Raw genomic sequence first — 60961 nt, forward strand, 5'->3', positions numbered from 1 at the left:
TTAAAAAAAACAAGTATGATACCTGTAAAGGCATGAAAGAATCAGTGCAAAAAAAGGTAACATGCAGGAAATAACATTTATACTCACGAGACTCTGAAATACCTTTGGTGCCAGCCATCCCAATTACTGCAAATACCACTGGTTACTACTGTCAGTGAGCTTTACCAGTGAATGCAGGCAGAGAGCAGCCAGATGCCTTCAAAGACTGGTCCAACAAGTGGCCAGTGTGAAGGGAAGGATGCAGCATTTCTCCTTTGATGTGCAGCCTTTTGAAACAGCATGTTGAGACTGGGTGGTCAAACTCCACAGCAAAACAGGATTCCTCATCCTCTTCAGCTACTGCATTTTTCAGTGTTTTGCAGAATGCTGAACTCCTTTAATAAAATAAATTCAACTCTTCTTTTTTTTTTTATTTTGCTTCTGAATTTCAACTGTATTTGACTGTTTAAACCAAATATATTCTGTATCCTGTAAGGAAAAAGGAGCTACAGTTCTCTGTAAATCAGTTGAACAGTTGTCAAAGAAAATAGTGTGATACTTCAGCTTGTTAATGCTCCATCACTGAATTGTTGGGGTTTTTAATTTAAATAAACAGAAGGATTTAAAGAGGTTTTAAATACTGCAGGTATTTTTCTTCTTCTCTGCTAATAGCACTTTTTAAATGTTACGAACATTATTTTGTTTATAGTTTAAAACGTAAACAATTTATTTTTTCAAATATGTGCATAGATTTACACTCTAGGCAAAGTCTACTCTGGTTTTCACTAAACACATTTAGCAAAATGGAACAGTAAAATACAGTATAAACAACATGTACCATAAAAGTACCATATTGGTAATTTCAGGTGCTGTTTATTTCACAAATCAAGTATTATTTGATATGCTAAATTCATCTTGTCCTTTAAAAGATTTTATATGCAACCTGAAAACTCAGTGCAATGCATAATTTGGAGTGATTTATGACAGCTCCGTTCAGAGAAAGACTATTTGGTACACATAATTCCAGGTCTAGAGAAGCTGTCAGTATCCTATATTCTAGCTTCTTGCAAACAGTGGCACCAAACAAGACTAAAATGGCGGTATCAATGTAAATAGCTGGATTTACAGTACATCTTCCAGAAGATTGCCAGCCTCCATTAAACAACTTCGGCTGATGGAAATGTCCCAGGGAGAAGTTATTCTCACAGGTTCAGAACAGCCCTTTTAACATGAATGGTTTATTTTAACTTCATCCAGATAACAAGAGGAAAGCAAATAAATAAATACCTTTGGTTAGAGAAACTGTTTATGAGATTCTGCACTGCCCCTCAAGATAAGCCAGGCAGTCTTCCAGGCCCTGACTCATCTCTGTGCCCCTTTTCTTTCAGATTCTTTCCTCTCATCACTGTTGTGAGCATTCAAACAGCACTTTAACTTTCCATTTACTGCCTGGGTTCTTTGTGGTTAAAGCACCCAGAGAGGTCACAGCCAGTTTGGCTGTAAGGATCACCCTGGGATTTCAGAGTCTGTTTTTCCTGGTACAGCTGCCCTGCAACACACAAAGCGCTACAGTCTCAATCTACCACTGATGCATTTCACTGCCACTCAATGTTTTGATTATTGCTTCGTATTTCACACTTCTTTGATATTTTATCTATTTTTACGTCCACAGTAATTGCTATAAATTCAAAACTACTTTGCATTTATCTTTTTAGAGCAGTTACCACAAAAGCAATTTTTTTTCAGAAATTCCTAAAAAGAGGGAATAACATTAAAAAATTAAAAATCGATATTTTAAGAAGGTGGCAGCATGAGCAGTATGGAAATAGGTATTCTACATAATCTAAAGGAGGTCTTTAGAGGTCATGAAAGAAAAAATGCTGTAAACATTAGATGAAAGAACTTGTTCAAGTTCCTCACTCCTTCATAAGTCTATGTTCATGTGAACAATTCCCAGCATTGTTCTGTCTCAGTTTCTCGCACAGGAGGAATAAAAACATTGCAATACTTATTAACTCACACAGCCCTACTAAAAATACTTGTGTTTTAGGTGCAAAAATACTACAGCAGTAGGTAGAGCAACAAACATGCCACATCTAGTTATTAAGAAATATCCACTCGGAAGCTCTTACTATACAACAGCGTATTTTATTACTAACAAATACAGTAATAACAAAAGTACTGAACATGTGTATAAAGTTACCCAGTTACAAACAGAACTAAAAAAATGAAGGGTATTTAGTCTGCCTTTTCACAGGAGATTTTTCATATCTTTCTTACTCTCCACTCAGTAGCAAGAATTCTGTGTACTTTTAATGGGAAAATTCTAAAAGAATGAGCATATCCCATTGAAGGCAATAAATTACAAATTACTAAAATGCAGATACTGTAATATAAAGAAATTTCAGTTTTAATGCATGATGGATAAAACAAACAACTTTGGTTTATCAGAACCGTTGTTCCTGCTGTTCCAGCATTTACATGTCCTTTGTACCATGCAATTTTCATTGTTCAATGCATCACCACGAATGCTGCCCCAACTCACAGTAAATTTCTGCATAATATCGAAACATTGAGAAATATTCCTAATAGTGGTCAAATGCAAGATGCTGGACAGTCTTACAAAATGCATTGACATTTAGGTTTAGAAAACAGCAAAATCTGTCTCCAAATTATCTCAAGTAATAAATCCCATTGGCTCTTAAAAAATCTTGATGCAAATGAAGTCAGACAATGAAACTGTTACCCACATCAGCAGTATTTGCTCTTGAGAACCACCTAGTATAAGAAAGGCTATATGTATTAAGGCCTTTTTGATTTAGAGAAAATATATTGCTGTAGCATAATAGAAAATCAGGCTTTGTAGGAAAAATATTAAGGCTGTCTTCTCAGTAAACAGACTGTTAAAGAAGTCTGCATACTTATAACTCAACAGTTATTTGCAGCAGTTATCTGCAAGATATTTCTCTATAGCATTTTAAAAAAAATGAAGTTACTCACATAGAAACAGCATGAGAAGAGCTTTCGCTGCAGCTCAGGACAAAAGCCCAAAGTCTGTACGTCAGACTGTGCCCACCGAGCCCAGGAGTCTGAGGCATTTCCTTTGGCACCATGCCCTGGAACACCACACCAGGAGAGGCTCCAAGAGGCATTTTTCTGAGACAGTGCTGCGTTTTCTGCATCATCCCTGCAGCAGGACACATCCCTGTAACAGGACCCATCTCACCCCAAATATCAGTGCATGTTATGGATAAAGGTCCAACCCGCTTTTCTCAGAACTGCGTCACGGTGGCTGATCACCAGGGGACTGCTGGCTTCAGTAACACCCTAAGGAAAGCACATGAACTTTCCCAAGTTTGTACAATACATACAAAACAGTAGTTCTAAAGATTGACCTTATGCAGTCACTTATTTACAAAATTCATTTTACTGTACAAAATAAATTGCTGTAATTCCAGATTCCCTTTCATATTCAGTGTACAAGCTACCATAAACCAGTGCTATAATTGATACAGCATGATACATAATTCAGAGAGTATTTAGAAATTTGTGTATCACTTATTTAAGTGATACCGTGGTTTAAGAGACAGTAAAAAAGAGAAAAAATTAACAAGTTTTGAAAAATATCAGAGGCAGATGGAATTTTATACCTTGAGAAGTAACAGTGCTTTCTAAGCATTATTTTAATGCGATTCATTACAAAGTGTTCTTTATATAGGGAATAATATTAGTCTCTCATATTTTTCTTACATTATTGCCATGTCCTACAGAACTTCAATTTCCATTAGTCCTGGATAGGATTAAATACAGTACATTATGGCTAACGAAACATACATTTTTTAAGTGCAAAGCAGGATATGTGTGTTTTTTAATAAGGCACAGAATATCCATTATTTCCAGTGTAACAAAGAATTCATGTCAGTTTTATACAATGCAAATGTTCATACAAATTTTCAATCTTTCAGGGATTAGAACTGTTTCCTGAATCCAACTCTCTCCTCGTGTCTGAAGCTGAATAGACGAGTAGTGATACGGAAGGTGACTGTGAGACATCAGGTATTTGGGAACAGCTCCTTTGTAGTGAAGGAGATTCACTAAAATCATTTTTAGGAGTTATTCTGTAAGTAATGAAAAATAAAACACAGAGAGTCAATTTTAAGCACAGTTTAATTTCCATTACACTGGGAAAAAAAATTGAGTAGAGAAATTGTAATGTATCTTCAGCTGAATTCTTTTCAGAAGAATGCAATACAGTTCTGTACACTTTTCCAAGCCTACGGTCACCATCGTTCTTTTTCAGACCCGTCACCTCTCAAAGTGATTGCAGTGCAGTCACAGTTTTCTTGAGAGTCACTGTTCAACAAGGCAAGAATATCCTACAAGCTGAAGCTCCAGCACACAGCGCTTAAAAGGAAAAGAAGAATCCTACAAAAATACAAAACAGCCCATATGCTAAAGATACATGGCCACAGTCTGCAAGTTCTCTTGACAGCTACTGAGGGTCAGCTGCATACTGAGAGAACCCTGATTCTTCACAGAGAAGGAACAGAAAACTAACAAAAGTAGTGGTAATACATATAAACAAAGAAAAGATTGAGTTCGGGAGCCTTACCTTCCTTCAGCTACTCTCTTCATACTCTCAGCCAAGCTACTCATATGACATGTGCTATCTGCTTTGTTTCTCCTTTCCACCTGATCCATGGTCAATTTAGAACCGTGTAACATTTGATCTCCGCTGTTTTCACCTTCCTCAACTCTTCGGGCTGATGCTCCGTCTGCCTCTATCTCTTTCTCAGATGTCTCTGGAGAGGTTTTAATTTCTGCCACAGTTTCTTGGCTTAAGTAATCATGATTAGTGATGGCTACTGCAGAAGTTCCATGATTTGTTGTACCACCTGTACTGGTCCCCATTGACTTTGAAATTACTTTCAGTCTGTGTGAAGTTGACTTGTAGTGCTTCTTTTTATGTTTAACTTTGGAATTGTGCCTCAAGAAAAATTCACATGATTCTTGCAGCACTCTTCGACTCTCACTGATTGGACTGAAAGGAGTACAAGCACATAATTGAACAAAGAGGATAACCTTAGCTATAATATAATAAAGACTAGTACACAAAACCCTGAAAGAACAGCAACCAATGATGCAGCCTGAGATGGATGTTAATGAACACAGGGAAAAGAATTATATGTGAAAAGAGGAGAAAAAATCATAATGGCTCCAAAGGAATTGTCTGTGGAACAAATAAATAAAGCAGATTTCTACATTTTGTACTTCTGCAAATAGGTCCAATGACTAAAGTAGATTAATGATCTACTAGAGAGAAAAGAAGGATTAGCTCATAAGCAGCTGCATTACTAAGTTAACTTTATATAGTCAACCTCCTTCAACTGAAGAAAGGTAAGCATTATAAAAATGACTTCATTATTTTTAAATCCTTGTAGCTAAAAGCAATTAACATCTGAAACACAACAAAAAATTATACAGGAAATGGAAAAAAAGGGGAGAGGGAAAGGAAGCTACAAATTCACCATCGAGGAATGTAGATGTAAAATAAAAAGAGCTTAGAGACTACTGCCTTGGGAAATCCAAAGAAACAAAATTATCTAAAACCACAGTATAATTAATAAGTAACAGATAATCTGAAAAGAAATAATCAAGGCATAGAAAAGAATTGAAAAAATGACAACTACAAGAAATTGAGACAAAATTTATAAGCTGTTTAAATCCATAGATACAAATTTGCTAAAATTAGACAATAAAACTGAATTCTTCTGTTTCATTAAAAAAAAAAAAGTGAGACTAGATTAATGCAATAAAAGTGATACTAAGGAGGGTTCAATGAATATTAATTTTAAAATAAGACAAGCCTGGCAGAGGAGGAGAAAGGATATTATTATTGCATGACAGTAAACATAGTGTCTGTACTGTGTCAAATGAAGTGGTCACAACACACGAAAAGGACTAAACTGCTGGCTGAAATTATCTTCCCTCCTTCAGCTGGAAACCAGAGATGTATTAGCCAATGCTAAAACAGCAACACACCTTCTGCTCTACAAGAAAGAAATCAGCAGAGGAAAATATTTTCTGTATTCTGAGAATGTTGCCAAAAAGTCACTGCATATGTAAAACTTCCCCAGACTCCAATGGACTTCTGCTGATGCCCAAAGCAGGATTTAGGGTCTGAGGACAATATTTTGATTACCTGAGCTATATATAAAGAAACATGTCTGAAAGCCAAATTTAGGTATACACTTTAAAAAACAGAGAAAAAAAATTTCTTACTCTCTTTTGCGGTTTCTGTTGAAGAAATTGGCCCATTCGGAACAGGTCTTTTTACTTCCCACCCAGAACACTGGAGATATGCCAACAATTAATGTTAGCAAATATTTCATCAGAAACAAAAATATTTCCGGTCTTGCTAGTGCCTTTGCCTAGAAGATACCAAAGTTTAATAAATGTAAAGAAGAAAATATACTTGTTGATTTTTTTAAATGAGGAAAACAAATTTCTCAAATGAGAGACTTTCTCCTTATGACTGTTGTTCTTTGTTGAGGCTTGTACAGCGGACAAACATCAGACATGTAGAGTCAAGTCAGGTGTGGTTCAGCTGAATATATACACAGAAGAGATCTGTCGGAAGGAAATGTTTTTCTTCTAAATTGAAAGGAAAGATAATTTGGGGAGTAATAGTATTAGTAAACATGTTCTCCAGAGGTAAGTGTCAAAGATTGATCCCTTCAACTTAAAAGAAACAGCAAGTGGCTCACAGAATCACAGAATGGTTTGGGTTGGAAGGGACCTTAAAGATCATCAAGTTCCACCCCAGCTGCCACAGGCAGGGACACTTCCCAGTAGATCAAGTTGATCAAAGCCCCATCCAGCCTAGCCTTGAACACTTCCAGGGATGAGGTGTCCGTAACTTCTCTGAGAAACCTGTTTCAGTGCCTCTCCACCTTTAAAGCAAAGGATTTCTTCCTAATATCTAATCTAAACTTACTCACTTTTCAGTTCAAAGCTATTCCCCCTTGTCCTGTTACTACATGCCCTTGTAGAAAGTCTCTCTTCCTCTTTCTTGTAGGCTCCCTTCAGGTACTGGAAGGATTAGTTGGGAGTTAATCTGATTAGACAGCATCTTCAAGGAGCCACAGAGAACTACACAGTAGCTTTCTGTTTATTGCAAAATTAATCCACCTATTTGCAGAACTGTATCATAGGAGCTGAGACATTTAACTCAGTGAGAGATCATTATCTTCTGCTCTCATGCTGCAAATTTAATTTATGCTACTTGTCTCATCTGCCAGACCCATCTATGAAAGTCACTATTTTTGTTGGCCAGGTAACATTAGCTACTTCAGTTTGTTTTCATTTGGTTTTCATCTGGCAAAAGTAACAAAAGTCTACAAGCCAGCTCAGGTAAATGAAGGCCAAGCACTTTAAGCTATTCCACAATTAGCACACACTGTCTCTTATAGGGACAGATCCCATAGAGTAGATCTTTGTGCAATATTTAATGTTGCTATTTCTTCCTTCCAATGGGCTAATTAGAGGCTAAAAACACATGCTTTGTGTTATTATGCCAAGCTGTTACAGTCAAGCACTACAAAACAAGTTTCTTGATTTTTTTTTTAAAGCATAAAAGTCTTGTTTTCAAACTTGTATATTCCAAAGCATTTAGGTTTATACAGAGCTCAGAATAAAACCCACTGAAGCCAAAATACACTTGCTAATAATTGGAAGCCAAAATAATTGTCTTGTCTGTGACCTGTGCTATTCTCAGCCTACACTGACTTAAATCCAGAGGATAGTAAGTAATGTTTAAGAACGTAAAGAGATCAATCTTTATCATTCCATAATGCCTATGGTTTATTCCTCATTTTTAATGATAGTTTATTGCAGCAAAAACATAGATGGGAACTGTGATGCAATGAAAGATGACATGAGACACTTGTATTTCTCTTGATGACCTTGTCTTCTTATATATTCGTTCTTAAATGGAAAGAAACAATACCTGTAAGTATGTAACACTCCCTGAAACTGCAACAGATTTAATGAACATAGGCAGATTTAATTTAAAAGTCTTTCCAAGGAAGTTTGATTTTAAGAGGCAAATGTTAAATACAACCACCTCCACAATTTTAAGTGTGGTTGAGGTTTTTTTTCCTTATTTGCTTTCTTTTTTTGGTTGGTTCCTTAATAAAGAATTCCTCACATTTCTGAAAATCAGCCTGCAAATGACAGCTATTGTGGAAAAAATCTATTGGAAATTTGTTCTGTAATTTCAAGTGGTTTACACTTCCACACTTTAAAGAAAAGAAAAAAGTGATTTTAAATCTGTGGTTATAGGCAGCATTTAAAATCCATTTTACTCCCAATTTTCAAAAATCATTGTTTCAGCTTCGACTGAAATTGATGAAAATTCAACTTACGCAGTTTGATACTGAACTTGGCACCCAAGTACTAAGCAAATACTTTTAGAAACAAATATTGGGGAGAATGACCCTCCTCCATCACAATTTGTAACATGAAGTTCAAATACCATAAAAAAGTTATATATTCTGTTAGAGCTGCAAGTTGGAATTTAATTGTTGAATGCTACCAACTAGATTAAAATTTTAAAAGCAAAAGTAACATTCCACTGATTTTGACTTACAGAGGAATTAATCACTCCATGATTTTGAACTGATTACTTTACATGAAAATAATTTACTCATTGCATGGCAGATATGCATAAGGGGTTTTGCTAATTAACGTTATAGTATTATTTATAAAGGAAAATGTTACTTGCCTGATAAGGACAAGGAATATGGTACTGGTCACAGTGGTCAAACACCCAAGTAGTTTCCCAGATTTTCCGGTTCACCAGTTCATAAACGTAACATCCAAGAAGTGCCACGAGTGGCACCAAGTACAAACCACTAAAAACTCCAATTCGGATCATGAATTTCTTGAGCTTCTCCTGGTTCCTGCCATCATGCTGAATGACCTGCCGCACGTGGTTTAGAGAAATAATGCCAGCTAAAAGGAGAGAGAGACCAAAAAAAACACAAAGGCACAACGGCAAAAGCACGAAGTACAGAGAGGCGTCCAGGTCATAGAGACCCACAAAACAAACTCCACTGATATTGTCCCCTTCAACTTTGTTCATTGCAAGGAGCATAATGGTTAGAAAACCAGGTATTCCCCAGGCGACTGCATGGAACCACATGGCCTTTTGTGCAATAGCTTCACAGCTCCATTTTCTTCCTGCTGCAAGGAACCAAGTGATTGTCAGAATCACCCACCAGATAGTTCCTGCCATAGTGAAAAAGTACAAAACCATGAAAAGGACAGTACAGGCTTTGTTTTGGGAGCCAAGAACAACCGTTTCACCAATTTCTAACTTATCATCTGCCTCATTACAGGCAGTTCTGTTCCCAAGTAAAAATCCAATAAAGTACATTAGAGAGACTATGCTGTAACAGACAGAGTAATATATGATTGGTCTCTCTGGGTACCTAAACCTTTTAACATCAATCAGAAAAGTCAGGAACGTGAAAAGTGTAGCACAAAGACAAAAGATTGAAACTATTCCAATGAAGCTTTTTGCCACATCCAATTCATAATTTTTGAAGTACATATTGGGACATGGGGGTGCACACTGATCAATTCCTAGAAACTTGTAGCCTTGTCCATTGCTAGTGTGTAGGTGCCGGGGACACCAGAATCCATAATCCCTTCGGATCTGGCTTGGGGTCTTCTGGGTTCCATGAATGTTTGTAGTTACAGCAGCAGTGGCAGGAACAGTCTCATCACAATTGATTAGTCTAAATAAATAAACAGAAGAGAAAATATCTCAATAGTCCTCATTCTCAACTAGAACTACTTCTTAGAAATATGAGAAAAATCTGATCCTAAGCACTGTTAAAATCTTATAGATAATGCAAATATGCATTATATGAAAAAAAATCAGATGGCATTATAAAAGCCAAACTTCAAATATCTGCATTTTAGAAGATTTCAAATGTGTTTATTTAACTGTTGCTCTCCTGCTGTTGTTTTACAGTTTACGAAATACGACTCCAATTGCAACCATTCTACAATTTAAGATTCTACTAAACTTTTACATGTGTACATAAAATATTTACAGCAGTTTTTTCTTTAAATTTCGAACACAGAGTGTTGAAGACAGCAAAAAATCTTGTCCAAATGCGAGCTTCAATTAAGGAAGAAGACTGACATCACAACTGATGACTAGCACATGATTAATACAATTTTTTGTGCTGTACTGCTATTCATTGTCAACAACAATAAACTACCTAACTGAAAAAAAAGCACAGGCAGAAAATACAAGCACTGTAAAAAAATTATTAATATCTTAGCAATTTTCTAGCTGTACGATGTTCATTGAAAAATTGCTCAAGATTGAATTGTTTAAGGTTTTAATTGGAAACAAGATGCAATTTTATGTAGGTAATACCATATTTGCAGTGCTGGATGTATCTTCAAACAAGATTATATAACTCAAGCAAGTAAGGATTTACTCAAAATGGGATTTATGTTCATATGCATTCCAAGTTTATGTTTAAAAGGAACAAGTTCTGCATTCTAGCTTTTAAAGTAAAATTCTGTTATCTCAACAGTCTTTGTCAAACATTATTACAAGAGTCCCTCAATTCAGTATCCAAGCTCAGCTCAAGCTAAAAACTCCTTCAGTTCTCTGTTTTACTGCATTATCATGCTGTCCAAGTAAATCCAGACTAATTGTTAAGAAAACCGATTCTATGGCAGATTCTTTCATTAACCACAGTCTGGAGCAGTACATGTGGAAACTTCATGTGAAGAGTGAACTTCATTTAAGCATTGTCTTAATTGGCTTCATGTATGTCTGTAAGAATACAGAAGTGTGAACCTCAGTATTCCAGTTACTGCCCATGCCCACGCCAGCTCCTCTTCCATAGGCTCCAGCAGCAGGATCTCTGCTGCTCTAAGAACATCCTGGACTTCTCAGAACATGGACATGGACTTTTCAGTACTGGCTACCAGAGGTATCACTTCACATATGAACAGGAAAGGTTCATTTTCAGTAAATGCTAGCAGTAATAAAATAATTTAGAGCTGTACTAAATCCTGAAAAAAAGATAATTTGGTTTAAAATGTCATTTAAAGATATATTGAATAATAGGATTCACTTGTAATTGTCCTATTTTTTCAAAACAATCCTTGAAGATAGTTGCTGTGCTGAGGGACACTATTGTTGCATAGAACCTCACAGAAGATGGGAGAAGTTAATGCCTTCTTGTTGTAAAACCCTACAACTTCTGTTTTTCTGCATGGGGAATGGCATTAATGCCACTTGTCATATTCACTCCAATAGTGATTTCTATCAGAGGCCATGCACAGGACTACTGTCCCAGCTCTCCCTCAGCCTTATCACAGATTAGCAACCGCATGTGAATTAGAAAAATTATTTGAGTTTCCAGTCTCTGCTCCTTTCCTGTACCTCTTGACCTGATGTGTGTTAACAAACAAACAACAACAAAAAATCTGGCCTTAGTAATTTATAAATATCCACAGCTGGAGGTCAGAATCTCAAGAAGATTGCACTGGAGTGCTTCCAGTAGTTTCCACTTAAAATATATAGACATCTTTTCCCCAAATGAAGTATTAACTGTCCTTTATCTGAAACAGGAAACACTTTTGAGGAAAAGGTGACATTTCAAACAAGAGAGTTGGCAGGCAGTACAGGAAAAGCAACACAAGACTAGGTTTGCACATTTAAGCAGTTAGGAGCAAGATATGGTTTCTACTATTTAATGTTCTGTGTCTGTTCAAATACAGAATATTCTATATTTCATTATCTTACGATGATTACTTCTAAAACCCCTAGTATAGTAAGCATGATCATCCCTAGTTTAGAGATCAGATACCAAAGCGAAATCTATGCTGTAACATATAATATTTAAAACTTCTGGAAATTTATAGTAAAAAAGCTATTGCAGAGATCTGATTATTGAAAAGATCTGCTGCAGAAAATGCAGGTGATCATGTGAATAACAAAAAAGTTTTAATACAGAAATGGTCCCATGCATAAGCACTGCAGGGTCAGCATACTAAGGAAGTTACAGCTAGGTGGTATTTAACATTCTGTCCCAGATTTTCAACTCAGTCTAGGTCAAATATGAAAATACCACTCCCACCACCTGTCAATATGAAAAATACCTGCTGCATTCCAGCTCTTCAGGCCATGCAATTCCAAAAGTGTCCATCAACTGCTTACAGTCCGAATACACTTTCTCACAGAGGCTTCGACAGGGGTGAATCACGTGAATCTGATCTAGGCAGGCAGGGACAAAGGCTCTGCACAGAAATGTGTGGACGTCTGGTGAACAGTGAAGATTCATAAGAATAAGAAAAGGCTACAGGGTAGAAAAAGGCTTTGGTTAGCAATTTTAAAAAGATAATTCAAAGCACCAAAACTAACTTTCATCATTAGGGCTCACATTTGATTCTATGTAGGTTTGAAAAGATACCAGAAAATAATGTTTGTTCAGCAGTTTTGAAAAAGCAAAACCCACTGGCCTGAGTGGCAAGAGGATCCATTAACACTTCAAGCCCAGCCCTTGCCCCAGGCTCTTGGAAAATCTCTGACTACCCAAACTTCATTTTTCCTATTTGACAACATTAGAAATCTGAAAGGTATTATGAATGTCCAACATATTTAAAAAATAGAGTAAAACACTGAGTTCCTTTGTACACCAGTCAGCTTCTAAACAAATGCCCTGAGGATTTTCAAGGTGTGTCTGTTCCTATAGTTTCTGTTAGATTACATTTTCACTCCTAAGTGGTGTGTTGTACTCATCTTCTCTCACTCTAAAGAAATTTGGGGTTTTCTTTGATTACTGAGAATCAAATATCATTATTTCTCATTTTTAAATATCTAATTTCAAATCTCGCTCAACATGACTGAGAATTTCTTTGCCTGTGTTACCAAGTACCAGGCAGTGAGTAATTGATGACTGTTCTCACTAGAGAATTCACAGAACGAAGTTTAACTTTTTCTGCTCAATTCATTCAATTGATTATTCATAGTCAGGCTTTTAAGTAAAAAAACCCAGCCTTTCCTTTCTACATTTTCCCAGCTTTATTATTTAGGGCAAATTTTTTTGGCCGAAGTACTACTGTGTGTGCAAATTTCAGACAAAGCAGGAGTTATCAGTCATTTTCGCAAGTGCTCTGCACTGATTTAAGCACAGCTTATGGAAGTGAGAGCTGCCACACTGACAGCATCACCAGGCACCCTCCTAATCCTACATGGGCCCAATGTCCACAGCATCGGGGCCCACAGGAGGGAGCAGAGGAGCTGGGGGGCTGTGGAAGCAGGGCCTCGCATGAGAGAGCACAGGCAGAAATAAAACTGAAGCAGCCAACCCTGTGTTGGTGACCTCTCGGTGACTGGGCACGGATACTCCATTCCAGACCAGGTAGGGCCACGAGGTGCCAGGCACTGCCAGGACACAAGGCACACACATGGTGTGACAACATCTGACCCACACAGAAGCACTGGGGTGGCAGGCAGGACGGATCAGTCCGCTCCAGCTCGCTCACCAGGCCTGCAAGGAGTCCCAGGGAAAAGGGAGGGAAGCAGAGCGCAGGGCAGCCCAGCTGGGGGGTGTGCTCGTGCGGGAAGGCTGCGATCCCGCTGCTGCTCCAGCCGGCCCTAAGCTCTGGATGCACTGCAGGGTGCTGCTCACCGCAGTGCCTGCCACACCAGGTACCCCCTCCTGCTCCAGCTTGTGAGACTGTAACAAGCTGATTTAAACACCACTGGGAGGGAACTAACCCATGGCTGAGGGTGAAATCCAGCTGCAGCATCACGTCAGCCTAAGTGCTTTTTAAGCTGTCTTTTTGTTTAAAGCTCTTGTATTTCAGGAATAAGGAACCTTCACACCACATGTAACTAGCAAAATTCATGCGTCAGGAAAGCGAAAACAGTATTTAACACACTGTGAAGTGTGATGTTAAACAGGGACACTGTATAGAATTTTCAAAGTAGGCCAAGCTTTAAGTAAGATTTTTATTTAGTAAGAATTTTTTTTAATTCTTTGCCACCAATATCTATGTCTTTCAAACATTCAACCAATGGCTGTAAAAGGAAGGATTAGATTCTGAGTTCAGAACAGCATCCTTACTTCTTTCAGCTTTTAAGTAACCCAAATAGATATATGTTTTTTTATTTATTTTTTTTATATATATATCCTTATCAAAGAGCAAGTCTTACTACTGAACATGCAGTTTAAAAGAGAAGACATTGATAAATAAATTTCCCTTACAAAATGGAATATGTACAACTCCTCAAGGGACTTTGGTAATAAATACAGGCATGTGTGGGGAGGAAGGAAGACGACAAGGCAGAGCAAAAATAACATAAAAGTGCTTTATGATAAACCAAAAAAATGTTGGCAGTACCCTTCAGAGCACTCCAGCTGTGTGCTGCATCTGCACATGCCATTACAACAGGCACACAGAAGTTCGATCCCCTCTCTGGATGCCTGCTCTGGAGCTGTCTTTGCTGGAATCCAAGATATGAGTATTTCATGACAGGGAGAGAAAGGCAGTTCTGGTATACTGTGTTCCAGTTCCCTAAATTAGATTATTTCCTAAAGGCTGCACAGCTTCAGATGAAAAAAGTAGTCAGGAGCTCACCCTAAATGAATTAAATTCCCTTTGCATAATTATGATTTTTCTTTTCTTCTCAGATGTTAATTTACATTTGCTCTGTTCTTCCTGGAACTTAGGATAAAGACAATAGCCTGGGTAGTCATATTCAATTGTTACAGAAATTGAGTTTACTTTTGACATTTTGACATACAAATTCTTGTAGAATTTGTCTTGATTGTTGTGAATTCTTCCTTCTTGTCCCCCATAGCTCATCTCACTTGATAAAATGTAAAATTAATTTTCTAGAGCAAGTTTTGGACTACCTGCCAAAAACTTTTTCAGCAACCTCATCTAGAAAAGTAAAGATTTAAAAAAATCTCAATATTTATATCAACGAAACCAACTTTACCTACAGAGGTATTTTACCAACTATTTTGATAAGCAACTCAACAGTTTTTAAATAGCATTTTCCGACATAGCTAATAAGGTTACATATTTCAAGCTTGCTCCTTTGATACAGAAAATTAACATAAAGAAAACTTCCAGTGAAGAAAGTCAGGACATAAAACCAACCTTTACTACTCCAGCAGAGTTTCTGTTATATGAAGCTACTTAAAAGCTGGAATATCACAAGAATCACAATATCTATAATGATACTGTATCTATATCTATAATATCTATAATAATACATATTAGAGGTAGATAATGAACAACAAGCAAAAATAAAATGTTTGCAAGAGTTTTACTAAAGCATGTTGTCATTGTCTAAACACTTGTTTAAAGAGCATATTTTATTTAAATGCAAAACCACCCTAACCGATAAATTGAAAAATGCAAATTTTTAGGAAGAATGCTATATTTAGCCTATAAAGCAATCAGAGTAGAATTCCAAAGACTTGGCTGCCAAGAGTAACTGTTCTTACAGGATTTATTTTATTTATTTCAGCTTGCTAAAAATATTTACCTTCTGACACTTGAAAGTATGAGCACAAGAGCAAGAAGTTTGATGTTCTGAAAACACAAGCTGTCCTCCCGAGTTAGACCATTCAGCTGGACACCTCATTCCACCCTGGCTGGTAGCAAGGGGCTTTGTAATAAGACAACCCGATATCTCCCCCAATTTCCTACAATCAAGGGTTTACGAAACAAGCTGCACGCTGTAACACAACCACTGTGTTGAAAAGACAGTGACAAACCTTTCTTCCTGAAACGCATCTTATCCCTTTTTCAATCACTTAAGCTTAAACCCTTTGTAAAATACTACAGCAGTGAGTTATCCTGCATAATTTAAGCCGGCATTGCTGAGCAAATACTGCATTTTATCTGTTTATTGTAACTTCTGGTTTTGCAGCCTAATGTGTGTTTTGACAAACAGCTAACAGATCGCACTACACTTTTTCCATGTCATTTTGTCCTCCTATTATCATTTATATATTTATATATTAGTATGGTAATGCTTTAAATTTTGATTTCTGTTCCTTTCATAACATACTTTGCCTTCTATTTGCCTTGACTACATTTGAACACTGACATCACATTTCCAGTGACAACAAAGACTGAGTGACAGTAACTGATAAAATATTGTGCCCACCCACTTGTATGGATAGTGGGTGTTATTTTCCCCCCATATTTATTACTCTGGGAGTTATTTTCCCCCACATTTATTACTCTGCATTTCCCTACCCTAAATCCCAGCTACCATTTTATTGTCTAGTTGCTTCTAGCACAAGATCTTTCTGCAATTCTTTCAACCCATTTTGTTTTCTCAGCAAATTTAGTATGCACCCTTCTTCTAGGTGCATTTATGAATTAGTTGGGTATCAGAGGTTTCAGTACAAGTAACTAAGGGCAACCACTCTAGTAAATTATTTGGTATAGCATGAAACTATCAGCTCAGGATTTAATATCTCTTATTGGGAAAAAACATTTATTTATTTATTTATTTCTACTTTTCTTCTTCTTATTTAGGCAGGCATTGGAAAACAAAGTCTCCAATGGGTTACCAGCAGAGTCTTAAAAAAACATAGGCTGTGACCAAGTTTTTGAAAACTGAAGTAATATATAATATACCATCTGAATTATCCCTTTCAACAAAAGTATGGAGTCCCTCGAAAAACTCTAATAGATTTTGCAGCCAATGAGTTTTCTCAACCAAAAAAACTCTACACAATGTAAAACTTTGCCTCAAGCACACACAAATGGGATTTGTAAAACACAGATTTATTTCAGCAACTGCCTACTTTTACCATTTAAGAACAGCAGAAGTGTTAGTGAATTGTGCCTGGAACTCTGCTAACAATGAGGTATTTTTAAATGTGGGCTTCATTTCCAGCTAGCCAAAATGGAAAAGTTTCCTCATAGAAAATAGTATGTCTGCATTTCCTGATGGACCATAAAAGCAAAATCTTACCAAAACCAAAGTATTTGCTCCTCCAGCTGCACAGTCTGGAAGCAAAAAGTAAAGTCAAGATCACAAGCTCACTGACAGTTAAGATCCAGTGGCTTCAAGGGCACTTCATGTGAACCATGGATGTCCCAGCCACGAACCACTTTTTACTCAAGTGGTTAGCTGGGTAAGCTGCATGCATGCACATGCTGGTGTCCTAAGCATCCAAGTCAGGGATTAAACTCAGAATCTTATACCATTATCCTCCTCTCTTCAGGAAGTTCAGGGTCTGCATGTGGCACAAACTCACAAAATTTGCTCTTCCAGGAAACTAAGGCACTTGGCATTTCAAGCATTAGCAACCACTGTCCTGTCATATGAAGAAGAGATGAAAATCTGCACATTGAGTGACAAGAATGTTAAAAATGTTAGAATGGAACCAGACTCTTCAAAAAACAGAAATGGAGCCTCACACAGCCAATATAAATCCTGAAATATAAATTCTTATCTTCTTGACAACAGGAAGCAAAACTCAGTAAATATAAGGCAAGCAAGAATACAGTGACAATCTTAAAAAAACAACACCACAAATAAAAAAAACCAAACCAACAAACTAATAGCAACTGTAGAGTGAAAGATGATGCAGTCTGTAACAGCAAGAGGGGCACTGCCTCAAGCAGTATCAGTGAAGAACTGAGGACTGCAGTGGGATGAAAACTTTCCACTAACAAAACATGAACACCTTACTAAGTCCTAGATTCCTTATGAGGTGTGTCTATGTTATATTTTCTCCAGCGGCAAAGCCAAGCTACCTCAGAAATCCAGTTATGGTGTGGTTCTACAAACAGTAACACAACTGAGACAAGAGAAAACAAATGGTGCAAAACACAGAAATAAATGTCTAAATTCTTAAATGTGCTTTGCCAAGTAAATTGCAACCTAGAAGTATTTGTGAATCCTGTGCTCAGCATGCTTCTCTGTTTTGTGCTCAGCAGGCTTACAACTCCAAGACACAAAAGAATCAAGTTCATTATTCCATGCAGACGTTCCAAACACTCTGTTGTACCTCATCTCATTCTGATCCTAGAGAAAAGCATTACCAGAGATGATCAGTCTCTGGGGTTCTGATGTATGATAACTACCAGCATATGCCAAAACAAGTAAGTGGAAATAGTCTCCTGTACCCTGCTAGTTAATGTCACAGAGATACCTAGATAATATAGAAAACTGTGGATTGAATTATCAAGGTCTCTGTTACAATCATCTATGGCAAACCTTTATTGTAAGAGACAGGAAATACCTTGAATTGCTGAGATACACAGAGGATTCGAGCTTTTGTTCAGCCACTGGAGTCGCATATCTAAGACAGCAACAACCTGTTCTCCTAACCACTGAGTTCTACCTACCATGTTAAAACATTTAGCTTCATTAATCTAGTTAACACTGAGGTTAACTAAGTTAAACAATGACAGACACCAACTGTCTCAGTGTTAAGCCATGTCACCCCTTTGATACAGATCTTGTGACTTAAAGCAATAACATTTCAACTTTGTTGCTTACATAACTGTATTTCAGTCACTGAAGCAAAGGCAGGCTTAAGTCTGTATTTCTACAATTATACTACACTGTGCACCTCAGATTCCTACCTACTATATCAAAGATACACATTGCAATTCATGTAAAAATGTTACCTGCTTTTCAGGAAATAACACCTACCTAAATAATGAATAATTAGAGCCATGGAATATCTCAAGTTGGAAGGGACCCAGAAGGATTGCCAACTCCCTTGCTTCTCACAGGGCACCTTAATGATTAATAATTAAAAATTAATTATTAATAATTTAAAGTACCATACAAACACACCTACTATCCAGTCACTACAGAATTAAGTACAGCTTCAAACCCTAAACCAAATATATTTATAAATATATAAGTTTTCAGATGTGATAGCCAGGAAATACAGCCACTGTCAATCACAGTGCACATAAATGATCTCAGAAGAAGAGACAGTAATTACCCTTCACACTCATAGAGTTTTGCTAACAATCTTCACAGTATCTTTAGCCACTTTTACAATGACAATCTGTTTCAATTAAAAACAGCGGAGCAAATATGGCACGGTTGATTTAATCCTACACTACTGTTACAATAGAGTTATTCTGGCCTGGATGCAAACAAGATTAGCATCACACCCAGAGAGGTTAATGCCTTCATGCAATTCCTAAATGGGCTGGCAAGGGTGGCAATTTGCCGATGGCCATAGCGAAGCAGCTGCCAAGAATCTCTGACTTCTAATTCATGCACAATTAACTAAGTCATGATAAATAAATGTCCCAACACATGAAACTGAATTAAGGATGAAATTTTCAAGTTCAATAGATTCAAAGAAAGGTTGAGAAAAGACTAGGTTCTTCCCACTGGAAGTTACATTGATGAATTTAGATCAAAGGCAAGTTAAATACACTTAATCTGGCATGTAAGGATTTTGCAGGAGGCCTAGGCAGTTTAAGTGTCAGTGTCTTGTTGCTACGTGCCTGCTAAAAGCTGCTACTTAACAGCAGAACTGCAAAACAGGAACATGGGAATGCTCAAAAATGTTAGTGCAATGCCAACCATCCTTTAAACTACCAAGGAACATGGTATGAACTCATTCGAGGGCCCATATACTCCATGTCCCTACCTGAGTTGTGGGTAATAATCAGCTACTGCTGCCAGCAGGAAGTATCAGTTGTAATCTGTATTTTCTCAAGTCAGTTAAAATTACATGGGTAAAACAACAAAAGTTTTTCAGGACTGAAAGTCATCAATAGGAACAAAATATTTTAGCTATAAATGTATATAAGATATATATATTAGAAATATGAATACTTGTAAGCTCATTATGCATTTTTTGTGCATCCTGATTTAACAGAGGTAAAAGAAAACCATCAAACACACATGAATTTGATTTCTGTTTTAATAAGCTGCTTTTTAAAAAGCAGCATTACTTTCTGCAGCTTCCACAATAGACTAAAAGTATATGAAGTTGTGTTTAATCTAAAAGCTTTTCAAACATTTAAAAATGTAATCCATTTAACATTTACATAGATAAGAATGAACTATTTTGTCAGATTACAAAGTAGGTTGCCAAGTTGAAAAGACAATAGTTGAAGTTCCCTACTCCAGGAAAATCTGGAGTTCAAAGAGCTGGTAGAGGGTGGCGGTGGTGTAGAGAAAAGAAAAGGGTAGTAAACAAGCCAGTGAGACAAATGATGCTGTTCTGCTGTGAAAGATGTTTGCAAAGATAAAAGCTTATTTTTGTCCTTCAACCGAACAGCAAAGGCAACACATGCACCTAGACTGTCAAAGGGCTGCAAACAAAGCATGGGGACAGCCCAGCGTGCAGCGGCTGATAAACTGGACTGCTCCCAGCAGTGCTCTTCCCACAGCCGTCCGGGCCAGGCGCTGCCTACCGGTCAGCGCCTGAACATCGGAGTTCAGAGGGCAAAGGATGGCAGCTGATCCTAAAAACCCCTGCACTGTAAAGCTCCCAGGGACTGGCCGGCAGGCAGCCAGGTGCCCGTCGGGGCAGGCTCGGCGGGACTGAGCTTCGTCACCCATCAGCTGAACTATCCAGGCAAGAGTTCAGATCCCGGGCTGTGCAACTGCTCAGGGAGCCAAAGCACTCAGCAGCTAAGCTAAATGTTCAATATATCTGCAACAAGAACGAATCTATCTGCAAATTCTTCACTGTCATTCACCCCAACACATGCAATATACATACACACATATATATATACACACACACATATATGTGTCCACATATATATATATGCGTATATATATGTACACGTATAATGGCCTGAACTTTCATATTAGCTATTCAAAGGTTATGGGAATATTAATCAAAAATCCTGCCAGGGTAAGGATAAGGCACATGGGGGAATGTTTTCAAAGGTCAACAGGACAGCAAGGCACTCATGCACTTAAAAAAAAAAAAATAATAAAACGAACTCCAAAAAACTACTCCAGCACCACACCTGGGCACTAACATTGCTATTGACAGTATAAATGGGCACAGACACAGAAAGATAAAGCAGGCTATTCTGCTTTTTTACTTTTATACACTCTGAATTGTTTTGCATTAACTATACAGAGCTACAAAATATTCTGAGTTGGAAGGGATTCACTAGGATTAAGTCCAACTCAAGTGAATGGCCCATACAGGAATCTAGCATAAGAATTTCTTTCTGTAGTAAAACAACTTAATTCCATATTTTCCCTTTAAGTATTTTCACATGCAAAATAAAAATACATATGTCCCTATATTTTTTAACTATGTCAAAGGTTATAAACAATATAAACAGGAATATTACATCTCACTATCTGAAGCAAATGAAAGTACAAGTATTTCCAATACTTTTCAAAACAGCTTATTACCAAAGTTCTCTGCATTTTTTGTTTTACCCTAAATTACAGCTTGACCTAAATTACAGATATTCCAGCCTCTGCAATTTTCAGTTCTTAACAAACATGAGAGCTTTTTCCCAAGCATTACAGAACTGATCTAGTTATACGAAGGTTTTCAATTATACATTGTATCTGGTTTAGGTTTTGTGTAAACTATACAGAGCTTAAAGGACAGACAAATGTAAGTTAACTGAAGGAAAGTATATTGCAGGCTCTCAAACATCAGAAGTCTAGACAGAGCTTCATTACATCTGGACTGTGGTAGCATAAGAATTCAAATTTTAAATTCTCCATGTATTTGCCATGTATTACAGGAGTAACTGGATTTATTGCTAAACTTTTTGTGCAGAATTCAATGTAAAGGATTACCTGTAATAATGTTGACAGACCGTCTGTTATCTTTTAAAAAGCTCCCCATTTCAAGGAAATTCCAAGAGAAGTCATTACTGCCCTGGTTCCAAAAGTCATCCAGATTCGTGCTTCCCCCTCTGTCTGTGAGTGTGGAGCACAACAGCACCGCCCAAGTCACCAGAGTAGCAACCCTGCACCATTTCTTTCTTGCCTACTTCATGCATTTTTAAGCAGTCTTAAATGAAAACTTTAGTAGTCTCAAAAATCCCCAACTTTGTTACGATATAGGAGATGTCAGGCAGGCATGCACAAGTCATCTGACCAAGCTGAAGCCCATGAAGCTGCAGTCACCTACCTCAGCATCTGCAATCATTACCTCTGCCTTCTGCTTTCACTATTTCCAGCTGGTCATACTTTGAGACACCCAGTTTTGAATGCCTGCATTAGACACTGTTTCCTTATTGTTAGCCCACAGTGCTCGTTCTGGTGACTTTCCCCTCATTATCCTCCCTATTTCTCCTGTTCTAAAAACTCAAAGCCACCTTTCTTCCTCTCTGTCACATTATGATTTGTGGGCCATGTTAACCTTCGGCATTTAATGTTCTGTTTGTAGCTCTAGGTATAATCCCCAGAGAGATCCCCCACCCAACTGGATTCTTAGAATGGTGCACCTTGTACCTTCCTTGCAAGAGCGTTAGCTCGTGTGAAACAATATGCAGCTGGGACACAACGTCCTAGTAAACAGGTATTGCTAGGTCACCATGAGGCTGGATGGGTACAGTCCCTCTCCAAAAAACTGCTTTTAATTTTTGTATGCAGGACAATTGTGTGGAAAGTTCGGCCACTAAGTGCTTTGTGGCAGTAGCTACTGAGACTAAAGAAATCTGGTTATGCAGCATGAGCCAAACTGGGGAATACAGCATGAGCCAAACTTGGAAGGATGTGGTTATTCTCTGAAATAACTTGATCTACCTGAAGTTTAAGTACAGGAAAGATGGATTTTTTTTTTTTTTTCTCCCAGGAAGCTCTTGTCTAGAGGAGAGGTATCTTTGGTAAGAGGTCATCCTTACTGTCCTACAAAGACTGATCATCCAGGCCTCTCTCCCCCCATCTACAGTACCTACTTACACAGCTCTTACACAACCCCTGCACACTTCTCCTTCCAATAGCTAAGCAGAACTCAACTAAGTCTCCACTCATCTACACTACATAGTTCAGAAGAAGAGGGGAGACATATGCATCTTTTCCTCTGGCAGGCAAATTACCAATGTGTTACAACAATCACAGATGCACACAAATACACAAAAAAGACCCAAAAAGGCAACCACGTGACAAAGGAACCGTGTTTGCCCCTAAAGGTTGGTGAATCAGCAGTCAACACTGAGAGACAAAAAAAGGCAGCAAGTTTTGTGGTGCAGATACTCCCACCCCCTACTCTGGAATGCAATAGAGAACTAAAGAGATGACACAATAGTAGTTTTAGAAATCGTCAGATTTAATCATTGCACTGTCAAACTAGAAAAGAAATCATGGACATTTGACCACATTCTTCATCCCATGTGGTTCTTTTCTGAACCATTTGCTTTTTGTGGTCTTTATCAATGAAGGCATAGGTAACATTTTGTAGCCAAGTTGTCACCCTGAACATCCATCCTCCAAATGGAAAACTAAACCTGCATCCCACATTCACCAGCAGGCAACAAAGGCTCGAGCTCCATCCAGCCTCCTGACCCATGCAGCACTGCAGACAAAGAGCATCTCACACCTAAACACCACAAAGCTCTCTTCAGAAAGACATCAGGATCCTCTGCCATTCTTAGGCTAGATTTGTAGAGATGACATAAACATCATGAGCCTTGCAAAGATGTCCACCAATGTACCTTAGTTCACCAAAGCCTTCAAGACAATCCAGTCGCTGTTGCCAGAGCTGCTGTGGGCCAATGCACTGGGTGTGAGCTGTTACTCAGTTTTGACCCCACACAGTCTGACAACTCAAGGACAGCAGAGGGCCACCAGCACACAACAGTATACAATTTTGTCCACTTTCTTACTATTCAGAGAAAGATATGTGAAGATGACCTTCAAAATCGTGGTCATCACATCACCCTCAGCAGACCTGTCCTACAAAACTGTGGTCACCACATCACCCTCAGCAGACCTGTCCTACCTAATCTAATGCTAGGTTTTGCTAATGACCAGGTAAAGTTCACAAAGTTCCACTGGGCAACAGTCACTTCCACAAAAACACTAAGACAATATGGAAATTGCACCTGTGTCTCAAAGCTTTGTACCCACTGCTTGCTTTCCCCAACTCCAAGAACGGTGTGTTCTCAGCAGACAGCTCAGCTCCCAAGCCCTAACTTCCTCCCATCAATGAAGGCAAAGTAGTTCCAAACTCAGTAGCTCTGTTCCTGTTTTCCTTCTCTATATAAATAGTTTCAGGGAAGCTGTTCCATTCATCCACAGGTGTCCTCTTGGAGTAGGCTACAGCCATAGGACTAAGTCCGTCACTGCCTTAGTTTAGCCAATAACCACATTTCAGATTTGAGTGTGGAGAAGAAGGAATCAGAGGCAAGGCTGCACAGCGAGACTAAGCTTGCAGCTACACTTGAACATTAACCAGGGCACTGCAGAATGGACAGACATCTGCAGGAGACAAACAACAAGATATCACAGTATTTCTCAGAAGTCTGCTGTTGAGAAAGATCTGCAAGACCGCCTTCCTTAGGTCAGCTTCAGGCCTCATGCACAGTGAGACTAGCCAAAATATAGCCCAGAGTAAAACTCCTCCATCTCAGGCAGCAGACAGGTAAGAAGTGTGCTGACTTCACCTTGTCATCCACTCTTGTAACACCAAATTATTTGCTAGTGTAGACATAGCCTCTGAACATGGATAAAGAGGAGGCTCTTGGAATCACACTGTCATCACCATCTCCAAGAACCCCAGCTATCATCTCTTTGTCAGGCATGCATTACTTTGGACTCCCATGCATTCTAAATAGCATCCTTGCAGAACAAAGAGCAAGGCAGTGCTATTCATGTTATCAAGTGGACAAGTACTGCTGTTCAGAGAAAGCAGCAGCACTGTGGGGTATACCCAGCCCCTGCCCTGGAGGGACATCTGCTGAGATAAGGAGAGTGCTTAACCTCCCAGCAGAACTCCCCTGGAAAGGCAGCTACTTTGCAGTTAAGGAGAGAAGAAGACAAACCCAGAATCCTCTGGGAGACCCTATGCAGATCCTTTGTAGCCCGTTGGCCCTTACCCTCTGATACCCACCCCTGTATCCCTATAAAGCTAACCCCCTGCCCCTGCGAGGGGGAGAGTGTGCTCATCCCTAGCCTCCCTTCGTCGAGTGCGGACTAATAAAGCTGCCTTGTGTGGAACAGCTACACACGAGCCTCTCGTCTCTCTCTCCCTGGTCTGGCTTGGAGGCTGCCCTGCAGAGCTGAGCTGAAATCACGAGCTGACAATCACTAAAGAGCTGACAGCCTCTGCACGGGCCCTCCAGCCAGCAGCTGAGGGAAGACACCGGGCCCCGGGAAGACGATCTCTCTCGGGACCATCTCTCCAGACCGGTCACAGCTTCCTCGGTCAGAGCTACTGACCCCACACCAGCAGCCATACAGCAGATTTTGTGGATGACTGATATGCTTAAATCCAGGGTAACAGGATTACACACATTCGCCTGTCTGCTTTCAGTCAATCTGCACAAGCCAATCACACTTGAAGGACCTCAGTACTACAGGTAACAAACACTCTTAGTGGCTGTAGTTTACTGTACCCATAGGAATCAGCAAATGTGGTTTATGAATGTTGCTATAAGCACCAATCTAAGAACTAAAGATGATGTATGTTTCTTTGGAATACCTGAGAGCAAGAGAGCAGAAAAATGAACATACACCCCAAATTTCTATGGTATTTTACAAAATTAAACAGGTAACTCATGTTTTCGACCCCTTAGTCAATGCTTTTCTGCAAGTTCCATGGTGATGCTCAAAATTGAATTACTCATGTCCAACTATTTCTAGAGACATAACCAGCAGAGAAGTCAGTTATACTGCCTTGTATTTCCTTAGAGCCATATGAAGTATCCAAAAAAAATACTTTGGTATCTGCCAACTTCTATTTAACAAGCATCAATTCAACTGTTTCATCACCACAGTCTTTTGTGACCAACACTACATGCTGAGAAGCTAGTAAAATTACCTTAGTTTGTACACAGTAACACATGATGTTCTACATTTACCACTTTTTACAAAAGCCTTCCCTGCTCCTTAGTACCGTGGTAAAGAGGCAACAAAAATGTTACAAACTAAATATGAATTAAAGAGTCCTTTGTGCTTGTTCCGTTGGGCCAACGTCCACACCTCTGCACACATTCTCCACTTTAGGGTCTACGGCAGCACCAGGGACAAAATGTAACTCCAAGTAGATTGAGAATATTGGCTGTTTTCCTAAGAGATGCTGAGATTTATGCTTTTAAGTACTAGTGGTTCATATATTACACCAAGCACTGCTCATGTGGAGTACAAGCGAGAAGCAAAGATGGCTGTCTCCAGAGATTAAGGAAACTCACACCTGTGCTACTTTGCAGGATATCCTAGTAATAACCTTTTCACAAAAGAGCACTTATCTTCCCAAAACTCCCAACCTACAATGGCAGACAGCTTTCTCCTTCCTGTGTGCACACACACACCAATTTAAGCTTGCAGACACCAGGTTTACAGGTTTTTTTAAGTACTGTTATATTGAATTAACTGTAAATGTGTACTTAGTGGAAGCAAATTATGCCATTACCTTACAAATTTTAACTCATGCAACTTCAGTGTTAAAACTTTTACAGGTACATTTTAACCCCCTCTAAATGGCTTTGTCTAAAGTGACCCCAGTTCTCTCACAATTTCTGTCTGCTGCAGCCAGCTGCACTTAACTCTCCACAGACACGCACACACATACTCTGGCACATGGCCAGGAACTCAGAAGTGAATGGAAAAATCACTACTGAATCATTTTTTCAGTCTCTCTGAGGTACTTTTTTGTTCTCTGTGCAACATTTTCCAGTGTTTTCTATAGTCTGCTCTAAAAACTCACTGGCAAGCCTTTTCCCTTTGTACTTCTACAGACCTGTGGATCTTGCCCACATCAGGAACTCTTAAGGGCTTGTTTCCTGTGGACACATTCCAGAACTGCAGCAGAACAGATTAAGAGATATGAATGTAAGTTACAGCACAGTTAACTCTCTGCCTTGCTGGAATAATGCCTTCAGTTAACAACCTATTCCAGGGTAGTTAAAGTAGGAATTACTCTGGAATTAGAAGTGACTTGTTTTTGTGGATGACCACGAGGGGGAGTTACACATACTTAAGTACAACTGTAATGAACCAGATCTTCTGCTATGTCCACTGATTTTCTTCATCAGACAAACCCTAGATCTTCCATCTCCCAACCTGAACCAGTAGTAACAAGAGCAGTGTTACTGTTAAACTGCTTTGAGATACAGAGATGGTAGGCATCTGCAACTAATCAGATTCCACAGTCATGCAGCTGTTTAGCAAACATGCACAAAACTTCACACCACAAAACCATGAGGTTTTACTTCCCTAAAATCACCATTTGTTGTGTAAACAAAACTAATCCAAACATAAAGTAAAACTCAAGAAGTCAAAACTCAGTCTGCCAAGTTGAAAGCTCAGAATTAAACTAAATAAATAAATATGTGAATGGAGGGAACAACTGGAAATTATGTATTTTTTACTGCAGAAAACAAGATCCCAGAGGGACTATCCTCACCAGCCAGAACATCCATAACAGAGGCCCTAGGACTGAGTTAGTAATTTTCCTGCTCCAGTGCTTCAGTGTTCTGGTTTATAGCACATCATTATGAACAGCTGATACATGAGGCAGAATTGTAAGACCATGTATCAGCTGCTTTCCCAGAAGACAACCATTATCTGAGACAGTAGCTCCACATCATCCTCTCCTGGAGGATTACTATGAAGACACCATCCAGGAATACCAATTTAACACATTCCCAGAAATCAGAGGAACTGTACAGAAGACTTCGTGCACCAGCAGATGGAAAGCACAGCTCTTCTGGCTACACAACACTCCCTTGCAGCAGAACACACCTGTAGAGCCTTCAGTGTAGGACACTGTGAGTTACCACTGTTTTGGAGAGTGAGCTTCACCTTGAGGTGAGACTTATCCTCTTGACAAATCTTGGTCCTTTTGGAGAGTAAACACTTTCCAAAAGTTTTTATAGGGGACAGAAACATAAAACTGGACTAACATTAAGGCTCTCTCTGCACAAAATATTTTTGATTTCTTCAAGATGTCTCTACCTTGTGCCTTAGGACTGCATGATTAAGCATCTTACTCAAAGTCAACTATGATACAGGGAGCAAAATACTGCAGGCCTCAACCTCAAAACCCAGTGAGACCTTACATGCAAAGATGTAAATCTCATGCCCAATCTTGAGAACAGGCAGGGGGAGGGGAGGGGGAAGAGCAAGATAGAATTAAAAAAGAAAGCCTTTAAGCACTCCTACTGAGGATCAAAAGAAAGCACTTCTATGGAGTGCAAACATGCTATTAAAATTCTTTCTTTGGTATGAATGAAGTTTCGACTGAAAAATACAGAAAAATTCAAGCTTTTAAAACAACAGAAGTCTCCTCCACCTCCCAACCCGCTGCCTCTTTATGGCTGCAAAATGAAATGAAAACACTATTCCAGAAGCCAGTGACTCCTCCTCCCCTGCTGCAACACCAAGTTCCCTGAAAAGCAGAACCCTTTAACAATCCTGCGAAGGTTCTCTGTTACAACCAACTATGGACAAACTGGAGCCATTACTGAATGACATGCAGAATGACATTAAAATGTGTAAGTGACATTGGTACACACTGGTCCCTCGCAGAAGGAAGGCCCAGCAATGAACCACCATAAGTTTTTACCATACTAATTCCAAATCTAACTGCTACCAGTGGATTCAACACTAGCTTCATACAGAACGGGAGCAAACTCCTTTTCACCTGTAAAGCAGCTGCCCTAAAAATTCACTTCGACCAAGCAATCCATCATCACTGCTGGACCACAAATAAAGGCAGGCAGACAACCACATAAGAGGCAGTTCAGAAATGTCTGCACAGCACCATAGTAGTAAGGAATACCAAATTAGAGGCCAGGCAGTGGGAATGACAGGAGACTAGGAAGCCAATCAAAGAGGGTAGGGAAACCAAATCCTAATAGACACTGTTGTTCCCCACAGCCACCCAGCCAGTTAGCTGAATCGTGATCAACCACTGTAGTAGTCAGGTTATAAGAGTGACAGGACAGAAAAAGAGAGAAAACAACGGAACTTCTCACTACCACACAATTTCTAATGAAGTAGCTATACAAGAAGGTAAATAGCTATATATAAGGTAAGCCATGAATCCTTTCCAGAAGGAACTCCCTCCACACATGCACTAGGCACAAGTTACTGACATTTGAGAAAAGTCAGACATAGCAACCTAATAAAACTGGCTCTGTGGTCTCTGTGCCCCAACAGCAGCATGACTGGAAGGCACAAATACTGACAAGCGCTGGCTCAATGGCTGCAGTTAAGACACACCAAGTAAGAAGCAGCAGCGTACCTGCGGAGATAAAGTGGCAGACACTGCAGGAAGCATTCCTGACAAATGACAACTAGAGAAGAACTGCACAGTTCACAACTGAAGCCTACAGCCTGCCTTCCAACTTAAAAGCCCTCAATTTATCAGAGATCTGCAGCTGAATTCAGTTGCTTGCTTACAGATGGCTTAATATTTGATACCAGAATTTCCATACATCTACACCAGGCTGACAAAAACAATGTGAGACCAAAGCCTGTGCCATTCCAGGCTGGCAACTGGTGGCCAAACAGGGAATTGTGATTATCCCAAGCAACGCTAAAAACATGTTTTGGCAACTGAACCAAGCTCCTCCTCCAAGCTCAGTAAAGAGTATGCAAATAAGATTTTAGTAGCAGTACCTCCAACACCACATATAATTTTTTTAAATAGAAACTTAATATTCACCTCACTTCTGTTTCACTCTCTGCATAGCACAAGACACTGAGCTTTTCAAGACCTGTGTTAAGATTTTCCCCCTCCTCTTACCACTGAAAAGCCATTATTAAAACAGGTTTAAAACTTGTTTTACAAGCCTCTCACCCAGAGAGGCTCTCGCCCTTTACAGGTATTGCTATGGGCAAAGCCTTTCCACAACATGGCATATTCTCAGGGGAGCCACACTTACAGTCAGTTCAGGTAAGAAAAGTGCTTATTTTCAGTTTACAAGAGCAAAGTTGCTCTTTCAGTCAGAAGTTTCAGCATCTGGTCAGAAGACAACAGAATGGAAAATCCACAATGGAGAACAGGGCTAAGAATAACTGCAGGTGCTTCTCCTTAGTAGATGTAAGCTGAGAGAGGAGCAAAAAGCATCTTCTAAATATGACTTTTGCACTGAGTTCAGGCAGGCCAGGATAGCACAAACCATTTCCCCTGAGAATTTCAACAATTGCTCTGTATAACAGTAAGGTGCCTGAGCTATATGTGATCAGCTCTGCCAAAATGCTCTGAATAGCCACATTGCTGTGCTACACCCATTCCTCTTCCACTCTAATACAGGATCCAAGGCAGGGTGGAGGGAGGAAATCACTAGCTCCCTTACATAGTGTTTATGCAACCAAGAAGCTCTAGAACACTCTGTTTCAAGAAACATCTACTCACTAAACATTATCAGCGTTGTCATTCAGGGCAACAGGTATCCCAAATAATTTCTTAATGACAAATTTGTTACATACTATCATTGGGGGGGGGGGGGGGCGGGGGGGAGAACTTACGTCCATTTTGCGAGCAGCCGTGTCCTGATCATAGTGTCCCATGATGTTTGGGAAAAAAGTCATATTGTAAGGCATTCCTGAACATCTGGAAATAGTAATTGGCTCACATGTGAATAAGCTGTGTCCTTGCACCAGAGCTAGAAGTAAACTGCAGGTCGTAGAGAACATGAGTGCTCCCATTTTGTCAGGATCTCCAGCTTCAGCACATCGCTCTGTTCAGTAGTTAGACAGACCGGCGTTGCACAAGGATAAAAACATGCATCTTCCTCTGCTGGCTCCAGCGCAAGGCAGTAAGGCACACAATCAGACTCGTCACAGCTGCTTTAGGTATTGCCCTATTTTAGCTGAGAGCGATTTTACTAAATCCCTTCTTCTTCGAGCCTGTACGTGCGAAGACGGGACAGAGAAGTGAATATCAGAAACAACCCGATGGTGACCACCCGTCCGAAGGCCAAGTTCGGCCTCCCCCCCGGCCTGCAGGCAAGAGGGCAGCTCCGACCGGGCCGGGTGCCCCGCGGCCTCTCCCCGGCCCCACACACCCTGTCGGGGCCGCGGCTCGGCGCCGCCGCGCTCCGGGAGCGGCGCGTTCGCCCCCCGCTCCCGCCCGGGCCCCGGAGCCACCGCCGCTCCCAGCGCCCCGTTCCCAGCCCCGCCCTGGGAACCGGCGCCCGCGGGCCCGGCAGTGCAGTCCGCCCAGGACCCGGGGCTCGCCGGGCGCGGCCCCGGCGCCGCATCCCCGCCACGCCCGGGCCGCGCCCCCGCCACCCCCTCACCGGGACCTGCCTCCCGGCGGCCACCCGCAGCAACGCTCCGAGTTGGAGTCGCTGCTCCCCGGGACGAGACTGGACGGGGCCCGACTCGCTGCCCGCTGCACTCACCGGCGGCGGCCCCTCCGCGATGGCCGCCCCGCGGCACCTGCAGGATGTGGCGTCTGGCGGGCGGGGCGGGGCGGCCGCACCTTCCCGCCCCGGTGGGGGCCGGTGCCGGCGGGCGGGGCCCCGGCCGGGGCTGCCGGGGCCGCGGGGAGCGGGAACCCGGGACCCGGGACCCGGCCTGTGTCGCCGCGGCTCCGGGCTGTCCGTGGGCCCCGGCCGAGAAGGGCTCCGGGACTGTAGCACACACACAAACGGCGTGAAAATCCCTTCAAACTGACTCGGCACTGGAGTTTTCATAAACATCTCTGTAATGCACTGTATAAATTCTGAAGGCAGCTTACAGACATTCAAGTGTCGGAACATGAACCTGTCCCGCTGTTGGAAGCGGTCTCGAGGACTGTTTCCAAACGCACCTCGGCCTCTGCCGGGCGGGAGGGCTCCGCCACAGAGGGCGCCCGGCCCCGCGCTGACACCTTCGCCGGTACCTTCGCTGACACTTTCACTGCCACCCTGGCTGCCACCTTCGCTGCCACCTTCGCTGCCACCTTCGCTGTCACCCTGGCTGCCCCCCTGGCTGCCACACCGTCCTGCAAAAGGCCCGAATCCTCAGGAGACAACGGGTGCAGACAACGCAGTAGATGAGGCTACAGCGGAGGAAGAGATTGATATTAGAAGTCGATGTTTAGCAGTTGAATTTAATGAAGGAAAGGGAAGTAATCTGAAGTATTTGCTGGGGAAAGAGACATTGTGGTGAGAAAAAAGGGAAATGACTGTTCAAGCGAAGAAGGAGCATTGTGGTGACTTTGGTGCTCAGACTACCACTGTCTTCCAGAGACTCGGCTCGAGCATGTGTGAACTGTCCTCCCACCGCTCCCACACCTGCTGCTGGCTGAGACCACACATACCAGACAAGTACTGGCCATGTTCACAAACACAGGCCTGAACTAATGAGACCTAACTATAGAAATGCTGAAGGTAACTAAGCAGAGGTGACCAAATTTTTCAGCATGGAGCCACCCAAGGTCTCATCAGGCTGCTGTTCAGCCATGCAAGTTGCTCCACGCTCCAGGACTGGAACAGGAAACACCAGATGCTGAGACATGCAAACTAGATTTAGGAATGGTTTGATGATGTACAGGCAGCACTGCCTCTCTTCTAATGAGCCCCTAGATAGTCTGTGCAGTCTGGCACATTTATCTAGATAATCCGTCTACGGATTGTGGAGAGTGTGAACCTGCACATGGTTATTCAGAAGACAGTAAGCATCTAGAAGCTCTCTATTTATACAGATATTTTGTGTGTCATTGCCTGGGTCACCCTAAAGAAACACAAAACTCCTCCAGATTCTCTTACACCAAACCATTTTAGCACCTCTGTGAATCATAAGGAGGATCTGCTGCATATCCACATAGCTCTGCCACTTGAGCACATGGAGTAACTTGATAGCTGGAATTAAATTTGCTGTACAAACAAGCAAATGATGTTAAATTAAATGTTATTTGCAGGTTGTGGAAGTTAATGTACTTTACTATATGATAACACCCATGTATATTATCCTTTGTCATTGCTCCACTTCTCATCTTCCAGCTGGCTTCTGTCCTAGTCTCTCTCAGTAGCTCTTCCCATCCTAGAAATATTACATTTTTCTTTTCATGAGCTCTGAGAGGTCACATACTCTAGGGGTCTGGCAGTGAGAGCCCCAGGAGCATGCAAGGGACAGTTTCCCCACTCCACTTCTGCAGGAGTTTTTCTTGGGAAGCTCTTGCTCGGTCCTTGATGAAATTGCAGAGTTGTTCTCAGCTCTGGGAACACCATCAGACACACTGAAACCTTGCAGGGACAAAACGTGTTCAGTGCAGATTCACACTCCACCAGATTTCTAATGAACTCTGTTTCCATTCTAGATCCATTGACTAAGTCTACAGGCATTTCATGGAAATGGCAGGACAACTAACTAGGACCATCTATACCAAGGGAAAAGTCTCTGCTTCCCAGTATATAGGGTTGACAGATTCTCAGACAAGCTTCTCTTACAATTTTAATATGGGAAAACCGGCATGTCTTGCATTATTTTAATGATTTTAACTTAATGTGAAATTTTGCTGAAAAGCCAAAGATCCAAGGTGGGGAAATTTCAACCAAACCACAGAAATTTGTCAAAGTAGCAAGCATCTGAAAATAGGATAGTGGGAATAGTTTTGCAGCCTTAGCTGTAAGCTCTAATATTACCATAATGTATAAATATGGCTTTATATAAGGTGATGGATTAGTTTGTTCCATCAGAATCCATTTTTGTACATAAAACTCTGAAAAACAGATATGGCTAAGTAACATTATTTTCCATCCCTACAGACTCTCATGTTTTTGTTAGGTGACAGGAAAAGGCAGAGAACAGGAAGCATGAACCTTTCCTTCAATCACACTGTTGATATACTTTCTTTGCTCAGAACCTAGTTGCTAAGCAAGTTATTCCAGAGGTTGGTTCTCAGAGCCATGATCTAAATATATTTGTTTCTGGCTCTATTAAGGTCTTGACTAACCAGAGTGGGGAATGTGAGCACTCTCACTGGTATCTAGCAAAGCACCTTCAAGTATGATTAGGTATTTTAAGCATGTGTTCCGATACATTGCTGATTAGGGATGCAGCTACTCAGAATTGTAAATACTTTTCTCATCTGGCGCTGGAGATATTGTTAACATTCCAGTTAATATTGATTTGCTGATCTTTCCCTGGCACTGCCTCCCACAATTAGTTTAGCAATTTTTACTACAAAGAGTATAAGTGATTTAAAGCCTTATTTAAGTTCTAGGTCATCCTCAGATGTCTTTCAACATATTTAGCAGAAGGGGATTCAGCAGTGGCACACAGCAGGTCCCTTCCAAGCTCTGCTTGCTCCCACCATCTTTGCAATGTCTCTCAGTTTGAGACAAGTTTAGGGGGAAATGCTCTGGAAGGAACATCTCCTCCCCTGAAGACAGGTTTCAGCACTCCCTTCCCACCAATTCCCGAAGGAATTTCTTGGACGAAAGTGAAAAAAACTATTTATTTAACAAGCAGAGTACCGGCAAGGCACAGGAAACAAACGAGTAGTGTTAGAGAATTAACCTCCTCGATGCGGAGAAAGCTGTTGGATTCAGAGTTCTTTGCTGTAGCTGGCTCGGCCCCTCCCGAGGTCCGAGGCTGGGATGCGATGTCCCTGCAGCCTCCCTGCCTGTCCACGGGGTCCGATGATCTGGTTCTCGCATCACAGCTAGGCTGAACAGTTCCAGAAGAAGAGGAAGAAGTTACCAGAGGATTTCGGTATGCCGATATGGGAAAATTTCTTGCCTCAGCTAACAGGCTGGCTAAAAGCAGGGAGGTGCTCCCTCGGCTCTGCAGCGGTGAGAACGCGGGGGAGTGTGTGTGAGTCCTTGAACAAAAACCGTGCTGAAGAATTTGCCTGGCTTCTCTTCCCCCTCTCCTGGACCCAATTTAAAGCATGGGACCCATTCCTGGACATAAAGCAGAGGATAGGGAAATACAGTATTATCATAAAATCACCCCAAGACTCAATGGATGTGGTGGAACAGGCTGCGTGCCATCCCTTCCATGCCCATGCTCCATCCAGCTTGCTTAAACCCACCCTCAGCAGAAACATTCACAACTTGCCTGGGCTATGAGCTAAAGTGCCATTTTCTCCATTAAATTTTTTGTGGGGACATCTCTCCAGCAAAGGCAAACAGCAAGGTGACCGTGTTTACCTGCTGCATGAACATGTTAGTGCCCCACATGCGCATGCTTTATGGAGGAGGGATCTCAAATGGTTGGCAATTGTCAGGAAAAAGCCTTCCTCTAGCACAGAAGAAGGATGTGTGGTGTTAGTGCTTGGAGTCTGCACACGAGTACTTGTACGCTGGCTTGAGCTTTCTCCTCTTGGCACATCTAGAAGCTTCATAATTGACTTGCACTGTTGGAACATTGTACCAGAGTTTGACTTAATGTAATTTAAATGTTACAGATTTGCCAATTACATAGTTTGATGTTGGCTGCTTCAGTTATAAGGCTCACAGTGTTTTTATTATTCTGCATTTAAAACATATTATTCATAATTTGTGGGAATTTAAAAGGACTAAATAGCCAGTAGATGGCACCAATAAATCCTGTTTTGAGACTTAGAATTGAAAAATGTAGTTCTTGTCTTTTTCTCAAATGCATTTTGGAAATGAAAAAAACTAGACAAAACATTGTTATTGGCATAATTTATACTTTTTAGTTTACAGTATGAGTTTATGAACAGAATGTTTTTCCAAAGTCAAGACTACCATGTAATTGAACACATAAACTCGTGAGGAAGATCACAAAGATATGTTACAGTAATTTCTCAGTTATTTCGAAAATCCAGTTGTTGATGAGTTAGTGCCTCCAGAATACTTCTGCAGTCTCATGGATCTGTGCCAGCTTATACCTTGTTTATAACACATTTTCTTGTGTAAAGCCTCTAAACTGTAACTCACCCACCTCGACTCACTACAGCGATGAAGACTGGAGATGGAATCATATCGAGAAAGCCAGAATGTTGATGCATTGCTGTGTATTTACTGCGTTACTGGGTGCTTGGAACCCGTGTCGTGTTCCTCCATGAACAAGGTATGTTATTTAGACTTTAGTCCTTCAAAATATTACAGCTGTGTGGGTTGTGGCACCCACACACAAGAAGATGTTAATTTCTTTGATGTAAGAAAGATCTCATCTTTCATTTGTCTGTAGATGACAACACTGTGCCTCCACAGCATTGCTTTAATAAAACAGTGATTATGCTAATAATATTTCTTTCCAAACAGGTTACCTCACCTAGCCTCGGATATTAAGCACGATGCAAACTAAACAGGAAATACTCTCACAAAGGGTAAACTGTCCTAACAGTTTAAGGCCAAGGACACTTCATTCCTTGTGGACTTTTAGCAGCTGCCTTCACTCCTGATAAATCTGCAGCCTGTCTGCTTGGGTGACAGTAACAGTAGCAGAAACAGTGAGCGCTTTTCCTGACAGAGCCCCTCTTATCTCATTGTTTCTGTGGCTGGGGTGGTACTTTAGACAATGTCACAAAGCTGGGGGAAAAGAAATCTGTTTCAGGTCATGAGTCATTTCCAATGGAAAACACTGATACAAACCAAGCACTCTGTTAAGAGTGGACAGGCAAGGTATAGGTGATTCCAACAGCAAAGCAGCAAGTCCTGGCTTAATGGGGTACATTGTATCTTTGGGTTTTGCTCCCTCCAAAACATCGACCCATTTCCTGAGTTGAACTGTCCCTTTCGATACAATGTGCAATTATCAAAGCAGGAGTGACTTCACACACATTTCAAATGCTGTTCTTTAAGTTGGTAGTTCAAGATATTTATTGAAACATGAGGATGCTAAATATACAAGAAAACAATAGTTTTGGAAGTTTATAGGCAACTACGAGAAGGTGATTCATGTCAACCTGCTAAAGGCAAACTAATGAGCATTCACAGCGGTGTTTCAGGACATTGGTAATTATATCCATCCCATAACCAGTTAATGCATCATTTCTCCTCATCATAACAATCCTGTGCTGCAGGGATTTCCCGGGTTCTGATGAGCTACTTAACATAGTACCTTGTATGAAAAAACTCAGATCTGCCTGTAAGTACCTCCTCTTAACACCTCCTCCCAGTGGGATTGCTGGAGTGGCAGATTCACTATTTTCTAAAATGTGAAGGAAAAAATTCAGATAAGAAGCACAAATTTTTCATTATCATTGCTTCACAATTTCTTTACTAGCATTTCTTTTAAATCCTGTAAAGTTATTGTTAATGCGTAAAAAATTAATTAGAAAGTGTCATGATCACTGTATCCATTATCTTTACAAGTAGAACAGCAAGTCATTTCCTGTCATTTTTTGGTCACTGTTTATGATAACGAAAACTTATTTTAATAATGGTTTTAATGCTCAGAAATAATGCTTTTCCTAAGCCTGTTTGCAGGTGCTCCTAAACTGTTATAAATGGAAGCATCATGCAGAATACTAAGGATGTTTTCAGCTGAGACATACAGTTTTGCCTGAGATCAATGCAGAATACAAAAATGAGTCATGCTTTAGATCTTACAGTAAGTATAACCACATAAAAACTCATTTCTCAGGTTAATAAAACCTGCTACACTCCAGGACTTGTGTCAGCATTACTGTTTTAAATTAGGATTTGCAAAACAGGGTTCTGGAACCAGTTATACCATGTCCTAGGAGATAGCGCTGACCACTGTTAAGACATCCAAATCATATAAACCTCATTTTCTTAGTCTCCTTCCATGTTGTTTCATCCTTGATTTTTAAGATCAACCATTGTATAACCAGTCAATGTCTGGAAATAAAGCCCTTCCATCCAGGGATTTATAGTCAGATTACAGAGACAAGAGTGTGAGTGTGACAGCATCTCAAATACAAATTATGGAAGAAAAATAAAATCACAGAATTATAGAATGGTTTGGGTTGTAAGTGGATCTTAAAGATCATCTAGTTTCAACTTCCCTGCCTTGTGGCAGGGACATCTTCAACAAGACCAGGTTGCTTAGACCCCCATCCAACCTGGCTTTGAACACCTGCAGGGATGGGGCAAATGGAACATGGAATATGTCAGACAAAAAAATTAAAATAGACAAAGCCAGTAATGAATAAGAAAGGTTTTAGCATGTGTCAATAGTAATCTCAGTAGGTCATAAACAGAAAAAATACTTCATTAGCAAGGGATTGAGTTTAACCATAAAAATGCATTTTTTTGCCTACATCTAGTTAACATTCAAATTTGTCTTCCCACCTGGCATGCCAGAGTTTCAGTAATTCACAGATATCATCAACTATGACAACAGACAGTTTGAGACACAAGGAGGCAGACAAGGGGCTAACCACTACTTTCATGTATTTTTACATTATTTTTGTACAAAGTGCACTGATTTCAAGTTTCTGCCTTCATTTCTCTTCTTGGGCTTTCTGACACATAACTGAGTGTATTCAACTTGAAGGTGAAAGAGGAGGTCAAAAGCCAAAAATTAAAGCTTCAGATAGAGAAGGAAGGCCAGGAGCCAATGGGGGAGGGACAGAGGGGCAGGATTCTCCAAGGCATAGGGATGAGAAGCAGAGGAGGAAGGCCAGGGGGCTCTTTGCTTCTCTAAGTGGAGTGTACAGGAGGCTGGGTGAGAGTTTACTTGCTGGATGGGGATGGAAATTATAAAGCTCAGCTATGGACAATTGCTAAGGATCTAACAAAGCATCCAAAATGGCAAAGCAAATTAAAAATGTGGCAAATAAGCAACAAGAAAAGGGAAGCCTGAGATACTAGGTGGGATTTATGCCTCTCTGTGACATAGGAATCCTAATCCACCTTTCTCAGAGCACTGGGTTGTAGTAAAGTATTTGAACCTTGGTAGTGTGCCCCAGCCAAACCATTTTTAGTTATTTTTACCAGAGCCCTCAGAGTGGGACCAGGCTGGAATTACCCTCACTGGCTTCACCTGGCATTTCCACCTTCAGATGCAGCACATCAGTGCCAAGAGCGTTTTTAAGCCCCAGTCTGAAGGCTTAAGGAGAGAGATAGGACAGGTTTATATTTGTTCCATGTCCTTTGCTGTTTTGTTGTTTGGATTTCCTGGGCTAACTTGGCTGCTGATCACTGGATGGGTTTTGTTGCTGTCATCATCTTGGCACTTGCCTGGATCAGGAGCCCCACCTGTTAGAGCCCTCAGGAATTCATCAAAGACTGAAAGGTAAACTGTGCTGAATTGGGAAAGAAGAAGCTGAAAAACTAAATACCAAGACAGCAAGGAATATATAAAAAAAGGACTGTGCTGCACTAGATTGAAACCAATCATATATTCAGAAATTGCATGCAGAGCTCATGGACAAAATAGAGAGACCAATCAAGCAATGTGGGATCTCATGCACAGCAGTTGCAAAATGTATATGTACTGTATTATGGATAAGTTGTAAAGTGTATAGGTAGAGTAACATGTATAAGATAAGCAAGTGTAATGTATAAGTAGTGTATTAGGTATAAGTAAGTGAACTGTATAAGGTATGTATAAGTAGGTAGAATGTGTAAGTAAGCAAAGTATGTAAGTAGGGTATTATGTCAAAGTTGTGAGATGTGTGAACACAGGGGTATTTTAAACAATAAGAAGCTTCTGTGTAATCATACTGATCTGTTGATCAGAAGGCATGAGTTCCCGCACTGGGTCATAAAGGCCTGTGGTCTTGTTTTCCAAACAGGGAATATGGCAGAGAAGTATCCGGAAAGCTAAGTATCCCTATTACAAAGAGAAAGTGAAAGGCACTCATGCCATCAGCTCCTGGATCCTAGAGACCTTCTGAGACAAAGAGACACTTAGGGTTCGTGGGAAACTTCTCAGGCCTTCCTTGCCAACAGCAGCCTAAACATCATAGTTTTCTTTTTCCTCAGAGGACCCAAACTGCCCTTGAATGATAGCTATGTCTACGTTTCCTTCCATGGAGACACTCTTGCGCATGATGCGATGCCCTTGTTCTGCAACAGAACACAATTCAGAGCCTCCCAGTAGCAGAGGACAATGATGTAGCCATGGAGAACTGTTCATTGTTGTATTTAATTGTTTTAAAAGTCTGACTTAGGGCTTTAATTTTAGTCCTGCACTGCAGTAAGTTGCATTTCTACTTGTGCTGGGCCTTATGGGCGTAAAAGATCACAGTGATCACCCTGTGCCACCAGTTGTCACCTCATGCACTGATGATCCTTTACTCAAACTTTCAAGCACTTTAAGAACCATCCAAAAGGTTCAATTTGGATCATGATATGCTGAAAGTACACATTCTCCTGGAACATTGCTTTTCATGGTTGCATTTAGGGGTAAGTTTGGAACTACATTCTATGTCTGGTCTAATTTCACAGTAGTATCATTCTGCAGAACCAATACTTTTGTGGTGAAAAGTGAAGATAGGCAAAACAATCTCAGTGTAGTAGAGGCCATGGGCCTGCTGAGCAGATAGATGGAGAGGCTGATCATGGCTGGTAGCCACTCCAGACCTAAGGACACTGACAACACTTAAGGGAATAGGCCAATGTAAAGAGGAGCACGGACATCCAGAGATGGCAACCCTGTTTACAGAGGTGAGAAAGAAATTCCATACCAAAGGTATTGTAATACACCTCCTGGGACCTTTTCAAAATGTCAATAGAGCAAAATGGATAGACAAGTAAAAAACCAGTTTAGCTCCCCCAATTCAATTTTTGATGGAAATGCAACTCGAATAATGTTACTAGGATTTGTTAGTCTGGCCCTTGGATTCATAAATCCTTTGTAAATCCAATTTTACTGTCTCTGTGCATCAGATATCACAACAGCTAGCGTTAGTACTTAGAAACTTCATTCTTCACCACTCGAGCAGTTATTTGCCCTTGAACAAAGGGACTGAAATTAAATAACAGACAAAGACAGCATTTTTTTCTCTTCTCCTGTTATACTAACACATGCCTCATTATATTTTGTACCAAATTAATTCAACTTCCTTTGAAAAACTCAGGTGAAACTGTTTAAGCAAGTGTTGTGGAGTAATTTGTTCTAAAAACAGATACAATTTTAATAGAAGTCAACAAGTTCTGTTATGGCATCAAATATTTTAATGTATTCATAGATTTACACAGATATAACTAGCATAGGATTTAATCCAATGGACTGATAGTTCCATAATTTCCTAATTTGTATGTTTCCCTCATTCCATTCTCCTCTCTGTGCCTTTTCTGGCAAGATATACATATTTCTGCATCTCTGCCAATTGCATTTTGTCTTTTCCTCAACCACTAGCAAATACAAGGTTTCTACACTCCTGGGAGTAAAGTGAATAATTTAGCTAAGCTTTTGTTTGACCTCTACAAGAACTATGTGAGTGAAACTGTTGAATGCCAGGAATGAGTTCTCAAATTTCTACCAATTTGGAAAAATCTAAAATTGCTTTATATTCAGGAGCTCTAGCTGTGTCAGTTCAAGTGCTAGTTTTAACCTGTTCCTGAATTTGAAAGCAATAAAAAGGGAAGAAAATCAAACCTGCATTACTAGAGCTTTCTACTTTCATATTAATTTGGTGTAAGGTAACAAGGTTTCTTCTATATTGTGTACTATTGTAGGAGAGCAGCAGCAGCATAATCATGTTGAATGAATGAAGCCAGAGCCTCACTAATGAACACAGAAAAGTAATTTTTTTTATATAAAAAAATGTTTATAAAATATTGTCTAAAATTATAGAAATGTTATTTTTATATTGTATAAAATTATATAAACAAAACCATAGGGAAAAAATACATAGCTGCTGAATTTGGCCCACACTTAAGGCATTTTATATCACAACGCCAATATAAAGTGTATAGAGTGTGCAAGCCATACTCACTTTAAAGTTTTTATGCTAACAAAGTAAACAATGTGGTATGCAATGGTCTTATTAGTAGTGAAAATCAGTGTTTCTTGAATAAAAACTTATCTTTGCTAAGTGCGACCAAAATGGTCAGTTAATGGAAGGAGAAAGATGTCACACAGACCTATCCCCACTGAGTTTTAAACTGCTATTTTAGATATATGGAAGAAAATCATAGAGTAGAAAAAATTTATAATAAATGCTGCACTCCTGTAGCTAAGTAAAGCTTAAACTTGTCCATCTTGTGAAGACGGAAATCATTATTTCTTTTGACATCAAAGACTTCCAGCAGAGGTGGAAGGTGCTATTACTTTTCTAAGACTACAACAGGCAGTCTGAGAGCACTGTCAAGATATATTTTATTATACCACACATGTCAAAAATGTGGTCACCTGGACTTGCTCAAGCAAATATCGAACAGGTTCTTGAGAGCACAGGAATATGTCTGAGTGTCACTGACTGTTCAAGTATGTGGGGTAAACTCCACATGAATTTGAAGATAAACAGTTCAAAGAACTGAGCAGACATAAATGAGGATATCCTGAATTAATAAGAAAAGATCATAAATTTGCAACCGAATAGGTCCTGGACCAGCATGGTTTTATTGCAGAGGGAACTGGTTGTTTTGCTCCTGTGCGTTCACCAGGAGTGAACATGCACATGTGCCATGTGTGCAGCACAGATGGTCTGGGACTAGGATCCAGGAACAGGTATTGGAGCTAAGGGATTTGGCAGCATGAATTCACCCTGTGAGAAAAATGCATTTGTAACATGAAATACCAGCGAGGGCTTATTAGACAGAAATGAAAAATACCTATATGGTGAAGGCATGAGAAATTGTTTTTCACCATGGATGCAAGTAATTACTATGTTGTAAGAAAAGGCAGCATACAGACAGATGAGTAGCAATGATAACAGCAATTTTGTGCTGGAAAAATTAAAAAATATATATACCAGTATATATTCTGGAAGTTATTCCGTTTTATTTGTTACTTATTCCTCTAAATTGTCAAAAGATATCAGGCACAGACCAGGGACAGAAAATCCTTATCAGGTATGAAAACCCAGCTAGAGCAGGAATGGGTATAAAGTGTTTGCCTCCACAGTGATTTTAAACATGTTAGTTCATCTGAAAGATGGGTTTGAATCAGAAATATGAATAATAAATACTATTTGCATAGGACACTCTACATGTACATTAATTTTGAACTCCCTACATCTTGACAGTTCCCAGAGGAGATGATACTGCTTGGGTGGAGTTGTGGCTGTTCGGTGAATTAATGAGGACTAATTTTTCTCCTGTGCTTGGCAGTTGTGATCATGAGCCTTAGTTTTGCCAGGCCCATGTCTGAATTGGTAAAATTATGCTCTCAATAATACAACAATGTGTCTAATAATTAGCTGCAAAACATATGTTGTATTAATAGTTTGAATGAAGTGGAAAAAGGTGTTCTGGGAGGGGACTAATTTGAGGGCAAAGGAGATGCTACTGCACTGCAGAAGCGATGGTTTAGGGACATGGACAGGCCCCAATACCAAACATTTTAGGTTCAAGCCAGCCCTTGAGTCAGGCAAATTGAACATTAAGCCACTTACTAAGTGTGACCTGGAAGGTTCTACCTGCCTTGCATGAACAAGCCCAATATTTAATTTCCTGGTAAAACCAGATACAGAAGAACATACATCATTTCATGCCTTCTGTATTTGACAGCTCTTCACAGCTGATAAAGAATAGGCTGCTGCTTAGCTATGGTGCCTTTTCTTAAGCTGCTGTTTGACCATGGGCAAACTGTTGTTTCTATCCATGCAGTAATACCCTAGATGTATTTCCCTGTATCGAAACCTGTAGAGAACCTTTTGCAGAGGTTAATGGAAATTAAATTAAAGCTGAATAATACTGATTATAATGCAGGAGTGTGCAAGCAAAGCTAATTAATACAACTGGCAGCACAGCTGAGTCCTGCCCTGTGACACCACTCTCTTACTCTCTCTCTCCCCCAATCCCATTTTTTTTTCCTAAGCAGGTACCCACAGCAACCTAAAACTACATGTTTTATACAGTCTTGAATGGATAGATTTGCAGCAGCATCCCACTTTTTGCACTCAGAACTTAAATGATATTCAATCCTCCAGAAAGAAGTGAAAAATCTATTATAGCCTCCCTTTTTCCTTCTTGCTTATGAACATCCTAGTTCTAGGATTACAATATTTCTTAGGTTTTTGTGTTTGCTGAGTTTTTCTGTGCAAGGAGCTGTTGCAAATAAACTTGGATTTTATCTTCATTAAGTGACATATGTCAACAAATGTAATTTCTGGTGGACCAGCTCGCTTTTTATCTTATATTAGTGATCCAACTTTGCCATAGTTTACCAAAGGGCAGAAGAATGGCTTTTAACTCTGGATAGTATGCACAAGCTACCTGAAAAAAAAATTTGAAAATCAAACAGAAGAATTTGAAAACTGAAGAGTGATAACAAGACAATGAGATCTTGCATCCCTACATCTTAGAGTACATCTTATTTCTTGTTAGCACCTTTTCCACATGCTTCACTGAGCCAATCTGGAAAGGAGGCACCTGAGAAGGCACTGGTGCCATGAGGGATGCTTGCCCTGAGGACAATGAAGGTTTAGTTTTGAAACACTGCAATGTATTGAGTTCTTCAATATATTTGCCTCACTATGAAATGAAGAGCACTGTGTACACATTATTGTAGCTCATGTAGCACCTCCTAAGCATTAATTTTAGAAATGCTATCTTAGCATGTATTCCCCAGAGACATGAGAGGAATAGAGCCCATTAAATTTAATCTTTGAGGGCTTCACTTGCAACACGACCTCCCCCTCAGTTGCTTTCTGCACAACAAGGGCTCCATTTGCAAGGCAATGTCTGATCCCAGATTTTGAAGCATCCTGTTTGTAGGGTTCCCATGGGCTGTTACATGCCTGACTGCTGGACTGTGGCTTCCTTGTGTCCTTAAATCCTTTTTCTCTTTGGCACATCTGAAAGCCTTTGATACTATTCTTCCTTTTCCACAGGAAACAAACCAGTTGCTGTGTCAGCATCCTGGCCAGGAATCAAAGAGAACAAGTTACTTGTCAGGCAACACCCAGGGCATAGGCAATTAGGATGGCAATGATATTTGAGCAAGAGCCTTTCTGATACTAGGGAAAAATATAATGAAAATTTAGTGCAATTTTGGAAAAAAGAAAAAGTGCCATCTGTAAAACTTAGGAGTTTATTTCTATGGCAGAGGTAAAACAACACTACAGCTAGTTTTCCACCCCATGCTCTCCAGTTCAGGCAGGAATAAGAGGTTTCTTTAGCTATGTATTATAGTTGCCTCATGGCATCTTACTAGAGAAAGTGTTTCAGATTCCCAGTGTCTTCCTCTTTAGGCATGACAGCAACAGCAAACTCCGATTTATAATTACAGAGGTACAACTGTATTTTGACCTCATAATCCCTCTTTGGCAAATACACCAATTTCTTATGGGGAATATATGTATTTCACCTCCTTTCATATGACCAAACAGTCCATGAGCCACAACCTGAGGACATCAGGTACAGAAATATTCTGATTCCATGAATAGCAGAGGTGGGAACCATTCATTATACCTTTACACTCTTTGATCTTAGCTTTAAAAGCTAAACCAACCACAAACACAGGAGTGTGAAATACAAGGAGTAATAGACAGACACTTTAAAATTTTTCTTTATTTTCATTTTCAAGTTTAAGGTCAATCTTCATTTATTTGCAGCTAAAATGAGAGCACAAAAATGTTCCCGTTAGTCTAGTTTGAATTTAGATGTATTTGCAAATAAAACTAAGCCTGCTTTTTCAAATACCATTTCTGTGCACAAATTATATAGATCATTCTTTTCATAAGGCATGTAAAACAGATTTCAGTTCCAACATTAAAATATTTTACATTTGGGTGTCAGAATTACAAACAGAAATTAAAGGTTCTCAAAAAAATGTGCCTGAACTGCCAAAGTACACACTAAAGACATTACAATGTACACATGCAGAGACATGCACAAATGAATATCTATATATATGAACATACCAGAAAGATCAAAAATACCTGTATCCTGGTTTTTATGAAATCTCAGTCATTTAACTAACAAGAATGCATGTTTAATGCAGCACTCATATATTGCTTACACAATAATTATAGTTTCCTATTATGTCAGTACAAAATCATTTCAGTCACACAGTAAAATTGTGTGTCTTCTAGTCAATGTCCTACAGTAATGCTGAAATGATGAAATACATTAAGGAATCATAAGGGAGAAGATGAAGGAAGAGTGCAAAATAAAGCTGTACTGAGTCTTTGAGAAGATTAATTTGCCTCATGATGAATTGCCAACTGTAAATCCTCTCTCTTCGTTAGACAATATCCTCTTTCTTCTGAGTGATTCCATTTCTCACATAGTGGAAGAAGACTTATCAGACAAAAATCCTATGTATACTTCACGTTGAAATTATGGAAACATGACAATGTTCCTTTCTGTTTAAAACCTGGACTTAGATAAATCATAAGAACTCACCATCTGTTGGCAAATCATTCCAGCAGAAAGTGTGTTGTTTCAGTGTACCTGTAGAAATCTTGATGTGCAGCCAAGGGACATCAAACATTATTTGGTGATAATGTCTTTTGGAGAAAATTAAATTTCAAAAATCCTGGCATATAAGAAGACAGAGACGTCCATAGGTCCTTCATCTGAAAGTGCATGTCTTTTAACATGGTCATTTTATTTTATGTCTTTGAGCCATTTATATTTGAAAGATGATGCTCAAAGAACAGGCCCTGTAAATAAGACTCCTTATTCCTAAGAGGGCTACCTGGAGTGAAGATGTCCAGCTGATTCTTTGGGCTTGCTTCTTCCACTAAAACCAGCACAGGAATCTATTTTTGGGACTTTAAATTGTCTAGAGTGGTATAGACTAGATTCTGTCGCCCTAATTATACAGAATGGCATATTATTTTATAAACAAATTGGTTGTTTCTACTGGTGGTTATCTCTAGTAGAAGGAAAGTAAACATAAGTATATCCCAATCTGTGTACAGAGGCAAGATCCATATCTCCACAACATGCTCTTAGTTTTATTAAGGTCATTGGAAGTTTGCACATCAAGCACTAAGAAGCCTAGGACACAATGTAATTTCTTTTCGGCTACTGCCTAATGAATAAGAACAGTAATGTATTACATGAGGAGCGTGCATAAAATTGCTTGTTACTAAACATGGCTTGTACCACAGAAGTTGGATCCAATCTTTGAATGTCATAAAGCTAAGTTTCAGGATTTAAACAGGTTTATGGGATCTTGGAGTAGCTCAGGAATGTTATCACGGGCAGTCCAGGGCAGGCAGCATTCACCACTCTGCAGCTGCCAGCCACCCTGATGGGAAGTGTGGTCAGCATGAGCAAGGTCTGTGCTCTTGCCCAGATAATTGTGTACCGAGGCCATCTCCTGCAAACCATCTTGTCACATCTCATGTTTGGAATACAAGATTTAAGGGCTGCCTCGCTGATGGCTGCTGGCATGAGCCAGGGCTGCTTCATGCCTATGGGCTATGCAGCTCATGGGCTTCCTTCTGTGGTGTGACCCAAGCCATGTGACACATCTGGTCAGCACATCATCATTACATAATTTCTTAGCTAATAAATTATCTCACTGCCAGGACTCCTTTGTTCTTGCATCTACTCACTCTAATGTGGTATCCACCCAAGGCAACAATCTCTGAAGCAGCTTCTTAGACAACAAACCTTCCCTTTTACCTTCCTTCAAAATCCTGTTTACTCTTCAACACATCAGGATCACTATTCACTTTCTGTAGCATTCTTGTATCATATTAATGATATTTATACCGCACTCTCTCTGCCAGTAAACCCTTTTAGAATATGCTATGGTATGCAAAAGTCTGGCTCTGACTCTGGATTCCAGTTTGCCTTTTTGTTGGAGTAATTAATAAACAATTCCTGTTGCATAGACTTGTTGTACAACTAGGAAAGTAACTCACACACCTAACCAGCAAGCTATTAAAATGATCCTAATATGGAATAAACTGGGGTTCAGTTCACAATCCTATTTATACTTGTTTGCATGTTTGTATAAAGGACTTTTTACTATTCACACATGGATTTTTTTTCCAAATGCCATCTGTTTGTTATGAACAACTTTTGAATAGTTCTCTTAAATAGCCCTCTAAGGATACTCAAATGTCTGATGGGGAAGGCAAATAAATTTATCACTTTTATCTTCATGAACATGCAAACTCACAGAGAATATATATTATTACTTCTATAATAAGAAGTAATATGTTGAATTAGTTCCTAGACTTTACTACACTGAACATTTATGTTCCTTTTAGATATATATTTATGACAATCATGGAGTACTGTGATACAGAATGCTCACAATGTATTAAATAAGTTATGCACAGTGAATTAATTATATCTTATCAAAGAAAGTTTCTTTTTTGAACTGATATTAGAATATGGCTTTTTAAATTGTGGTTATTTTCATGTAGTGTTAATGGTAAGTTTTTTCCAAGTCAGCCTGAGCTTCAACATAATTAAAGGGGTATGTATAAAATAACCAAGTAGCCATAACTCTACTTGCCAGCTAAGACTAAGACTTTGAAGTAAGGCTGATCAATATGAAAGTTACTGTTTTTAAGACCAAAATTATGTCAATACAAACAATAAATAAAAACTAAGTAATTGAAAATTTAATATATAAAAAGGTTACTGTATGATTTAACTATATATAACCTATATATATATAGTTGAAAGGAGATTTAGTAGAAGACTAGTCTCACTTTCTTGAGATGTCTGGGTTTGAGTTTTAAAAAACATGAGTGCTTTTAATGAACTCTGTGGGTTTGAATGTGCACACTCAAAACCCTTTATGACTAAAAATGCAGATTCATTTGTTCCTCTCCTGGTTTTAATTGCAATGAGCTGTACCCCTTGTTATCCAGCCTCATCTTAATAGCAATGCAGAACAGGACATACACAAGGGATAACGTAGAAGTTAGTAAAAAAAAAATGTCATGAATTTCTGTGTATGTCTGTGTAGTGCCACTGCTTTAGACAAATGACATCTGAAGATCCTAAAGTGTTTGTAGTTGGTTTCCACAAGACCTGCTTCTAGAGGCACTCAGCAGCAGCTGTCTGCTGTATTCAACCTGGAACACCTGGAGATCTTCATGTCTTCAGTGACTGACATTTAAAGTGCAGTGAAGCATTGTTAAGTCCATCCTCACCTGCAATTTTCTTCATTAATTGGCACAGTTCTTGGTTTTTCTTCTGTCACTTTGTCTGATGCCTTTTGTAACATTAATGGAGACTTCTTGTGTGGACATTTTCTGTGTGTCCCATTTACTCTGTGAGGGTTTTAAACAGTACAGTAAGTTCCACAATGACAACAGAGTCACTGATGATTGCCCCCTAATTTACAAAAACAGTTCTACTTAATAAACAGAATGTCTCCAGCATCCTTCACACATCCTTCTACTGTGATGCAGAGCAACTTCCTCATTCAGCGTGGACACAAGCTTTTATACCTGCTACAAAGCCAGTGGATGTCAGTAGGCTTTGGATCAACCTTCTTGACTATAATTTTCATCTCTACATGTGTGTACTCTAAAAGCAGGGCAAATAAATCTGGTTTCAGTCCAGAAGTGAAAATTAGAGGTTCCTTTTTATGTCACTGTGAGTAGTGCATCACTAGCCTGAGACAGAATTTTCTGTACTTGATTTTATGTTTCTGATAGGAAAATATGGTTTTAAAGTAACACTTACTTCCACCTGCATACAAGACCCAAGCACAAAATATACCTTTCAGAGCTTCATCAGGTTATTTTCAATATTCAAATAAAGTCAGTCTGTCTGAGGCATGCAAGTGCATCCCTAATTTAAATTTATACTTTTCTATCTCCCAGACTGTTTGCTGCCATAAGCAACGCACTATAACACACTGGATAGGTCTAACAAAGTGCACCCAGCTCCGGGCTGATAGAGACACACAGCTGATTAGGTGGGTTTGATTATTGCACTGCCAGTGTTCCATGAGACTATTTTTCAGTGTAATGAATGCCAGGTAAATTAGGCATTATTTACATGGTAAGAGTGCCAGGTAAAATAATGTCTGATAAAGTTCTTTTGACATAAGTGGAAGGTACATATATATTGCAGAGCAGCACCTGGAGTTAATTTGCCACTGTGTATTATTTCACATTTCTGCAGCCTGAATACACCTGCTCCTTTGCTGTCTGCTCCCCCAGTGCTACTGTTCATGCAAGGACTTGCCAAAGACTATCATGAGAATCAAACCAGGTTACTGTCAGTCAAGGACATAATATGGATACCACCTTTCTTGGGGGAGGTGTCTGACCATCCTTGTTACCTTCACTAGTATAGCACTCCTTTCTTCATCATCACCACCATCATCATCTTTTACTTCTAAGTTGTTTTGACATTACTGTTATGAGAGGGTACTAATCTCCCAGACAGAGTCTGTGTCAAACCTTTTCCCTTTTGACAGCACAAGTTGGACCCTGTCACATAACCAGGTGTCAAGGGATAAGGCAGATGGCTGCTTTAGAGCCTGATGCAGGAGAAAGTGAGAAACAGAGAGGTGATGTGATTTACTCCCTGCTAGCCCACAGGCCAATAGCACAACCCAAGTCTCCCAAGAGCACCATGTGCTGCATTGCGTTGTATTCTACAACATGTCGAGATAAAAGAAAAACTGTAGTCAATATGAATGTTCAGGTGAATAAAATGGGTACCTTTGGAGTTGCAGAGGATAATCACCTTTTCAACTTGAGGCATCTAAACTTAGGGTGTTCACATTATCTGCTCATCTTGTGGTTCCCTAAACAGTCAGTGGAGAAACAGAGATGCAGAATGGCAAACCAGAGCTGGAGCCTAAATTAGATACTACACTCTCTCTCTAGGAATATGTATTTCTTTTTTGACTATAAGAAGTTTAGACAACTTCCTTTCTTATGCACATGCATTAGATGTGGAGAATAATGTAAATGCTTTACTTATTATCAGAAATTTTCTTTGCACTGAGCTGCAACAGCACAGATGTTACTGGATGTATTTCAGCTAGAAAATGCAGGAGGATATCTTCAAAGTCATGGGGCCTCGGGGCAGGAATCCACACTTCACTGAGTAGTACCATTACAGTCAACACTCACATTATTAATATGTTGTGGGAATTTGCCCACTCTTCCTACTAAGTGCAATACAGAGGTAATTTTCCATTCAATTACAAAATTAGACAATTTTCTCGAACAGTGGGACAGGTACACACTAATTCTCAATTGTGGCCAAGTCTTTTTCAAATTGGATTAATAATTATGTTGTTCTGTTTGACCATATCCAACCTCACCAATTAATTTTTCTCTGTGGGCTAGTGGCTATGACAAGCATTTGGGTTTTTCATTTACAGAAAGCCCATGGCTCTAGATGTCATGTTGCCATGGAATGTGTCCCTGTCCACCTGGAGGTGCAGTATCTCCTGAAAAGATAGAGCAGTATCTTTTATGTCACCTGAGAATATCTTTGTACTAGAGCAATAGAGAAGATAATAATACAATGAAGGTATAAAATAAATAGGCATGTACTGATGTGTTGTGTGTTAGCAAATGCAAGGTGAAGGTCAATCCAAGCTCCCTTTTTCATTTGCTCGGACCCGTTGGTTTAAGGATGTGACTCCCAAGATGGGACAACTTCTTATGGGTTGGGTGTAGCAGTTCCACCACAAGCTGTGCTGAGGCACTTTCTGTGGAAAATTCTCAAAAGACAAAGCTCAGTGAGGCGTGCCCACGTTGGCAGTAATTCAGCAGAAACAAACTATGTGCATACCTGAGGAGCAGGGGCACCAGGGAAGCTTGTTTCATGCATGAGAGAGGCAAGAAACAAAGGATGGAATTGCACAGAGGTGTTGCAGTCATTCTCTGTTTAAAACAATGCAGCTAACAGGAATTAAGCCAAAGGAATGACCCAAATGGTGACCAAAAGCTGACATTTGCTTTAGCTTGAAAATACATATTCCTTTTCATATGCCAATGAAGTAAAACCTGTACATGCTTTTCATGTATATAAAGTCCTTCAAACTCCATTTAAGTGTGAAATTACATCAGCTGGAACTTTTCCCCCTCATCCTCAAAGAAAACAATATAAATATTACTTAACCAGGGAGGGAGGTCAGAGGAGACTCTACCTTTGTGTCCTGGGATGGTCAACAGGCTGTACCCTCTCCTCCCCCATGGGGACGCCTGTCAGGTAAGCTTTATTCCACAATAATTCTGTTGCTTATGCTTTCTGATACCAGTGCATTTATCAACAGCAGTTTGTGGACCTTACTCTGCTCAACAGGCAAGAAGTTGCCCTATTTGTGAATGTGGAGCCTCACTGAATTTGCCCAGACTTACAGTGCAATTCATGCCGGTTTTGCATCAGGGATTGCGGTTGTGACCAGACTTACTGCGCTGCCACACTGCGCCTCTGGCACCTTACCAGACCTAGAGTGCCAGGTTGGTGGCTCTAAAATATTGTCTGTGAAGGTCTCCCAGGATCTTGGACAGGCAGATAATACTGAATAAGAAAGGGAAGGCCTCCAGTCCTGCTACATCTGCAGACAACACGGAAAGCAAGGGGGTTCTCCCTTCCCTAATTTTTTATGTGATAGAAAATTGGTGTGGTCGGCAGGATTGCCATGGATAAACAGTTACAGAAGTATGAATGTGCTCCTTCCCAGGCAGGCAAGGAATGGGCCCAAAAATTCTGGACAGGCAAAGCAATTATTTGTGCAGTATTGGAGGCTCACTTATCTTGCACACAAAAGGAAATCAAAAACTCCCTTCTCGCCTCAAATATATCCTATATAGAACAGGCTGCTTTGAAATCAGAAAATGGATTATTAAAGTCATCACTGGCTTTTGAGAGGGAAATAAAAGAAAGATCTGGAACCCAAGAACAAGCTTATGACTGAGAAAGATAATTTTGAGATTCTACTCGCTTCAGCAGAGCATAGAGAAAGACAATAATTGGAGAAATTAGTTAGGAAAAAGCCACAGCAGAGTGAAACAAGATCTGAGAGAGGAAATAGAGGGCAGGAAAACAACTGAATTGTTACTATCTTTAGAAACCGAGCAGCTGCAGAAACAGTTACAGAAAGAAAAGGAGATAAAGCAAAAATTGGAAGAAAAGATAGAAATTATGCTTAAGAGGGCTGCCAATCCAGCCAGCATTGTACAGATAAGAAAACCAATTGTATCCCCTGAATAATGGTGAAAAAGCTGAGGGACAGTGGCCACTTACCATTGTCTGCAGAAGACTGAATGCCAATATTGCCCCTTTAACTATTGCTGTGCCAGATTTTGTGGAACTGGAAATGCAAGTTCAGGGAGCATCCTATTCACAGACGGCAACTCTAGATGTAAAAGATACGCTGTTTGTGATTCCACTCTAGGAACACGTCAAGGCTAAATTCATGCTCACCTGGAAGGGAGTGCAGTGTACCTTTGACAGATTCCCACAGGAATATAAACATTCACCCATGACTGCACATTCTGTGATTGCCAAACTTTTACAGTCTCACTCTCCCCAGATGTGAAATTAGATGATGACTCCCCTGAAAAAGTAGGGGAAGCAGCAACAACAGCATGGCAAGCACTTCTCAAAGTAGAAATTGAGATTCCCCCTGAGAAATGCCAAGGACCATGTAAAGGACTTTATCTGCTGCATCTACAGACAACCCAGAAAACAAGGAAATCTCCCTTCCTCAAATTTTTACCTAATGCCTCCTCAAATGAGAAACCAAGGAAGCAGTAAACCAGCCATACGTTTTGACTTTCTTTAATCTGCAGCAGCTCCGCAGCTGCTATGCAAACAGGGCAGCAAGTGGAAACCCGTAAGAGACAGGTAGGTGGGTAGGCAGCTGTGACAGGAGAAGGCTGGTCTTTGGTATAGCCCCAAAGCCTTGTTCTTACAATGTATACAATGTACACAAACGCATAAGTGAGGGGGAAAAGGGGGAGGATCTGATCCAAAGCCTGCTGAAGTTATTGAAAAGACATCCACTGACTTTTTCAAGCTTCACGTCCAGCTTTGAATGAACCAGAGTTCATGCAGTGCACATATTTTAAGCAGAACAGCAATTAAGGGAAAACATGTTCCCTTTCAGATAATTAATCTAAATAGTTTGTACAATACATGCCACAGATGGACTGAGTTGGAAAGAAATGAGCATGGGGGCTTTCTTTACTGTAGCAAGTGTGTGTGTGTTACTCTGATTGACAAATAGAGCGTCTATTCTGTGGCCATTCAGGCATGAAGCGTTCTCAGAGGTGCTCAGCTCAATCATGCCATGGCTGTAGTGCAGCCTGGCACCATTTTCTCCTATCTCAAGACATTAAATGCAGTTTAATACTGCAAAATTCTGCAAAAAGAAAGGCTGTCACAAAAGTAACTTAGACCTGGTTGAAGCTAGTGCTGGCCATTAGGGAACATAATTATACTCATACCTCTGTGGTTCTGAAGCCATTCTGTCTCTGTGTTGTAGCTCCCATGCTGTGGACCATGGGGTTTGCACACTGAGAGCCACAGTTGTTCCTCTTCTCGGCGTTCAGCATTCCAGCCGTGGCTGATGTTGTAGATACACCCGTGTGACCCAGTTTCCCATCCTCCAGAGGACCTAGTCGGGACACATGGAATTGGGCAATTAATACTGAGGAGCAATTTGCAGCTGCCTCTGGCCCTCTCTTTTGCCATGTTTTGTGATCGTGTCAGTGATGCAAGGTGTGGTACAGTTGCACAGTGCAAACAGTCTACCTCCCTGTGTCATCTTGATCCTCACACTTGACATCATTGGGGCTTTTTCCTATGGTCCACTGCTTTGTGAAACATTGGCTCAGAAAACTTGGAAAAACAGTCAATGAGTGCAGCATATCACTAGATTTTTGTCACCTGCAGGTCTCCATTGGCTTCTCTACACACACAGCTCCTTGCATGACCGAGAGCTGAACTTAAAACCCAGACAAGACTCCCTTAAATCTGTTCCAGTTCTGGGAAATGAAGGGGTTAGATGTGATCATGACAGATGAGATGAATATGGATGGAAAGGTTGCTCTATTCATGGCCTTGCCTTGAATATTTTTTCATTTGAAGTTGAGAAATTTAGGAAAAATTTATTTCATGCTGTTTTGTCTATCAGCAATCAAATAAATGAGTAATTTGCTTTCTGCTCTAGCTGTGTGGATACACATGCATTGTACAACATGATGTTTGACAGCATAAATTAATTTTATCATCTTACTGCATTAACAAAGGTCAGTTTTCATTTATGGTAAGTGCAGAGCACTCAACATCTGGTTGCAACACTGGGTCTGAAATCCAAATGCAAGGAGTACGTGGGAAGCATGACTGTTTCTCTCAGTTTTTGTCAAAGCTGATTTATGAAGAGCTTTATGTTAAAAAAGATGCAAAGAAGGCAAATTTACTAACCAGTGATGCAGGTATCAAACCTAGAAAAATTAAGGAGACATAGACACTAAGTGAGAAAAAAGTATGTGGAAAACCAATGACAAACCATTGCTATTTGAAGTGACATTGTATAATCAAAACCTTCTGCCAATAATCAGGTAGGAATTCAAGTCCTGTGTTAAGGGAATTAAAAAGGAAGCAAAGTCCTGAATTCTTTTTCAGAAATCTGTAAGAAAAGATGATTTGTCAGTAGAAGGCAACATTTGTCAGTATTAGCTAGCAAAGGCAATGACTGAATTCAATAAAGTTTCAACCAAATATTCAAAGCCTTGGTCTTGAAAATATATAAAGATTTGTGAAATAAAAGGTCTTTAAGATCTCTTCCGACTCAAGCCATTCTATGATTCTGTGAGTTAAGAAGTCTAAATACAAACTAGTCACTGCATTTCCCTGAGCAGTCAGAAGATGGAGGCAGAGTTTTCCAACGGCGCTTTAACTTGTTGTGGTGGTTAACTAATAATCCTGTCACGTAGTTTTTGATACGAAAAAAATGAGCTGAAGCTTGAAAATACTATATCATCATTTATTTTTTTAAAAATACTTCTGTCTTTGGAAACTGCCTTTTCTGCTAGATAGAAAAACTAATGTTGTTCTCCTAAGTTTAGATGCAACTTCAGTAAGACAACAGTAAACTTCACCTCTCCTGCATTTTCCAAAATTCCGCACCTACTTATGTTTTAGGTCTTACCGCTTCCTATCACTCCACAGTGCCAGAGGAGAGGCAAAAAAAAGACTTGGTGCAGAGCAGTCAGTGGCACAGACTGATATCGTAGACAAAGCCGGTTGTCAGGAGGGGAGATGGAGAGGCAACGAGCCACGTGTGAGTCTGAGTTCTCAGCCAGGACTTCGCTGCTTCACCTTACGGTGGAGCTCTGAGAACAAGCTTGAGCACAGCTTTCAACAGGCAAACTGCACTAGGAATTGCACACTAATTCCATTAACTGACTCTTTGACATTTCAAACATACAAGTTAGGAGTTTTTCCTTCTGTGGAGCATCCTATGAAATTACTTTCCACCATGTGTCTCTTTGGCCATCTGGCCTCTGACTAAATTGTCTGGTGAAGCAGCTGTCAGCTAAAAAGCCATTTTGTTATTAAGTACAATTGTTTGTTTATCAGATTGTGTTGCATCTTTTGGTCTTGTATAGAATAATTTTTCTTTCATGAATCCATTTCTGGAGGGTGATGGAAAATCTGAGTCCTGAAAATAGTATATCTGGTTCATTTTTTGTCTCTGTTAGTTTGCAGCCTGAGCATACTTGCTGCATCCTGCATTGCAGGGGTGTGACTTTTTTCACAATACTTGTCAGAAGTAAACCAGGTATCAGTATTTGAGCCTTCCACTATTGCTACTATATTTTTATATGGATGACCTGGTGGTCACCAATACTAGGCAAAAAGATTTTTTATTTTATCCTGTAGTATATTTGCTATTCTGAAGTCAAGCAACTATTTTAGAATTCAATTTCATTGGCAAATAGATGATTTAGAGAGTGGGCAACAGTTTAAAGACTTTGGTGACTTGCTCTTTATGTATGAGCACCAAGCAGAAGTTACAGTGAGAATGCATAAGCAGCAGAGTTAAGAGCATGAGATTTGTTTTGGCAAGTCATAAAGCAATACCTATTTTATAGACTAGATACACAACACAAAATGATGATTGCAAAACAGAGATGATGTTAAAAAAGGATTAGGAACACATGGTTGCTTTTAAAATAGCAAATATTTTTGCATTGGTATTTAGGATTTGCCACAGTACACAAAAAGGAAGTGTTAACTCTTGTATGTACTATCTGGAATTTACAAGCCAGCAGGATAGCAATACTAAGGGTCTTGCCTCAGTGTTGTTTAAAACAAGCAGACTGTTGAGATATTTATGCCATCCTCACAGCAAGGGGTTTGGTAAATAATCTCCTTGGTCTTCCGCTCTAGAACTTCAATTTACATCAGTGTTGTTAAATCACTGTAGACATTTAAATGAATGGGTTCAGTAAGGTTGTTTTCATTCTCATCTTCTCTTTCATGGCACCCCTGCTAAAAAGCTGGGGGCCTCTTTAGGCCAGGAAAAACAGCAGATCCCATCTCAGTGCTCTGTCAAATACATATATTTTACTTTCAAATGAAATGGCAAGGCTACAACATTCTCATGGCTCTGTTCCCAAAACCTGGGTTTCTGTGTGATTACTAAGTGCCCACGAATGTGATGGTGAACCTTCCCTCAGGAATGGCTGGTCAGTGTTTGGGGGACTACCAGGCCTCTCCGTCTGTGGGGAGGAATGGATGACAAGTGGCTGGTATTTCATTGTAGGTAATCAGGTTTATTTGTAACAAACGCACACGAGTTCTCTCTCAGTGACCACAGGGAGAATACCCATGCAGCAGCCCCATTGCTCACAAATCCACGTCTACCTTTCCAGCACAAAGTGTGCCTAAAAGAACTTGTCCTCCCGTGGCATTGTTTACCACCACCTTCCTCTTCACTTGCTGGGCTGCACAGGCATGCTAAGTCTTGCCTTTCTTACCAGGCCAATAAAAATCCTTTAGGCTGCAGTCTGACAAATGCTTTTTTTTGGTAGCATCAGGGGGAAAAAGGATTATTTTAAACTGAAATCAATCCTAGACTTTATTCTTCCCCCAATGACGCAAGCAGTCAGACTGGTACAACTTGGGAGGTAGCACAGGAATTAGAACAAACAGCTGAAAGCAGCTTAGGTTGGTCTGTTCTCCAAGAAAACAGAACAAACAAAACCATTTTTGAATTTTGAATGAGTTTTCATAAATTGTCAGAGAGCATCATCCCAATTTTGTAGTTTAGGAGATAGATATTTAAAATTGCAGTCTGAAAAATTGCTCACATATTTGCAAGCTTATGTCCATTCAAAATGCTAAATCATGTAGCTCTAAAAAAACCCCCACATTTACATGGGGAGGGAGCTGTCTAAGAAAGCTTTGAAAAGAATCATTTTAGTAAAGAGGGTGTTCATCACAGAGAAGTCAATGAAAATGTAAAATATGGAACGAAAATTTAAGACATTAGACCTGTATTTCTTATTTTTTCTGTTTTCTTTTATTATCATGACAACACTAATGATAACAAAACCAAGGATAAACATTGCATACATGCTGCTCTAGTTCTTCATACAGCCTGGTTACACCTAAGAATTCAAATTTTTCTTAATGGCAGTATCTCATAAAGAGGAGAGGAAATTTTTACTCTTAACTCTTTCTAACCAGATTTTTGTATGAGGATTTTTGTATCACCTTTGTATAAAGATGGTGTGAAAAGGGGAGAAATCACATGATTAATTCAGTTTGTGAAAGTAAAACTGGTCTAAAAAGCAAAGTAGTGTCATGGATTGACAGCCAGCACAGAGAGACAGAAAAGAGATCTAGGGGGGATAGTTTTGTAGTCCTTAAATATCAGGACCACAGGCAACTTCTCAAACCACAAGTAACACATAGACAAGTCTGCCTGGATCTCCTGCACAGACTTCATCAAATGAGTAAATCTTAGTAAGGTTCAAGATGACCTGAAAATTTCTGTGACTAAGAAAATCAGCAATGCTGCAGTAGCTAATGCTGTCAAAAAGTTTGAGCAGGGTATGAAGCCTTGTAGTAAGGAGACAAAGTTAATCTTCGCCAAAAGAATCAACTATTTGTGGAGAAAATTATTCCATGTGTGTTTGCCACAGTATTCTCCCACTTCATTTTAAAGCAACAGGTAGTGACCGAAACAGGACATGAATTCTGACCCAAATATGCTCTAGATCTGACCCAGTACGCATGAGACCCTGTGCTGTCACGTGTTCTGTTATGGAGTAACAAGCGTGCATTTGTTTAAAGCGGGTAGCTGCTGATTAGTGTGCTGAATTTATACCTTTGAAACTGACTATGAACAAACCAGTAGGGTTCAATTTTCTGGTTCAGCAACACCCTTTTTTATTTATCATGACTGTTATCTCATGCATAATGCATAAGATGCTGGTTTAGAAGATGCCTGCCTAAAAAGAGGCTGCACTGTAAAGATGGACTCTGAGAAAACTCACAGTGAAGACAAATGAAAAGTGTTATCACCACATACAGGTACTTCCAGAGGAAATACGTGTTTGCAATCATCACTGACTTTCTTGCATTTAATGCTACAGAGTGATAATAAGTACAGAAAACACTGAAATATCTGTTTTCTCTACCTGTTTTCCAGATTTGAAACGATATCATTTTGGGAAAGCCATGCATCTGCAGGCCTGAGGGCTGGTACAAGCTTCTGCTGCAAAAACAAGACGTAGCATGGACTGATAAAAAATGAATGGAGTGGAGGCTGTGACAAAAGTCATTTCCTCCAAAGCAGAAGCCTCAGGGATCAGGCCAGATGTTCAGGAAATATGCAATAGCTCTTTTACCTAACAAGTAAGAATTTAGAAACTTTTAGGCATAGCAGAGGGTGGGTTTGTGAGCTAGGATGAAGGATCCAGATTTACAGATGGATGACCTGCTGCAGCAGGAAAATATTATCAGAAACAATGTTTTGTATAAGCAAATACAATAATGCAATAAATTTGCTGCCCAGACATTCAGAGAATCCAGAATGGTTTCTCTGAACTCTAACATGATATGAATTTTAGACAGCGAAGCAAAATACAACCAACATATTTGCATTTTCTGCACATTCGGGAGGTCTCTCCAAAGCTGTCTCCAGGCAGGCAGGGCTGAGCCATGCCCAGGCACACCGCAGGTGTGGGGAGGCAGCCAGGAGCTCTGTGCCTTCCTCCCTACTTACAGGGGGATGCTTGTTTGAAGTGAGCTCACCCTAAAGCCCAAACAACCTCTCAAGCAGCAAACCTTGATATCACTTGCATGGCCTAACTTTACAAGTACATGCACATGCTAAATCTTTGTATATTGGTATATTTCAATTTCAAACTGTGATAGAGAATCACAATATAGCTGTCTTGTAAACAAATTAAACAGTGTTGAAATCATGTCCGTGAAATAAAGGTGAATATAAAATTTATATTTATTCCAAATACAAAAAGCATGCTGCAACATTCTTTAACGAATGTATGGTCATTGCAAAGCTCCAGACAAATGATTCTACATGGCAAATGGACTCCAGAAGCTGAATAAAAGGGAATTGGCCTGACCATTGTCATAGGTTAGCAAGCTGAGTCTCGGAAGCGATGTTCTTCTTACAGCTTCCTCTGGGACCTGACAGAACCTATCAGCTGGCCAGTTTGAATATGGACAATTCTTTAAGCCACTTAAAGTTGTGACCGCCTCTGTGATCCACACTTAAGAATAGACAAACCCCCCCCCCCAGCTCTCTCTCATTTCCGGTGCTGGCACAGGTGGCTGCGGGCCCCGTGTGGGGGCCAGTGGGCCCGGCCAGGCCCTGCTCGGGCCAGGCTGGGCCGGGCCA

General features: G+C 40.0%; 1 protein-coding gene and 1 long non-coding RNA gene across 3 annotated transcripts; both read right to left on the reverse strand.

Annotated features, from left to right (window-relative positions):
* Positions 1-2107: 2107 nt before the first annotated feature.
* Positions 2108-31629, reverse strand: FZD6 (frizzled class receptor 6). Of its 2 annotated transcripts, none has more exons than XM_042036464.1 (7): positions 31543-31629; positions 30665-31045; positions 12178-12374; positions 8765-9782; positions 6262-6410; positions 4592-5020; positions 2108-4097 (listed from the first exon to the last, which is right to left on the reverse strand). In XM_042036464.1, exons 2-7 carry the CDS (start codon positions 30842-30844, stop codon positions 3941-3943), a joined length of 2130 nt encoding a protein of 709 aa, XP_041892398.1. In that variant the 5' UTR covers positions 30845-31045; positions 31543-31629; the 3' UTR covers positions 2108-3940. The 2 variants fall into 2 exon arrangements, with proteins under 2 accessions (XP_041892398.1, XP_041892399.1); XM_042036465.1 differs by lacking the exon at positions 31543-31629 and adding an exon at positions 31204-31218.
* Positions 31630-49381: 17752 nt separating this feature from the next.
* LOC121668431 lies at positions 49382-54616 on the reverse strand. Its single transcript, XR_006017373.1, has 3 exons — positions 54528-54616; positions 53323-53434; positions 49382-50863 (listed from the first exon to the last, which is right to left on the reverse strand). It is a non-coding gene; the product is annotated as an uncharacterized LOC121668431 (long non-coding RNA).
* Positions 54617-60961: the final 6345 nt, after the last annotated feature.

The sequence above is a fragment of the Corvus kubaryi genome, unplaced genomic scaffold (genome assembly GCF_017639235.1).
Source record: "Corvus kubaryi isolate FWS band 111438036 unplaced genomic scaffold, C.kubaryi_AGA036_p1.0 37385, whole genome shotgun sequence".
Lineage (NCBI taxonomy): Eukaryota > Metazoa > Chordata > Aves > Passeriformes > Corvidae > Corvus > Corvus kubaryi.

What these genes read in the sequence shown, in the direction of transcription:
- FZD6 (XM_042036464.1), bottom strand. Translation starts at nt 30,844, where the DNA reads ATGGGAGCACTCATGTTCTCTACGACCTGCAGTTTACTTCTAGCTCTG. An exon ending in AACAGAAACCGCAAAAGAGA is followed by an intron (nt 5,021 to 6,261) that starts GTAAGAAATTTT and finishes TACTCCTTTCAG; the next exon opens with TCCAATCAGTGAGAGTCGAA. An exon ending in AAGAGAGTAGCTGAAGGAAG is followed by an intron (nt 4,098 to 4,591) that starts GTAAGGCTCCCG and finishes CATTACTTACAG; the next exon opens with AATAACTCCTAAAAATGATT.